General features: G+C 41.4%; 1 pseudogene; it reads left to right on the top strand.

Annotated features, from left to right (window-relative positions):
* Positions 1–20,650: 20,650 nt before the first annotated feature.
* On the top strand, positions 20,651–25,798 carry LOC132665012 (cyclin-A2 pseudogene; annotated as a pseudogene).
* The last annotated feature ends 46,291 nt before the right edge of the window (positions 25,799–72,089 follow it).

Raw genomic sequence — 72,089 nt, forward strand, 5'->3', positions numbered from 1 at the left:
GTACATCTTATACATATAGAAGTGCCCACGTTTGCCAACAGCTAACTGAAGGTCCTATATGTAACAAGGCACTTGAAAAATGGGTGGGTTTATGGAAGTTAAATGTAGTGCAGAGAGGGATTCCAGAATTCTCTACAAGACCACAGACATAGTCCATGGTCTAGCTCTCACATCATCCACTTCCTAGGTAGATAGCATTGAGCTTTATGACTCTGATCATTCTGAAACTGTGGGGGACTTCTCTACAAGCTTACTTTGGCTCCATATTTGGTGGAGCCTATTCTCTGGCTTGAAACAGCTCCTATTAACACGAGACTTTAAAATAATAACCCTTTACAGGAATGCAGATTTTTAAATAGCTTAGTATTTTTTAAAATAGTATTTTCACTTTCTGCCCAATTGCTTACCAATTGGAGAGGTCATCTTATATTCTTTGGTGAGTCTAAAGTTTCACTTTGTCCTACCTGCACAGCTTCATCATGGAATGTTAGAGTTGGAGACTTTATCCAAGACTGCCTTAAGGCATGCTCTTGTTGCAGAAACTTGAGTCTGCCTTCGTAGAAGGGGGCAGATGGGCCTAGACCTCAAAGAGAGAGTAGAATTGGTTAAGTGGAGAGCTGGGAAATGGAGACGGTGTAGATTCCAGCAGAAGCATGGGCGATAATGGGGAGGGGGTATAGGGATTGGATAAAGGGAAGTAGGAACTTACTGGGTGTGTTTAGACACAATGAGAAGACAAGTGTGACTTGTGAGCAGGGTAGGAAGTGAAGGGAGCTTGCATTTCATAAACCAGGCCCTGTGCCAAGTACCTTACTTAATGTTCACAATACAGTTGACCCTTGAACAAGGCAGGGATTAAGGGCACCGGTGCCCCTGGGCAAGAAAAAAATCTGTGTATAACTTTTGGCTCCCTCAGAACTTTACTAAGAGCCTACTGTTGACTGGAAGGCTTACTGATAACATAAACAGTCAATTAACACATATTTTGTATGATATGTGTCTTAGGTACTGTATTCTTACACTAAAGTAAGCTAGAGAAAAGAAAATGTTATTAAGAAAATGTATTAAGAAAATACATGTACACTTTACTGTATGTATATTTAAAAAATCCACATATGAGCAAACCCGTGTAGTTTAAACCCATGTTGTTCAAGGGTCAACTATAATTCCATTACGTTCCTGGGGCTCAGTCCGCTTTACAGATAATGAAGCTGTTCATGAAAGTTAACTTACCATCCCTCACACAGCCAGTGTATTTTCCCACCAATTATTCCGTAAAGACTCACAAAGGGGAGCAGTTCAGCGACATTAGATAGGAAGTGAGGTTGGGGCTATTTTATAAAGGCTTTGATGTCCAGTGAAGGAGGATAGGCTCATCTTAAAGACAATGGAGAGGCCGTCAAAGTTTTCAGTTTGGGACTTTGGGAAATGGCATTTAGGATACAATAAAGGAGGTGAGTTAGGAAGCTTTAACCTGGCAGCTGTAAATTCCTCAGCTCATCTTTGAAATGCGAGCTTTTTTACTTCAGTTCCTGTCAGTCCTAATTTGTTTATTAGGTTGTACCCATTCTCAAAGGGAAGTAATGAAAGGGAGAGTGTCTGAGACTCCACTGATCCACACTGGCACCTACTCAAGCTGTCAGAATGAGGGGCGGGGCGTTTTCTCACCTGCTACTGGCAGAATCCAGAGCAGAGACGGGCATGTTAATGCTTTCTTAGCAACACCGAGCAGTTGTAACCAAGAGAGCATTGTAGGCATTCGTTTTGAATTTTTCATGTTCTCCCTATTCTAGTTTTATCCCCTCAAGTCATGTACTAACTTCAGGGCTGGAAACTTTTTAGCTCACCATCAGTTTCCTTGCTGTTGAGGAATAGAGGTGAGTCGTTGACATTATTACCTTCTTGCCCACAGTAAGTTTAATGTGAAATGGAATTATGTGACAGGACACGACGGCTGTCTTTTGCCTTGAAAATTAACACCTCACCTTCACCCTGGTGTTTATATTTAATAAGTGCGTTACTCCATCATTTGTCTTTCAGCAGCACTGTTATCCATCCTGTTGTGCAATTAAAGCAGCTGCCTGCCTCATTAGCCACGAATCCGTCTTGGCGTGGTTTACCTTCCCTTTTCGTACTGTGGGCTTGTTCAGTTCCAGATCTCCTGGCACTGCCCCTGTACTGCCAGGGTGACCCTGGAAAACATTTTAAGTAGGCAAAAGTTACGGACAGTATGCTCCTTTTTCCAGTGCCTTCGTGCTGACCCTGGGCTGCCCAGAGATGCCAACACAAAGCCTATGAAGGCATGAGCATTGCCAAATTCTTGGGGCTTTCTTGGCTGCCTTCTGCTCTATTAAAACCTACCCCTTCTTTTTATCCGCCCCCCCCCCCCCCCCCATCGCTGCAGGGTCTTGTTCTCAGCTAGGTGAATATAAAAGGCAATAAATCAATCCAAAAAATTTTAATCTTCACTAATGAGTAGCTGAGCTAATGTGTACACTTCTAAGGTAACATTTCTTCTTTGTCTTGCAGAGAATGTACAGCGGCAAGGAACTTAACAGACCATTATAGTACAAATACCAGAGGTTCTGAGTCAGTAAATCTGAAGTGGGTTTAAATACATGAATTTTGAAAAAGCTTCAGTTGATTCTCCCATGTCACTGTGGATAAGAATACTACTCTCACGAGTTAATGATGGTGAAGTTCTAACGCTTCCCTGTCAAATACACTAGCCACTTGTCACATGTAGTAATTTACATTTAACTCAGTTAAATGAAGTTGAAAGTACAGTTCCTCACTCATACTAGCCACATATCAAGTGCAAATATAGACTATTTCCATCATCACAGAAAGTTCTATTGGTCAGTGCTGCTATAAAGCACGAATCCAATACGTTTATTGTGTATTCTAAGTCAAGAAATGGCACATTGGGAAGCAGAGCAAGATGGGAGGTCAGAGGGAGGTCTTAGGACCTACCTTCCCTGAGGGGGAAAGTACTGGGAGGTGGGCATTTCCCTGCTGCCTAGAATCTGATTAGATTGTAACTTCTAGCTTAGCTGTTTTCATCAGGTTTTTGGCAATTGCTATAAATACCACCTTACAGTGACATACTAATTCTAATAAAACTTACATTCTACTACTTGGGTTTCTAGCTTCAATATCCATTCACTTGCATGCTTCCAATTATCATATGGAAGTAATATTACTCCCGCTTAAGAGCACAAGAACATGAAGACTCATCAATGGAGAAATTCCCCCAGGGTAATGTTGATTGAGAGGAGATATAGGCAAGTGTGCATAGCATTATGTTGGTCATTTGGATGTTTGCTCCCTGATCCATTCCTCCCTCCTCCTCTGTTCTCTGAATTACAAAGTGGCAGATGCCTGCAGATTGTGTTTTCCAGGCTCCCATGTCAGCTGGCTTCCAGCTGAGTGGAGCCAATGGGAATCATGGTGGATTTCTGTGGGCTGTAAGCAAGAGAGGAACCAGGGAGTCATCTTTGGCAGCTGTGTCTGTCCTCCATGGCTCTGACCACCTGGACAGCGTCACCATGGTGCCAGCTTCCACCAGGTGACCATAGCTGCTGGGATGGTGTAGCATTATCTCCCGTGCACCTTCAGCCTAGGGCTGAGAGCAGTTTGCTGCTCTTGCCAGCTTCTGGGCTGCCTCAGCATTCCATGTTTGGCTTCTTAGCTCACTCATTACCAGTGTAACCGATATCTTGCACTGAATTCTCTCTTACTTAGAATGGTTTCTGTTTTCTTGATTGGGTCCTGTTTCAAACAAATATGATCCTTCTAGATAAAAAATGCTAATCTATACAAAATAGGTCTGTGTGGAATATATGTGTAATATATGATTATGCGAGTGTGGAGAAACCATAAAAGGATTAGTACTAGGTTGTTAGCATGGAATATTGGAATGGGGGTGAATGGTGGAGAGGGGTGGGAGAGAAGGATAAAGCTAAACTAAAAAGGAAGGAAAACGACCGCATTAAAAATGAGTGATATGATAATGCGTGCATTTACGCAAAATCATGAGAGCTTATGTTTAAATAAGAGAGATGATGAAACTAGCTGGCAGAGTTTACTGACCTGCCCTGTCAGTAAGTGGTGCAGCTGGAACCTGAACCCCAGATCTTCTGACTCCAAATTTGGGTGTAGCATAGTGGTCAAGAACCCCAACTCTGGAGCCGAACTACCAGTGTCCATGACCACGGATCCATCACGTAAGGCTTTGCCTGGTGTCCTCACTGGTGAAACAGGGATAGTGATAGTGTCCACTTCTTAGAGTTGTTGAAAGGATTAAATTAGTTAATATTTTTAAGACACGGAGTTCCGTACTTGGCATGTAGTAGGTTCAATATCAGCATCAAAGGGGTGTTTTTCCTATCACTTGGTTGTATTGCATGTATCAAGAAAGTGTGAACATTGCTTCTGCTTTTTTAATTTTTGCATTTACACTTTGAGGAGCAAGCAGTTGTAAGATCTGATCAAACTTAACCCAACAAAATAATGTGCCTCTGCTTATGGACAAAAAAAAAAAAAAAAAAAAGGAAGAAGAAGAAGAAGAAGAAATTAAAGAAATTGGAATAAAAATTTTACTTTGGGGAATCTATCTTAGTGCAATAAAGTTAAGTATGGAAACAGCTTTATGTGCAAATTTGTTTCTTGCTGCATTTTCATAATGCATTGGATTGAGAGCTACTTAAATATCTTACCATGAGGGATTAGTTAAGATAACTGTTTAATATCTATTTGATGGAACATCATAAACTCGTACAATTGCTTAAGAAAGTAGCTAATAACATCTTAAGTACTTGTACTATAATGTTATGTAAAAATACAGAATTTTAAATTATAGACATTATTATATTAAGGTAAAATTCTTGCATGGAAATGGCTAGAATAACATATACCCTTATAGTGAAGGAAACAGATCATACACAATTTTATATCAAGCAACCAGAGGCTAATCTGAGGTGAAGCCTTCCCATTTCTGTCTGTGTGAGGTTGGCTGGTCTCCTGGTCTGCCCTGACACATTGGTCTTCCCTATGGGATGGAAATCAAGGTTGGAGGCAGTGCACTAGGCTGTGTGTCTTTTTCATGAGCTGATGTTTCATTGGAATGTGTGTGTGCAGGGGGACATCTATCTATCTAAGGGAAGGGTGTTCCTAGATTTGTGGAGTGACTAGGGAAGAATGGAGGGCGTGGAAGGAAAATTCTTCACTATCTTGCTTGCAAAGGTTTATCTCAGAGTCAGGCCAAGAGTGACAATCAAATCAAGTCAGAGCTCCTTTCTGGCATCAGCAGTCCAGATGACCCTGATTAAGCCCTGGTCAGAGCATCCTGGAAAGACTTAGTGGTTCCCTCTCTCTAAGCACTTACCATATTTTGCTTTGTGCTTGTGCAATATCTTCACGGCAAGTTTCTGAGGGCAAAGCAAGGACATTGTGTTCCTTTTTTTTTTTTTTTTTTTTAATTGAGATATCCTTTATATACCATGCAATTCAGTCATTTAACAAGTACATTTTAGTGGTGTTTAGTATATTCGTAGAGTTGTACAACTATCACCACTAGTTCATTTCAGAACATTTTTATCACCCCAGAGAGAAACCCCATACCTATTAATAGTTACTCCCAATTACCCCTTTCTCTAGCCCCTGACAGCGACTAATTTGCTTTCTGCCTCTAGGGGCTTTCCTATTCTGGACATTCCAAATAAATGGAAACATACAATTTTGGCTTTTTGCATTTGGCTCATCCATGCCATAGCATTTGTTCCTGTTCTCATGAAGCTTATAGCCATTAGACAAGTAATCACGGGAATCGATAAATAACAGTAAATTCTGGAACTTTTGAGAAGGAAAAATTCAGACCATATTTTACTTGGGTGAGAAGGGAAGTCTTCTTTGGTGAGGGGATGTTTAGGACTGGTCCTGAAGGATGAGTAGATACTAGCCAGGGGGAAGGACGGAGGGACATAGGATTAGCGTGCGGAAGGCCCAGTGGCAGGAAAAGGATGTGGGTGGTAATTTCCAGGAAAGAAAAAAAGGCCATCAGAGCTGGGGCATTGTGAGCAGGGATGTGGGTGACATGTGTTTTGGTTGGTGAATTAGGCAGGGACCAGAGTACATAACATCTTATTACCCTTGTTACGGGTTTTAAATTTTTATCTCAAGTGCAATAGAAAGCAATTAGAGTGTTTTAAGCAAGAAAATGTTAAGATTCAGTGTTTGTTAAAAAAGATCATTCTGGAGGCTATTCAGAGAAGGGGGGCCAGATAGGGGAGATTTAGTAATCCTGGGGAGAGCTGACGGTGGTCAGGCTAGGGTGGTAGCAGTGTAGATGGATGGGCTTGAAGTTTATATTGAAAATAGAACTTACGGGATTTGGTCATTGGCTGAATATAAGTGCTGAGGGAAAGACAGTGGCAAAGGATGAGTCCCAGTTTTTTTGGCATGAGCCACAGCATGGAGGAAAAGGCTCTTTAGGGAGATGAGAAAAGCTGGAGGAGGAGCCTATTGAGGGCTTGGGGCCGGGAGGATCAAGAGTCGGTTTTGGACCGACTAATTTAAGATGCTCATGAGATAGCATCTTCTAGCAGAGAGCAGACAGGCAGTAGAATAGTCTATCTGAAGCCCAGAAGGGAGGTTTCTCCTAGAGATATGTATTTGAGAGTCTTTGGCACATAAAGGGCTGTGGACAGTTGAAATTGCCAGGGGAGAAAATGACGAGTGAGGGGTGCCGAAGACCCAGGTCCCAGCCTTGATTAACTGCAATAGCATTAAGATAGAGGAGGGGCGCCTGGGTGGCTCAGTCAGTTAAGCGTCCGATTTCAGCTCAGGTCATGATCTCACGGTTTGTGAGTTCGAGCCCCACATCAGGCTCTGTGCTGACCGTTCAGAGCCTGGAGCCTGCTTCGGATTCCGTGTCTCCCCTTCTCCTCTGCCCCTCCCCTGCTTGTGCTCTGTCTGTCTCTCAAAAATAAATAAATGTTAAAAAAAATTTTTTTTAAAGATAGAGAAGAGCCAGCAAAGCAGGCTGGGAATGAATAGCCAGAAAGGCAGAAGGGGAGCTGGAAAGTGGGGTGTGGAGTCACAGAAGCCACAAGAAGACAGTTTTTCAAAAGAGAGCATAGCTCCTGAGATGGCTGCTAAGATCTTGGTAGTAGCATGATTTTTTGATGTGCCTGATCACATCAGGTTTCATAGATTGCAGGACGTTGGTACTAGATTGAGGTAAGTGGGAGAATAAAGGCAAATGAGGAATTGATGGGATCTGCAGACAATTCATAATGAGTAGCTTGGCTGTCAAGGAGAGTAGAGAAGTAGAACAATCTTTGGGTCAAGGAGCATGTTTTAGTTTTAATTTTGGCTTCTTTGTTTTTATTTCAAGATTGGAGAGAATAGAGCTTTTTTGGATGTTGATAGAAAGCAGGCTGAAGATACTTGAAGAAGTGAGAGGCAAAACTGATGTAATCTGTTCCCAACAAGGTGGGGAGGAGAGGGGCCCATGGTACACGGGGCTGGGGTGAGCTTTTTGAGGCTGGAGCAAGAAGATGGGTGGAGACAGACAGGCAAAGGAATTAGTGGTGAGCAGGAACAGGTGTTCCTTCTGGTGGACCTCTGGTTGGTGTCCTCATGAATGGAGAGATGAGAGTCACTGAAAGGGAAGAGCTGGGTAAATCTGTCTGAATTATGAGAGGTGTGAAGAAGGGATAAAATAATCATTGTGGGGGATGGAAGAGGACACTCACTACAGGCAGTAAGGGGAAAAAATCCAAGCTGTTTTGCTTGTCATTCACTTGTACAAATACTCCTTATGACCGCCATGCCGAATAAGACGTATTTCCTGTCCTCGTGTTGCTCACTGGAGGTACAGCCATAACTACTGCCCATAGTTGAAATATGATTCATGTGGGAACAGGAGAATGCAGAGTGGACTATGGAAGAAAGGGGAGGCATCATCAAAAGGAAAGGCAGTCTGGGTGTTGGGAGGTGTTGGCACTGGTTATGAAAGGTTTTTCTGGAGGAAGAAACATCTGAGTGAGCTGAGAACAGAAAACTAAGAGTGATACAAAAACCTGGAGAGCTGGAGAAATTCCCAAGTGTCAACAAGGGTGGAGTCTAATGTGAAGGTGGGATGGGTAGTGGTAAGTGATGGGGCTGAAGGGCTGGACAGAGGCAGATCCTGGAGGCAGACTAGGTGTTAAAGAGCTCAAACTGCCTTCCATTGGTGTTCAGGAGTTAATGCTTGGCTCTTTGGAGGATAGCAGCAGGGTTTACCCTTTCAGTGGGTCGCTAGCCATTGTGAAGAGAGGCGTGGAGGAGCTGGGAGTGCAACCAGAAGGAGAAGTCAGTTAGCAAGCTGTGGCAATAGTCCAGATGAGAGGTGGATCAGATGACCTCCACTGTCCCTCCACCTTTGCCTTCTTCCCTGGAGATTAAACATCGCAGGCAGGAATTTCCCGTTGGTCAGACCTGGCTCATTTCCTGGTGCCTGGGCTGGGGAGAGGGGATATCTACCACTCTCAGACTGTCAGCAGAAAATGGAGCCTTGCCGCCCAGTAATCCCCCTAAAGTAGGCAAGTCCACCCAAATAGAAAGTTTTCATTGTTATTGCTGAGTAGACAAAATAATGGCAGATGTCCACTATATTATCCATTCTATGACTTTCCTTTTCATGCAGCCATATGCTTTGCAGATTTTTTCATATTAGTAGGTATACATTTACCTCTTTCCTTCTACTGCAGCATGATTAAATTCTTTTTTAATTTTAATTTTATTTTATTTAAAAAAATGTTAAACATTTATTCATTTTTGAGAGACAGAGAGAGACACAGTGTGAGTGGTGGAAGGGCGGAAAGAAGGAGGCAAAATCCGAAGCAGGCTCCAAGCTCTGAGCTGCCAGCACAGAGCCTGATGTGGGGCTCGAACACACAAACCATGAGATCATGACCTGAGCTGAAGTCGGACACTCAACCGACTGAGCCACTCAGGCGCCCCAAGCGTGATTAAATTCATAATAAATACATCTTAAACTCTGATTTGTCTGGATCTTCTGGACTTACCCAAGAAGGCATAACTCTGACTTTGATTCATTTAATTCCTAGATTTAGACCAAAGCCAGGCCAACTCTAGTGTCACAGCTCTGGCTACCGGGTGAATTGCAGTGCATCACACTCCATTTTTTTTGAGTTTGTCTTCTAGATAGACACAGAAAACTTTGAGCCTGGATAGTCCCAATCCTGGGGCTCAAGATGTTCACCAGTCTTCATCAAGTTTCTTCCTTCCTACAGAACATCTAGAAACTCTGTCCAGGCAATGATGTGGGGCAAGCACACAACTCATGTTTGTTCCCCCTCACCCAGGGATCACAATCCTTGGTTTCCTGGTGCCCAGTGTGTGAAAACTCTCATGAATGTTGTACACATCAAGCTAATGTAACATTGTGTGTCAACTAGACTCAAATAAAACATTAAAAAAGAAAATTAAAAATTAAAAACCACCCAATTAGAAGGGAACACAGCTAGGAACTACTGACTGACTATGTGATCAGAGGCAAATCAGCAAAACTCTATAAGCCTCAGTTTCTTCATCCACAGAATGGGTAACAGTAACACCCATGCTCTCTCCGTACCTCAGAAGGTTATCGTGAGAGTGAAGTGGAAGAAGGATAACTGTTTGAAAAGCGGCACGCTATTATAAAATGTGGTGGTTTGCTAGACTGTTGTTCAGGCTATCAGACCCGCTTCCCACCATCAACAGCTGAAGAACATGACTATACACAATTTGCCGCACAGAAAAGTTTTTATTAGCTCATCTCCAACGTTACTATCTTTAAAATTACTGACTTTGGGATTGTATGTATCGATGGTCACAATTTTAAAACCTCAACAGTAGGACAGATGGAAAAAGGATCCCTCTTTTTGTTTGTTTCTGGTGGGAGGGTAAATCTAGTCCCCTTACCTTCATCTTGGCTGGAGGTAGAATTCTCTTGTGCTGAATTACTGGTTTAGGTAGCAACCTAATACTAATCTCATTGGAAAATTCAGACACCTTCCTTGTCTTTTTCTATTGTCCATGTAAATTGTATAAAACATCCATAACCTGAAATGTCTATTTCATGAAAATATGGTAAACACCTTTCTAAGGCTGGTGGGCTGATGGTGAGGGCCCTGGAGTCTGTACCCAGAGCCATGTCCTCTGGTGTTACTGATCCTTTATCCAGGATGTAATAACATCACCAGCACCAATACCTTGCATCTATTTATACAGCTCTTTATAAATGTAAGGAGCTTTTTAGTTTGCCCGACACCAAATCTCTGCTGTAATAATTGCATACATCTCACATTTCATTTCAAGTTAAATTACATGCTACTCAGGGTGCCTGGGTGGCTCAGTTGGTTGAGGGTCTGACTCTTGGTTTCGGCTCAGGTGGTGATCTCATGGTTCATGGTTCAAGCCCCGTGTGGGAGTTTACTCTGAGTGTGGAGCCTGCGTGGGATTCTCTCTCTCCCCCTCTTTCTGCCCCTCTACCCCCCTGAAAAAAAATAAATAAACTTGAAAAAATTACATGTTCTTCCTCATAAAGCAGGTCAGTACTTTTTCTCTGGATTCTCTTTCCCACATGATTATTCATTCAGTCAGTAAGTTTTGTCACTTCTGTTCCATCCCATCCTGTTCCACAGACACTTAAGGGATATCTCTTACGTGCCAGACCCTGGGTGCTGTGCTGTGGCTGCAAGAGGAAGCTCCTATGTCTAGTGCTTTTCTTCTATCTTTGTATGAAGACGTGATGGGGTGGCTGAGACCTGTGACAATGACCGGTTTCGGGGTAGCACAAGGGAAGCCTGGGGCCTCCCTCTAGCTCTCAGCCCAGTTAAGCTCTTCAGCCAGGCCACGTGTCCCTCGCCTTGCCTTTTGTGGGCCTGATCTGTCACTCGCCCTGTACTCCATCCACCCCACCTGTGCCAGAGTAACCCATAAGGTGGCATATTTGTCACACCCCCTGCCATCTTGTTTCTGGGCCGATGTCCTCCAGCTTAAACAACGCTCTTTCAAACCTTCCCCCCCACCCCCGAGTCTCCTCTCTGAAAAAAATGCAAACTTCTGTGGCCTGGGGATCACGCTTGAATAGACAAATTCTGCTGGAGGAGTTTGTCCTTGTAAAGGCCACGCAAAGCATGAAGAAGGTGAAGAACTCAGCAAAACCTCAGCAACACCCTTAGCTCTGGGCTAATCCAGGTACAGATTCAACTTTCTTTGTGTCTGGTTTCTTTCACCGTGGTCACTGGCTGCTCCTACTGTCAGCATGAGAGCTGGAAAGGGCACCTGCCGACCCTGTCACTCAGCTCCACACACAGCATCTGGGAAATGCTTGCCCTTAGGTTAACTTTAGAAGTTTGATCTCTGTGGAAGAATGTATATAATCTCTCCTGATAGAAAGTGATGTCATGTTTCTTTGTTTCATATTAGCAGACGAAAACTTGACTACATTGTATAACGATTTGATGGCTAAAAGTACTTACTCCTTCTATTCTCATTTTGACAAATTTGTTTACATTGTGGCATATCTGTCTGCATTGGCTCCACGTGTGAAATTAGTACACACAGGAGTATTTTGTTTCCAGCGCACATTCACTCTGTTCAGATAGCCGTACCCTAAATGTATCCTGGGAAACCACCCTCCCCCTGTCTCGGGAACAATATCCCCCCTGGCTCCAGGGGCAGGGTGTGTGACTCAGACCCAGCCAATCAGAGCACCGCAAACTTCTGGCCACATGGCCCCATCGGAGCCAATTTCCTGGAAGGACTAATAAAAGATACAAATAAAACAAATCATATGGAAAATGGCGATCCAACCACAGATGTATGATAAAGATCATAAAAGCATATGTGGGTAACTGCATGACCAGATGCAAAGTTCGAATTACTAGACAAGTATAAAATGCATAAATCAGCACAAAAAGAAATAGGATATTTGAAAAAGACAATGATAACTTAAAATAGAATGAGAAATAAAATTATTCCTTCTTGTCCCAATACAAAAATCGGAAAACAAAAGCCAAACGAAAAAAACAAAAAGAAAAAGATCTAAGCTTACCCTTGCCTTGCCTTTTGTGGGCCTGACCTGTCACTTGTCCTGCACTCCATCCACCCCACCTGTGCCACACTAACCCGTGAGGTGGCATTTGTGTCACACCCCCTGCCGTCTTGTTTCTGTGCCGATATCTTCCAGCTTAAACGAGGCTCTTTCAAACCTCCCTCCCCGCACCCCGCAAGTCTCCTCTCTGAAGAAAAGAGTAAATACAAACTTCTGTGGCCTGGGGATCATGCTTGAATAGACAAATTCTGCAAAATTGCAAAACAAATGTTTTTTTTTAAGTGAATCCTTGTTTTTTGTCTTTAAATGATATAAAGCATTTGAATTTCATAACACTTCTGATCGTTTAGTGTAATCATCTTAAAATGATTTTTGGTTAAGTTTTTCAATATCTGCCTATACCCCACCACCACTTTTAAAAGATTACTTTTTAATTTTTTAAAAGTTTATTTATTTTTGAGAGAGAGAGAGTGGCAGAGAGAGAGGGAGAGAGAGAATCCCAAGCAGGCTTTGCACCGTCAGTGCAGAGCCTGATATGGGGCTTGAACTGACGAACTGTGAGATCATGACCTGAGCTGAGATCAAGAGTCAGATGCTTAACTGACTGAACCACTCAGGCGCCCCTTTAAAGATTCGATCCCTTAGAAATATGCCCCTAGTTTCTTCTATGGTTTCTTATATTCTCTGGACTGCAAATGTGCATTCCCAACGACACGGTAACTCTGAGAAGCTGAACTTAAAGAATTAACAAACCAAAATTCTTGGCCTGGCTGGCAGGGCCTCCAGCAAGCTGCCGTTCTGGCTGCTAAACTGTCTTCTCCAAACCCAGCTCCTCAGACATGCCCCGTCAGGGTGGTCAGGCCGCCCACCACACTCCCCCATGGTGGCAGTCCCCTGACCTTCAAGAGTGTGGTTTGCTTCCCACAAAGGCCCGTCAATTTGGGCCCATACGGCTGTTCCCCACGGTTCAGTCTCATCACAGGGGTAGGTTAGGGCACCAGCAGGTTTTCTTTCTTTCTCTTCTTCCCTTCCCTTTCTTCCCTTTCTAGCTTCCTAGCTTTTCTTTTCTGCCCTCTCTTCACTTCCTTCCTCCTCTCCCTCTTCCTTCCTCTCCTCTTCTTTACAGAAAAAATCAGTACAAGTGTTCACCTCTTGAAAACTTGATGAAATCATTCCTACTGCTCTTCCCTATTCTCTCTGCCATGACAGCGTAGGATGACCATACTTCCCAGGGTCCTAGGTTCACCTGTCATCCTGGCATAGTTATTACTATTTCTCCTTTCACTCTCAAAAATGTGTGGGTTTGGATGATGGGCTATATCACTACCTTACTGTCATGTGAACCAGTTCCTGCGAAATACGTTGGTGGAGTTGGGAACATTGATCTGTGGGTAGTGACCCCACACACCCTCCAAGCACCTAGCACTGGATCCCACAAAGAGCGGCAGAGAGTGGATGAATCGGTTAAAAGTGATTCTTTTTCCATCTGTCCTACTGTTGAGGTTTTAAAATTGTGACCATCGATACATACAATCCCAAAGTCAGTAATTTTAAAGATAGTAACGTTGGAGATGAGCTAATAAAAACTTTTCTGTGCGGCAAATTGTGTATAGTCACGTTCTTCAGCTGTTGATGGTGGGAAGCGGGTCTGATAGCCTGAACAACAGTCTAGCAAACCACCACATTTTATAATAGCGTGTCGCTTTTCAAACAGTTATCCTTCTTCCACTTCACTCTCACGATAACCTTCTGAGGTACGGAGAGAGCATGGGTGTTACTGTTACCCATTCTGTGGATGAAGAAACTGAGGCTTATAGAGTTTTGCTGATTTGCCTCTGATCACATAGTCAGTAGTTCCTAGCTGTGTTCCCTTCTAATTGGGTGTTTTTTAATTTTTAATTTTCTTTTTTCAGTGTTTTATTTGAGTCTAGTTGACACACAATGTTACATTAGTTTCACATGTACAGCGTAGTGATTTGATAAGTTTATATATTACGGGATGTTCACCATAGGTATAACTGCCATCTGTGGGGTTTCATCACTATCACAGCGTCGGTGACTGTATTTCTTATCCTGTGCCTTTCATCCCATGACTTATTCAGTCCATAACTGGAAGCCTGTATCCTTCTCTCCCCTTCACCCATTTCACTCAACCCTCCGCCCCCTCCCTGCTGGCAACCATCAGTTTGTGCTCTGTATCTACAGGTCTGATTCTGCTTATTTATGTATGTATGTATGTATGTATTTGTTTGTTTTAGATTTCACTTATGAGTGGAATCATACGATATTTCTCTTTCTCAGTCTGACTTATTTCAGTCCGCATAACACCTCTAAGTCCAACGATGTTGTCGCAAATAGCACGATCTCCTCCTTTTTTTATGGCTGTATAAACCAGGTGTTCTATTATTTCAGCATAGGCTGAGATAAAAGAGAAACTCCCCTGTTTTAGTAGTTTGAGAAAATAAAAGCTTACTTCTCACATCAAATCTGCTCTGAAATAGCAGCCTCCTTCCACTTGTAGCTATGTCACTTGGGGTATCAGAATTCCCAGCTCACCAAAGCAGGAGGGCTTTGATGGAGAAGGTCCCTAGATCTTAATGCCTCAACTTGGAAGGACACCAGGTATTTCTGCCCATAGCTATTGGTCAGGACAAGTCACATGTCCCAGACCCAAAGTATAAAAAAGACTGAGATTGTAGAGGAGCCCATGGAAGATATAGTGACCACTGACTGTTTCTGTCCTAGCCACCCACGTGTAAATCATCTGAGAAGTCTTTAATGAACACACACATCAAGTGAAATACCGTATTGTTTGAAACTTGCTTTAATATACTGGAAAGAAAAAAGTGTGTGCAGGACGGAAAGATGAAAGAAAATTGGCAAAATGCTGTTAACTACTGGAGGTGAGTGATGAATATATAGGAATTCATGATATTGTTCTACTTTGGGGTACCTTTCCATTATATTTTTAAATTTTTTTTTTAACGTTTATTTATTTTTGAGACAGAGAGAGACAGAGCATGAACGGGGGAGGGTCAGAGAGAGGGAGACACAGAATCGGAAGCAGGCTCCAGGCTCTGAGCTGTCAGCACAGAGCCCGACGCGGGGCTCGAACTCACGGACCGCGAGATCATGACCTGAGCCGAAGTCGGCCGCTCAACCGACTGAGCCACCCAGGCGCCCCGACCTTTCCATTATAAAAAATATAAAAAAATAAAATAAGAATCACTGATCCAAGGAGCCCTTCTTCTGTACATCTGAGGTGAGACTTGGATATGAATATTTTACAAAAGCAAGAATATTTATAGTATATATATCTAATAGCTATTAGATTCTTTAGTTCATGAATAATGGATTTTCATTATTTGTGTTCTGATTCCATGTTGGGTATCCCTTAACCTTGAGTCTTTTCAATACTGGTGGTATCGAGGTGGTCTTTGTGATATTGTCACAAAATAAGTGTTCCTTTCCCATGAAGAAAAGAAAAAACAAACAAACAAACAGCAACCCAGCGCTGCTAAGGTCAGAATATTCAGTCCTCTCCATTCTGTGTTTTGGAAAGTAGATGATGTGGTGGTTCAAAAGGGCAACAGATCCTGTGTAGTTTTTGCTGTCAAGACTGGGCACTATTCCCCTACCCTTGGCTTTGGACTGGCCTTGTGGCTGCTTCGATTGATAGAATGCAGCAGAAGGGACGGTGTGAAGTTCTAAGTGTGGACCTAGGCTTCTGTTCTCACCCCTTAGTAATCAGCTGCCCTGGGAAGAAGTCCTGTCCAGCTTGTTAGGGTTGGGTGACTCCCCTGACAGCCATACCAAACCTTGGACATGTAAGGGAAACCACATGGATCCAACAGCTGTGGTTGAGCCTCCAGGCACCTGCATGTACATGAGTGACCCCGAGAACAATAGAAGAACCACCCCTCCAATCCCAGTTCGAACTGTTGACCCCATAGAATCATGAGCAAATAAAATGGCTGTTATTTTTCAACTACGAAGTGTTAATGGTTTGCCATGCAAGCATATGATAGTGTTATACCCATAGACCCTCAAGTCACTGGTTAAGACTTTAAAATGTGTTTTATTGTTTATTTGTTGAAGGTTTTTCTTTTTTCAATTCTTGAAAATCTCTAGGCTGCACATCTTGGAGATGATAAGAGCTGAGTGTCAGAAGTCTCAGACTTAAAAATATATATCAAATTGTATTTCCCTCCAAGGAGAACTTGTGTCCTTTATTCACTCAGCTTTAGTTTTATCTACTTTTATGACATCTGAATTGCACTAAGATGTGATTTAATTTGGAGCTTGGAAGAGAGTTTACATTGGCATTGGGGGAGTTTTCCTGAGAGATAAACTTTCAAGGAAACACATTGTAATTCAAGGGAAAGTGTATCTCAAACTAGTGCGATTTCAAAAACAACAGAGTTCTTCAGTAAGTGAAGCATTAACCAATTCCCCAGATGCTTTGATGATATTTATCTCTTCTGGGATTAACTCAAGAGCCCCATGAGAAAGGGATAATATTAGTTATTTACTACAGAGGTGATGAAAACAGAACTGAATGGAAAAAACTGGTTGATTTGTGCTAGTTTCTTACTGTGGCAGTTGGGAGAGGTATAATGTTCTGCAAAATTACACCAAGGACCTAGATTTTAATGAAGCACATCTTCCCTTCCCTTATATCAATCCTCAGTGGGTCACACAGAGAAACCACTGCTTCCCAACTATTCTGTTCTGAGTCTCTTTGCATTAGGAGACATTTGAATGAGAAACTTGTGTTCCAGATAAAGCTACATGTGTTCCTAAACCAGATTAAAGCCGTCATGAATCCCTGAACTGTACCGGTGAGTCTGAACATCCTTGAGAATGATTTGCTAAACTTCTGTTTTTAAAGTTAAGGTGCCTTTGCTACAGTTTGTATCTTGCCTATGAGAGCCAGTCTAAAAAAGAATCATGAATTAAAAGGTATCACTTTGGGGAGTACCTTTCATCTTCAAAATGCTCACTATATCTAGCAGAGTTTACAATCCAGAATCTTTGACCCCTAGATAATCATTTTCAAAGTGTATTTTAACCAAGAATAACTATTTTTCCCTGTCTCCAAAAGCCTATATTAAATTTATTTTTTAAGTGATGTCGCTCACATCTTTTCTACTAAAAAAAGGCATGAATGACAAGAAAGGTACTTGCCAGGAGAGAAGGCTAAGCACTATGTGAAGGTTCGGATGGCAAAGACAGGCAACTCATTCAAACCTGAAAGCCTCCTGACAAAGACAGCACCTGAAGCCGCAGGAAGCCTTTCAAGAGAAATAAAGAGGATTTTGATGAGCTGCCTCTGTGTGCAGGGCCCTGAACCCAGGGCTGCTGTCGACTCCAAAAATAATGAGGAACAGTCCCGTTCTCAGGAGCTTACCATCTACATGGTCATGGAAGGCACAATGCATCTGGAAAGTTAAGAGCAAAGGAAGAGGGAAATAGATACACAGGACAGATATGAGACATCACAATGGTGAATGATAGATGTGAAATGAGCGTATGGTGCATGCTCTAAGAACTCAGATGGAGCCATGATTGTGGAAAACTGGACCCGAGGGAAGATCATACATACACAGCCAGGACACTTTTTGGATCCCAAAGAATGGGCAGGATTTGGAAAAGCTGAAAGGGATGGGGGAGATAATCTGGTTTGGAACCAGATAGAGAAATTGGTATGTGAGATGACAAAGGAAAGAGGCAACACAGCATATGGTATGGAAGCACATTTTTGGAGCCTGTGAGTAGAAGAGTTGAATTAGAACAGAATGAAGCTGTATGCTGATGGATTGTTGAGTGATGAGCAGTCTTTGAGCCTGACCGTGGAAGCCCTTAGTTGTCAAGACAGTTCATCTAGATTCTCTTGGTAACTGGGATCTCAGATAAATCTTTGGGTGTCTTCAAACATTTGTTAGGATGGCCAAGAGACTAAGGACTATGTGAGGTCTTAATGAAAGGAGAGACACTTTCCTTTTTTGTGTGTTAAAAAAAATTAAGTTAACTTATTTATTTTAGAGACAGAGGGAGAGCGAGCATGAGCAGGGGAGGGCCAGAGAGAAGGAGAGAGAGAATCCCAAGCAGGCTCCATGCTGTCAGCACAGAGCCCGATGCAGGGCTCAAACTCATGAACCATGAGATCATGACCTGAGCTGAAATCAAGAGTCAGATACTTAACTGACTGAGCCACCAGGTGCCCTGAGGACACTTTCCTAAGAGTTACAAGCTGAAATGAGATGTGCCACTCTTTTTACCTTTGGACTGAAAAAGTGGTTAGAAGCCCAGCCAGTTTATTTAATTGGTCAGGCCAAGAATCTTTACATACCAAAATAGGATCTTGGCTGTATAATCTAGTCAGGTTTCTCTTCTATAAAACTGAGCATAAAGAAATTAAATACTAATTTTCCACCACTTTTTTATGTGTGCATCCAAAGTTGAAACTCAACATATCTAACATTCAGCAAGTAATATATTACATATGTTATGTGTGATACATGGATAAAATGAGCATATTATAATATTGCTTATTGAGTGACTTAAAATGAGGTGCAAATTGCTCATCACATCGTTTTAATAATTTCCAAGTAATTTGTTGGTAATCAGAAACGGTGATTATAAGCTTTTGTTTGAAGTGACTGTCATCCAAAAAAATAATGCCTGTCTGGGCCTCGATTTGATGAAGGGAAGTGCAGCAAAGTATTTCAAAATGACTTCACTGAACTGTGAGTCATCGTGTCCTTGGTGCCCAGATGCTTTGTGGCAGCCAGAGGCAGCCGGGTGCTCAGGCTGTGCTTTGTGACTTGGTACACACCTGGGTGCCAGAGCTTTCCGTGGGGCCTGGACCTGGAGGTCCTGTGTCCAGGCTTCAGTGACACTGCTGCCTTCCCACCAAAGCTGCCCCTCGGAGCGGGAGGCGGAGGCGTGTAGGCCCCTCCTTCCTCATGCGCGCCAGCTGGTGTGAGCCTCACTGTCATTAGGGTTGTGTTTAAGGATGTCCCATGAGAAGTGCTGGTGGCAGGGCTCTTCAGCTTCTGGGCAATGAGGGCTCCCATCCCTGTTACACTTTCAGTAGGAAGCATCTCTGTCTGCAACCCCTCCAGGTGTAGTAAGAGAGGACTCAGACATAGGTGGAGTTTCTTGAGTAAATGTTAGCAAAAATATGCAAAAGGATGAGTATACACGATTTTAGCAGTAGAGAGAGCATCTCTGTCCTAGGAGACGAGAATGCAGACTGGATGAGCTGTAGTCTTTTTAGAAGGTGGTCACCATTTTTTTTTTTTTTCAATTAGGAAACTCAGTCAGTATGTTCCAAACTCAGTCAGCTATAAGCATGTACAGAAAATGGAATATGGTTTTCTACATAGAATATCTCGAGTGACTCTGTCATCTTTATAAAATTCCAAGTGAAATAACCCTCTTTGGATATTGTTTATATGAAAACTTGGACAAAGTAGACCCTTTTGGCTATAAATGTCAAGAACAGGTGCCCTGGCAGGTAAAGGCAGGTAAGCAGCCTCCATTTCACTGTTCTATAACCATAAAGTCTATTACTATCTGGGCACACTAACTATTGTTAAGTTTTGAGTTAGATAGTCAAGGATTATGGCAGAGAGTTTCAAGCCTTAAAGTGCATTGTGATCGCTTACTGAAGGTACCCCCAGAGACTCTGATTCAGCTAGGAAGGACTGGAATCTTTATTTTTAGCAAATGCCTAAGGCATTCTGATACCCATGTGACTCTATACTATTTACCTTAAGAAACACCAAACTAGGGCTTTGTGTTTCAGGAGATCATAACTGCTGATCTCTTGAATGAAGGAGGGAGGGATTAGGGTGAAGGGCAGAGGGGAGATACACATGGTATTCTTGATAGTTAAATCAAGAAATGAAAACCTCAGTGAGTAGCTTCTCCCTTTCTAAAAACTGCTCCAAAATGCCATGGTTCTCTAGAAGCTGTACCAAACAGGAAGCTACTGTGGGTAATTCCTTACAAATTTATAATCAGATTAAGGCGGAGGTCATTATGATAGAGACAGCAGGCAGGGAGTGTGCAGGGGTAGTGTGGTATCATCCTGCCATTCTCTTACCTCCAAAGCTATTATCGTTTACGAATGAAATGAGCACACTGCCAATTCTGACTCCAGGTCATTAACCAAGGAGGTAAATTTAATAAAATCCCAGACTAATCCAGACAATTGGTGGCCAACTAGGAACTTTCTCAGCATGTTCTTAAATTATATTCACTGTTGCAACATGCTGACGGATTCAAAATCAATTATCATGCTGGAGAATACTATGCATGAGTCAGAAGAAATGAGCTAGATTTGCATATGGCAGCATAGAGAGATCTCCAAAACAAAGGAGTGAATACAAAAATAAGGTACAGAATAAGATAGATAGTGAAATACCATTTACGGATATAACATGCATCGTATTCAGTGCTACCTGTTTTCCAAGCGGAACACATGTCTGAGTGATAGTAGATATACATGCATTAAATAGACTAAAGCAAGTGCCTATGTCGGAGGAAGGCAGATGGAGACTGGTGGTGAGGGATAAAGGAGAAAAACAACAAACAAACCAGACCAGCACCTTGTCACAGATCAGTGCTGACTCTGGATCTCGAATTGAGAAGTGGGATAGACTCAGTTCTCGGCCTCTTAGGAACAAAAGGAAAAATGTTAAAGACTCGACATCTGCCCTGAGGAATTGCAATTTGGTAGGAGTCACATGTGTGAAATAAATAAGACATTATATATTCATGAGTTAGATAGGAAGTACTATGATAGCTGAGAGAGTATAGAGAAAAAAGAAAAAAAAATGACAAAACTTTAAGACAAAAAAAAAAAAAAAAAAAGAGGAAAAGGCAAATGTTCTGTGGTGTCTGCCAATGGTCCTCAGAGGCATTCCACTGTGTGGCCGTCTTTGGAAGTTCCTTATTTTCACCATTTTTCCAACGGTCTCCAGGAACCAACATTAGTCTAGATCTCCCAATCCTGTCCCAGTTCCCAAGGACTGTCGTGTTTTACTTCATTCTTTTCCATACGCATCAGAGATATGATTGAACTTCGCTTAAATGAGGAAACTGTTATGTTAACCTAATTTCATTTATTTCTTCTTCTTTTTTGTACTGATTTTTTATACAAATTTTGAGTATAGGTCACACACCATGTTACAGTGGTTTCAGGCGTATAACATAGTGACTCGACAAGTTTATACCTTATGCTATGCTCACCACAAGCATAGCTACCATCTGTCCCCATACAACACCGTTACAATATCACTGGCTATATTCCTCATGCTGTGCCTTTTTTATTCCCATGACTTACTCATTCTGTAACTGGACCCCTCTATCTCCCACTCCCTTCCCTGGCTCTGTGAGGTCAGGCAATATTTGCAAAAATTTCCAATACCGAAGTGTGCTCTCCTATTGAACATCAGTTAAGGTGATGTTAACCGCTGGAGTAGATGTGCCCCCCGTATCAGAGGCTTAAAAGTGATGTCACAGTACAATGACGGCTCTCCTGGATTGTTGGCTCTCCTCCACGCAGTGACTCAGAAACCCAGTTTCGTCAGTCGTGAATCTGTGCCATGTTATACACATGAATCTCAGTCTGCCCTGGGAGCCTTTCCTGCTCCAGCCAGGTAGAGGAGGAAAGAAGATGCAAGATTATGTTTGAATATGTTTGTCCAGGATTGGAGGAAACATTACGTTACTTCTTATTCCCAGACCATTGACGAGAGTTCAGTTGTAGAACTGTCAGGAAGGCTGGGAAAGGTAAATATATTTGTATGCTCAGATACATGGGGAGATGGGTCTGCTGAATAACTTCTATGTATTTGTTTATTTGCTTGTTTGTTTCTTTATTTGCATCCATCTCTTATTCATAAGAGGTGTAGAAACAGGGACTGATAAAGGTAATGGGAAATATACCTTTGATTCCACTTGATATATTTGATGTGTTTAACCAGAAGTTGGGCAGAGAATCTGTGCCTTTTGAAAGTCTTCCTCATCAACATTTACTGACCATAAAATGAAGAAAGTTTCATGGACAGAACAGCTGTACGAATTAGAAGGTCTAGTAATCCTTCACTAGAAAACATATTCTTGTATGTGCCCCACAGGGGTAATACTCAGCGTTACCCCTCTCCTCCCTTCAGCTGCCTTTCTGACTCCTCTGAGCCAGCATCTAGATGTCTGAATCTTCCAGCCTTGGCCAAAGTTTTTAGATTTTACCCCGAGCTGCCCACACCTTTGAGACTTGCCTGACTCTTTATGCCTCAGCTAATTCCTTTGGCCTCCACTTCTTGACGGCCTGAATTTCTCTGCCTACTTGTTTCAACCCAGGCTGTGCCTGTGTGAACTTTCCTTTTAACTTGTATGAGTCAATAACGGGCTGTCTCCTGAGACATAGCTACATTCTGGGTTGTGATAGAAGTCCTGCTTATACTATAAATCCTTACATAAGACTTATTATATAAGTCCTGCTGAGCACTATTTTGTTGTTCTCTTCATCTCAATGTGATTATGGTATATACTAATTGCTGGGATTCCTATGTGAAATCACTACAAAAGAGCTTAATATTTTATCCTACATATATTTGCCCTTGATGAGAAAAGTGCTGAGTCATCTAGGTAGTTCAAGTAAAAATTTGAATTTGAATCATGAAAGGAAGTTCTCCTGGGGACATTTGCTCCAGTGTTTCTGCCGCGCATTCAGAAATTTGCTCATCATATTTGGTAACTGTTCAAAATTCTCTGGAGGGAACTGAGACAAGTTTTCAACATAGGAAAATTCATGTGACTGAGTATAAACTTTATTTCTTTGGCCAGCCTGATGTCTACAATATGTGCAGCCTGGTAATCAATTCATGATGCAAATATTGGTAATATAGGGGCGCCTGGGTGGCTTGGTCGGTTGGGCGTCCGACTTCGGCTCAGGTCATGATCTCACGGTCGGTGAGACCTGAGCACCGAGCCCCGCGTCAGGCTCTGTGCTGACAGCTCAGAGCCTGGAGCCTGTTTCGGATTCTCTGTCTCCCTCTCTCTCTGCCCCTCCCCTGTTCATGCTCTGTCTCTCTCTGTCTCAAAAATAAATAAACGTTAAAAAATTAAAAAAATATTGATAATATATCTCTTTCTTACACATTTGCATGAACTAATCAATCATATATAGTGCAATAATTTTTTTGTCTTTGATTGATAAAGGTTAGGTACCAGTAAACAATAGCTTGTGGGTCAAATTCAGCCCCATGCCTGTTCTGGTAAAGTTTTACTGGAACACAGCAATACTTATCTCTTCACATATTATCTATGGCTGTTTTCATTATATGGCGGCAGAACAGAGTAGTTGTAACAGAGGCTGGACGGTCCTCAAAGTCTGTAATATTTAGTCTCCCACCCTTCGCAGAAAAAATTTGCCTGCTCTCACTTTAGCAGAATATATTGAAAGCATATGATTCCTAACACTGAGCAGATGGCCAATAAATGAGTTTTCTATTCCAATCTTCCTTTGCTTATATTATTTCTTCTACCTGGAATGCTGTGACTCTTCAATCATTTCTTTCTTTATTCACAAGTATTCATCATGTGCCTGTTATGTGGGAGGCACTGCTTTGGTGCTGGGATAGTGTAGATAACAGAATCGACTGTCTTCATGGACCTCACATTCTACTCGGGTGGGGAGACACAAGCGGATGTACAACATCATGTCTCCTTCTGATTCATGCCATGAAAGTAAATAAAGCAGGTACAGAGGTCTCTCTGCCTGTTTAATTCGTATTCAACCCTAAAGTCTTGCAAAGCCCAACTTCCTTCACGAGATCATCCTTGGTCTCCCCATTTGCTCATTGCCTCTTTCCCTCTCTGTAAAGTCCCAGCTCTTTTTATTTGGTGTTTTTAAGGCGTTTATGTCATTCTACCATCAACTGGAGCTCTTTGTTGATGTTTTTCTTCTCCACCATAGATTGCGAGGCCACCATAGATTGTGAGGTCATAACAATGAGGCAATTTTTTAAATTTCTCAACAGCAACTAACACGGTGTCTGAAAATTGCTAGGAAATCGGTATATATCAAAATACAGATCTACCAATGGAGGTTTGTAGTACACAACATTTTGATGCGTCTGCATCTCAGTCTGTAGTCTTCCTGAGTTTGTGACCATCACTGTGACCCATCATCATGTGTACCAATGGAAAGAGGGACTTTCCCATATTTTCAGAAGCTGGGATCTCTTCAGGAATTAACTACACCCACAAGTCCGTTTGGGCCATAAGATTTATCTTTTCTCTTGATAAAGAAATGAGATAACTTTTTCTTAATTGATTACACCCTGAATTTACCCCAGTTAAGAGGGAAAAATTCAACCTGGCTCTGCAGGTTGACCTCACTGCGCCCAGGAGCAGTGACGTCGGGTAGCTCCACGCCCAGGCCTGCAGCCTTCGAGGGTGGCTGGGTGCTTCAAGAGGATCAGGAGAACATCAACCCCGAGAAGGCAGAGCCCGCCCAGCAGCCTCCCGCCCGCCCGGGCTGGAAACCCACGCCTCCCAGCACCACCGTAGAGCCGAAGACAGGATGGGTTGCACTTCTTAAGGATCTTCCTCTAAATGATGAGCATGCACCTGTTCCTCCCTGGAAAGCCAACAGTCAACAGCCTGCCCTTACCATTCACGTGTATGAAGCGGAAGAAGAGACACAAAAGAGGCCACCTCCATCTAGAAACAAAACAGAACATGAAAATGTCCTGGCTTTTAGCTCAGCTATTACTTTATCAGGGCCAAGAAAACTGCTGGTACCCCTTCATTATCCAGTGGATGGTAGTTCTGAGTCACCGCATACTATGGGCAAGTTGCACTAGAAGACGAAAGCCAGTGGGTGTTCCTGAAGTGACAGGTAGCCATGAGGACATTCACACATACCTTAGGGAAGTGGAGGTTATATGTAAGCCTGAAGTGGGCTACATGGAGAAACAGCCAGACGTCACTAACAGTAGGAGGGCTATGCTTGTGGACCGGTCCATCAAAGTAGGAGAAGAATGTAAACTACAGAATGAGACCCTGCATTTGGCTGTAAACTACATTGCTGGGTTCCTTTCGCCCACGTCGGCTTGGCATTGGCAGGAAAATTTCAGCTCTTGGTGGTACCCGCTGCTGTGCTGTTAGCCTCCAAGTTTGAAGAAATGCACCCCAGAAATAGCAGAGTCTGTGCACATCACAGGTGATACCTATACCAAGAAACCAGCCCTGAGGACGGAGCACCTAGTTATGAAGGTACTTTGCTTTTGACCTAGCCACACCAAGACTTTTTCTTACCTGATGCTTTCTGCACCAGCAGTCTGCAAACCACAAAGTTGAAAGTTTGGCAATGTTTTTGGGAGAATTAACTTTGATGGATGCTGACCCACACCTAAAGTATTTGCCATCAGTGATTGCTGGAGGGGGCTTTCATTTAGCACTCTACAGTCGCAAGACAAAGCTGGCCTGAAACTTTAGTTCCAAAGACTAAAGATATATACCCTGGAAGGTCTCCATCCCTGTCTCGTGGACCTTCACCAGATCTACCTCAGAGGACCACAGCATGCACAACAGTCCATAAGAGGAGAGAACAGAAGTTCAAAGTATCTTGGTATTTCTCTTCTCGAGCCACCAGAGACAATAAATGTGTAGCAGTGAAGACTGCCTTTGTTTTCTACCATGTAAATAACTCATTGTATACGGTGTCCAGCTTTTCTAAGGTTTTAAGTTTATAATCATGTCTAAATACAGAAGTTAGTTATAAGGCCAAGTACAAATTATGGTATGCATTACATTTTAAATGGTTTTAATTTGTATCTTTTGTACATGTAACTATCTCAGATATTTGGCTGATTTTAAGTGATTTTGCTAAAGTATTAATGATGCCAGCTGTCATCATAATGGGAATTAGTAAATGGATTTGGGGAATTTGAAAAAAAAGGAAGAAAGGGAAGAAGTTGAAACAAGTAGTTACCAAACAGGTAATTAGATGAGAAATTCTTGGCTTTCTGTTGCTGTGTTAAAACACACACACACACATATGCATGCACACACACACACACCCTTCGGAGCTCATGGGCTGGTCTGTTGGGAAGAAAATCGGTTACTTTGTTGGAAAGAAACCAGCTCTGGCGGTTGCATTAATCAGTGCTTAGAGATCAGCCAATTTCTCCCATGCGTGGGATGAATGGGGTTATTCAGGAAAGGGCATCTGGGCAGGAAATGGAGGAGTTGTAACTAACAGAGCCGGGCTAGCCCCTGAGAGTGGAAGGGAGATCTGTCATCAGAACAAATGAGTATCAGCGAGGTGAGGGAGAGGCCAAAGGTGCTTCTAGAAGGTGAGTGAGAAGGAAATGAAAGGTTGCAACCTGTTATCAATTAGCAGAGTTCTTGGGGCAAAGCCACGAGCAGAGACAGGCTGTGGGTCACAGGAGTCCTGTATCACGCTCATCACTGAGCCTCCATGGAAAAGATGCGTCTCTGTGTGTGACCTTTGTCCTAGAAGTGACTTATTGCCTCATTCTCATCAGCACCATTACCAACAGTCCCCACTATTTCTCAGCACTAGGAGGAAAGAGCCAGTAGTGAGGTTCTGTAATGGCTAATAAAACTATAAAATTCCTAGATGCCTTTAGCTTCTATCTCTGGATACCCAATTTAACAGAAATAGAAAAATCTGGAAATTTCTGTTCACTGCGGGAGTGTTTCTATATTGGAGACATGACAGCAGCCAAATTGCCATGGGAACTTTGGTAAGATTCTTTCCTCAGCCCACAGTATAAGCCTTCTCTTTGAACTCGGGAGGGTTTCCTGGATGACCCAAACTTGTTCCCACTGTGCTGCAATCACACGTCCTTGAACAAAGCCATCCAGGACTCTGGTCTCTTGGGATGCAGGCTGTGTTCTTGAGGAACAACCTGTTTTCTGGAACAACCTGCAGACACCTGGGACAGGAGCAGCCTCTGGGACAGATAGTGTAGCACGTGGTCAGGCAGTGGGTTTGCCTGCCCTGTGGGTTTATATCCCTGTGTGTTTCAAGGCTTTCCCGTGAGGGTTGTACCTGCAGAGTCTCATGTTCGTGCATATTGATAAGATGAGACTGATTTCATTCCTAGGATCCTATGTCCATATTTCTAGTAAAGTCTAAGTTTCCCAGATGAGCTAGTAGGAAAACAAAAAAATGTGATCTTTGGAATGTAAAGATAATCCCTATGCACTATTGATGAGCTTATGGCTATCTATAATGACAAACAATAACATTTTCCTTGTAGTAAATATACGTACCTTTGTATACTATCAATATTAGCAATGTAATAGCAATTATTAACTGAATACTTACTATGTGTCTGGCACTAATTGCAAGCACTTTAAAAATGTAACATTTACAATAACACTATGAGGTAAATACTAATATTATCTCCATTTTACAGATGAGAAAAGTGAGGCTTAGTTTCAATAACTTTTGCAAAGACTTCTGGCTAGCAAGAGGCAGATTCTATAAACCTAAATCCAGAACGCTGCCTTGTAGCCTCCATGTTATAATCACTCCTGTTTGCACAACTAAAAAGTGAAGGAATGGGGCTTCAAACCCAGACAATCTGACTCAGAGTCGTCACTGTTTCTTGTGCACTACGTTTATATTTTTATCTGTGTTTACACATATTTTCACCAGATGTATCGAATCAGGTGCTAGCTCTTTTTCGACTTGGGGACAGGTGGAGGTTAGAAGAATTCACAGCCTATTGCTTAGTAGCTAGGGACTGTCTGGTATAGATGAGTTATACACATTTATGGGAAAATGAGACTTTGTATTTATTGTATTTCCACGTAGAAAGAATCACAGGCATTTTTTAAAATTCATACTTGTCAACAAATGTGGCAGCAAGATTGCAACGATATGTATTTCAAGCACTACCCAGCTGCACTGATATTCTTGAGACTGTGCAACGATGGATTCAACTCTAAGAGGGAAAAGAAAAATACAGTCGTGAGGAGTGCGGGCATTGTCAACGATGTCTTACCTGAAATGATGAACTTATTAACATTATGTATAATTTATGAACAATTTAATCTATGACTTTTCAAAGTTATCTAAAATGTTTCATAGGTCAGACTTGTTTGGCTGGATCTGTACTATAAGAATGTAACAGTAAGAGAGTCTTCATCTTTCTTTATATTCAATGTCAGGAAACAGAGAGGGTTTATAGTTTGTGATTAAAAATTAGAAATAGTCAAATGCAGCCAGCTTACTTGAAGCATTTTCTTCCACGTGATGAACCAGCAGATAGCTTTTCTGCTTAGCTAACAAAGAGAAGGGGTTTACAGCACGGTTTCTGGAACAAAGGAATTTGAGATCGAAGTACTCTGCTTCATAATTTTCCTTTAATGCAAACAAAGTGAATTCATTCTCTGATTTAATCATTTCCACTCTCAAATATGTGACTTATAGCATTCTCTTTCCACAGAATTTGCCAAAGGTTTATTTAAGGCATGTCTTAGTTTGAATCTAAAATTCCACGAAGTAAACAAGCCGATAGGCCCTGGGCAAAATGCTGAAGTAGGATTCTTTAGATCCTGAGTCCAGTCTCTTGCCCTTCTGTCTGTTTCTATCTGTACCATTCTGCAAGCCCATCGGAAAGGTGCTGAGGCCCTCAGGGTAGTGGTCCATGTGGTAGTCATTCGTTCAATGGATACTTTTGTCTGCCTTCCAGATACATGGTAGATTGCACTTCCTGGCTTGCTTGGAGTTTGGTGGGGCCATGTGACCAGTTCTGGCCAATGAGTTTTATTTAGATATGTATGTCATTTCTTATCAGGGCATTGCCAGTGTAGCACCCTCCAGAACTCTCTTTCCCTCTGCTTCTCTCTCCCTCAGTGAGGAGCATTATATAACTGTCCTATCAGCCAGATTTGTAGAATAGGGGTGTCTTGGAAGAGAGCTGATGCAGGGATCACGTACCATGAGCAAGAAATCAAGTTTCTCTTCTTAAACCACTGGGATGTGGTGGTTCTGGGTGTTACCAGAACATAAGCAAACCTGCTGCGGGACCAGTATTACCTGTTAGATGTGTGGAATAGCCAAGCCTAAGAATCATCAAGATAGTCCTGAGGAACAATAAGATGGAGGGATAGAAGACTTTCTTCATATATTAAGCTTTATTATAAAGCTATAGTAATTAAAACGGTGCAGTATTGTTAATATCATAAACAAAATAGACAATGATAGAAAAACCAGAGCTCAGAAGCAGCCCCAACTGTGCAGGGGAATTCTGTATTTGACACAGGTAGTGTTGCAAATCACTAAGGAAAAATAGAATTGTCAAGAAATGGTGCTGGAAAAGGTGGTTTCCATAGTGGGGAAAAAATAAACTTAGTTCCGTAACTCATACACAAAAAATAATTCCCAAGTGCTTAAGAAGTTAGATGTGAAAGATAAAATTTTTAAATTTCATTGGAAGCTTTGAGTAGGGAAAGAATTCTTAAAGGAGATAAAAATGATTGATGATGTAGATTACATTAAAATTAAGAAATCAAGTGCTTCTATCAAAATATGTGGAATGATAAGTCACATGTAGCAATGCATATACTTTGCAAAAGATTACTTATTGGAAAGAAAAAGACAACAGAATGATAATTCACTTCATAGGCATAAGATCACAGCCATTTCCCCCAAAGAGGAAGCACAAATGGCAAAGAGATAAACACACACACACACACACACACTCAAACCGGGAGAATGAACATTAAGTGCATATAAAATCTCAAAAATTAAGAAGTCTGTCAATACCAAGTATAGATGAGGATGTGATGTATAGGAATTCTCATTCACTTTTTATAGGAGTGTAAGTTGGTACAACTACTTTGGAAGACAATTCTTTCATTCTTGTGTAAAGCTGGACATTTCATTACAACTGAGTAACTTCACTCACAGGTGTCATGAAGAAATACTTCATGTAGTAAGTTGCAGGTGATGGTAGAACCATCACGGACAGCATTGTAGCAGTGAGAAGTATGGGGAGATATTGGTCAAAGGCTACAAAGTCTCTGCAGGTTGAGCAGGTTCTGGAGATCTGATGTACAGTGTCGTGATTATACTTAAAATACTATATTTTATGCTTGACATTTGCTAAATTAAATGTTCTCACTGAGCACACACAAAATGATGATTACGTGAGGTGAAGGATATGTTACTTAGCTTTATTGTGATAATCTTGCAATGTGTGTGTATCTCACAACATGGTGTATATCATAAATACATAGAATTTTTATTTGTCAATTATGGATTGATAAAGCTGGGGGGAAAAAGACAAATGCAAGAATGTTCTGAGAAGCACTGTTTGTAAGAGCAAAAATTCTGAAACAATCAAACTGCCATTGACAGGAATATGATTAATTGTGGAATATTTTTTAAATGTGGGTGAAAATAAATGAATTTAACATTCACTTGAATGTTCATTCAGGTGAATTCATCATTATAGATGAATACTTGAATGCTGAATGAGAAAAATAAGTCATAGAATAATCCACACAGCAAGATAACATTTTAAAAAATGTTTAAAAACAAGAACAACTAAACAATATATTGAGAAGGAAGCGAGGGAATGAATGAGTTAGGGAAAGGGCATGTACAGATACAGTGATTTTGGTAATACTCCAATTGTTAAGTGGGTGATAGTTTCATACATGTTCATTTTTTATTGTACTTTCTCCTTTATGTATGTATTACATATGGTATAATTATATATGTGAAAAAATATAAAATAGTTATCTCATGTATATTTTGCCAAAGATCTCATATAGGAAGAATTTTTCAACTAAATATCCAATGAAGTTTAAACAAAAGATATCTCTTCATTGGGAATCTCTTTCCAGCAAGAAGAAAATTCTTCATTGTCTGAGCACCTTTTAACAGTGATCAAAATTAGAGTTGTCGCTCCCAACATCCTTTATTTCTGATTTCGTTGTTCATGAATGCCTCTGACGTTCGCAAATGGTAAATAACAGAAAAATTCTTCCCCTGGCAGCCCATTCTTTTCCTCCTTTTTTTCCTCCTCTTCTTCCTCCTGTCTCTCTTTTCTTTCCATTTCTTTAATTTCAAACCAATTATTTATCATTTGTTGCTTTATAGTTGTTATTGATTTTTCTTAGCTGGATATACATCATTTCTAAGATATTTGTCCCTAAAATACTTCTTTTTTTCCAATTTAGAACACCTTCCTCAGATGATAGCTTATCTTTTCAATGTTTTCATTTAACATTTCAGGTCATTCTTCCATGCCTCTGTGTCAGAGCGTGGAATTTCCCTGGAACTCCACAAACTACAACAGCCAACATTCATGTAGCACTTATTATGCTCTAGGTTCTAGTCTGTTTCTTCATTCAATCCTCATGGAAACCAGACAGTGTTCTCCCATATTGCAGATGAGAAAGCTGAGGCACAGAGAGGTTCACAACCGCAAATGACAAAGCTGGGATTCAAACCAAGCAGTCCAGGTATAGATTCCATGCTCTCAACTAACTACCACATTATCACGATGCCCCTTTGATTTTCTATCAACCAGTTTTCTGTCTGAAGCAAGAAGATTATCTATTGCTTACAATAGCAAATTTTCCATTGGGTATCTTTCAACTTACCAGTATTGACTCTCTCTCTGATAAGATATGTGCCTTTACCAAGATTGGTGCCTGATTTGCAGATACTTGATGGGCTCTATCAGATCCTGGAATATACAAGTGTAACTAGTCTAGCCCGCTAGACTTCTTTTGCCTAGCCACCAGATTCTGTCCCCCATGCAATAAACCTTATCAGTTTCTTGGACCCTGCAGAGAGAATATTTTTACATATAAGTAAATATGCATATTTTAAAAGTCCCTTGAATATTAAACATTCATTTTGCACTCAATTTCATGTGAGGTACTATGCTAACCCCTTTCATTTAATCCTTCCAACAACTCCAAGAAGTATGTTTTACTCTATCCCCACTTTGTAGATGAGAAGACTGAGGCACAGAGTCACAAACTGTACAAAGCACAGCTGATATTTAAACCCAGAGAGTCTGACTCTAAAACCCAATGCTTCTCATTATTAGAATACATTGTCTCTCCATGCTGAATGAGAAAAATGAGATAATATAGTCCAAATGGAAGAAAAATTATCTCCATTTCTCTGGAGAGAATAAAATGTGGACTTTGTTTCTTTCTGTCTCTTTTTAAAAACATCTTCAGTGAGATATAATTTGTGTACCATAAAATTTACCCATCCATAACATTTATCCATTCAAATGTATAACTTAATGATTTACAGTGTATTCACAGAGTTATGCAACCGTCACCATAATGTCCATTTAGAACATCTTCGTCATGCCAGGAAAGACACCCTGTACCCCTTAGCATCCCTCTCTGTTCACTCTGCACCCCTCCCCTGGCCCTAGGAAAGCACTGATATACTTTCTGTCTCTATAGATTCTCCTATTCTGGATTTTTCCCATAAATGGAAGCATATAATACATAGCCTTTTGTACTGAGTTCTTCCACTAAGTATAATGGTTTCAAATTAATTGTTCAATCCCTGACACGTGCTTTTAGCAGGCAGTTAATATTTCCATCTTGTGGACTTTTCCCTGTCTCTAGTCTCCCAATCAGTTCATACCTCTGGTGTAATAACTGGAGAAACAGGTCAGCCCTGCTGGTGCTTTTGTGGCCCTTATGTGAGATCTTATATGAAGGCTAGTTTTCCATCTTCCAACTGGCTCTTCTGGATCGTGGGATGATGCTTTCGGTCACCCAGATCCTGCCTGTGGTGCCACGTGCTTGATGTCCAGGGCCTTTTTGTTGCTCTTGGTCACATTTACATGCTCACCCATTGTTTTTTTCAAAGCAGGAATCATGGTGTCAGGTAGCCAAATATAGAAATGCTTCTAGCTCCAGCCTGGACCAGCACACTCAGATTCTTCCATTGGAACTAGCACACCAGCACAGTCATGCTTTAGAGTGCCTGGGATCTCTTTAGGCCAGCAGAACTTGGATCAGACAACCCTAGTCTTCACTAATAGTCTTTCTTAACGTTGGATTTTAGGGAGCAGGTATGGGGGGGGGGGTCTTTGTTCCTTCCCTCTCAAAATGCCTCGAGAAAAATCATTCAACTTACTTTACCTTCTTCTGGCATCAGTTCTACACTTCAAAAGCCTACTTATTAGACAATTTTTAAAAGTCTGTTATATACACTTCTAGAACAATGAGCACCTATCAGATAAGGAAGACCCCTTAAAATTCTTCTTTCATTACGGCAGACCCTTTCCAAGGTGACTAGCTCTGTCCAACTCGGCAAAGAAGTGGCACATGGCTTCAGCACCCTATTGCATAATGTAAGATTTTCCATCTGATAAATAATGCCCTTTCATTTTTAAAAAAGACCATCTACTGCAGTGGCCCAGTGCTCTTCGTATCTTCAGATATGTTTCCTTGAACTCCAGAATTGTGTTTGTGCATGGAGTGTGACGGTCTGGACTTGGAAGTTTGCTCATTCACATTCGTTTCTCCTACTGCTAAGTTAAGCTCTCATGTTTCCTTTGCAAAGAGATGGATTGTCTTGCCTTTTTTTTTTTTTTTTTTGTGGGTAGTTTTGACATTCTGTGTATTCCATCAAATTTTCTTTTTCTTTGACACAGTGAAGAGCAAGTAATTTAAAAGTTTAGAGAGAATTTGCAAAGATGAGGTATAGAGCAGTTTGAAAGAGATTCACTTGCTCTGAGTGCACCTGCAGATGATGTCTGCTGAGCCACTGCCAACCGTGGTGAGCACATCAGGCTGCCAGTCAGCAGGCTGAACCACTGCTTGCAGAAGAATTAGAAGCCATCACTGTGGGATTTGGTCTTTACAGTGGTGTAAAAGTAGGGGGCATCACAAGTTCAGCAAGTTTAAATCCAGGGTCACCTGTATTAGAATTATGTGATGTGTATTTGCAATCGGAGAAGGTTTATTGTGTCAATTTTGTGGAGTCTTTTTTCCTTCTAGTTACCTGCAAGGTGAATTTACTTTTATTACAATGGATCTCAGCCAGTCTATGAGAGCAGGGAGAAGCCAGGTGAAGAAAGAAATTATCTTTCCTTGAGGAGTAAAGTAGCTCTTCCACATGTGTGATTTATGATTGTTTATCATGAAACGTTACCGACTATATTGGCCCCAAACCAGTTTTCATTTTCTGGTTAAGATTTAGAAAGAACCAGGTCTACTCTGTCCCCTTCTGCCCACCACCCCCACCCCCATGGCAGAGAGTTCCCCAGGGAGAACTTTGATGCTTGGACTTCTGCCAGCCTTTCCAGAGTGAGAGAGAGCACAGACCAGACAGGAAGCAGAGTGAGTCCTGTTTTGCCTGAGCTCTTTCATCAGGCTAGGTGATGATGATATATGAAAAGCTAGGCACTTTTCATATATGGAAAAATGAAATTAAAAGTCATATTTTTCAATTCACAATTTTTCTAGGCCACAATTGTGGTTGAACTATTGCTATAGATCTCAACAGATTGACAGAAAATAGGAGTGAAAAAGGAGACTTAACCCAAGAGACTATGGGAATAGAAAGCCTCGGGCTAGTTCATTATCCTTTCCCTTGAAGATAGGAGAGGAGGTTAAGGAATATTTACAAATCAGTTACTATAAAATGTCCAATAAGAAAGAACTTTAGGGGTGCCTGAGTGGCTCAGTCAGTTGAGCACCCAGCTTTGGCTCAGATCATGATCTCAAGGTTCATGAGTTCGAGCTCCACATGGGGGTCACTACTGTCACCTTGTCAGTGCAGAGCCCGCTTCGGATCCTTTGTCCCTCCCCCCAACCCCTTCCCCTGCTCATTCTCTCTTTCTCAAAAAATAAATAAAATACATTAGAAAGAAAGAAAGAAAGAAAGAAAGAAAGAAAGAAAGGGAACAAACTTTAGCCAGGTGGGACAAATGTTCTTTGGAAATTATATCTGTTTGTATTCTGAACTACTACATTAAATTTCTCACTACTTACTTGCTGAAAAGGATAAGCCCTCCTGTGATGACTGCTATTTATCTACAAATATTCATGGCTATCTCCTATGGAAATGTAACCCTTACCCATGTGTCTGTGATTGTTGCAAAACTTTACATTGTTTTGGTAAGAATTCTTATTTATTCATTATAAGTTAAAGAAGAAAATATAATTCATTAGAAAATGTTATAGAAATTAAATTAATTCACCTCAATTTTGATGTACACACTGTGATGGTTAACTCAGTGTTCATGACATGGTTGGCTTTACTCTGTCACCTCAGTAAATAAATGGCAAGAATTCACTTGTTGGTGGGAAGCATAAATGTTCCATGGTGTGACTTTTCTTCCTTTGTCCCCTTGAGCAAAACAAACTAGTGATCCAAGCAGATTCATTTCCAACCACATTTGAAATTTGTTTTGTTCTTGCTTATGCTATTATTTGTGGTCCTCATAAAACCCCTGAGAAAGAAATGGCATCATCTCCAGGGAAAAAAATCTCCTGTGAAAACAGAGGATTGAGAGTGAAAGCCCCGGTCCAAGGAAACACAGAAGGTGTCAGAGCCAGGAGCCAAACCCGGATCTGTCTTCCCTCATGTCCCAGCCCTTTCTGTGGGCCCAGCTGCCTCCTGAGAGACCTGGTTGTCACAGGCAATTGGTTAACAGACCTACAGGATAAGTTTCTGCACTCATCATTCCATTTGCAAGGCCACGGGCTTGAAGTGTCCTTTATGAATTGCAAAACCAGCAGCTTCAATTTAAGGCTTGTAGGTTCTGGGGATGTGGTTGCTATTGCTTCTGCTGCTTCTTGGAAGCCAGCACGATTTGGGTTCTGTTTGCGTGGACACTTGTGGTTCATTGCTGTGTTGGTGGTCCTGTTGGGGTGACCGTGAAGTTGGCTGAGCATCGGTGATTAGCCTCACAGGAAGGATTCAGACTTTCTTTTATGAATCCCGCCTCTTTAGTATCACTGCTCGCCCTCTCTTCATCATCAGTCCAGTTGCCATTGCCCTTATTGGTCTCATTTTCTCTTACTTGAACTACTGTGTTTCCATACTGATTTTTCTGCTTTTAACCTTTCTTGTAGATCTACCCTAAAACTGAATTTTCTTGCAATCAGAACTCATCATATTATCTCCATGCTGAAGATCCTTCCGTGACTCACTTTTGCTTTCAGGATATAGTACCAGCTTCTTGGGATATCACATAAAGTTCCCCAAAGATTTTCAATCTCAGATGTTAACGCCCTTGCCATACACATCCTGTTCTTCAGACCTATCTAAAATACTTGCTGGTTTCTGGACACACTGTGTTATGTGACATCGTCATGCCTGTCTTCCTGTTTTATCTTCTTCTTGGTATACCTCTGGGCTCTCCACTTTATGGTCTATCACTCACAGTAGGAGCTGTGTGGGTATCTGCTTTTATCTGCCCACCATCCATCCACCTACCTCCTTTCCTATTATAATAATGGAATTCTGGGGATACCGCCAGTCACGGCATCTGTTTTACTGATCATAGGGGTGGGTATGTGACCTCGGGTATGGGTAGTCATAAAACCGTCTTGAACATAATGATTGGCCCAGGGTTGTCATGTGGACCAGATCAGGCCAATCAAACACTTCCCTGGAATTTTTCGTATACAAACTAAAGAGTTTTCTCTTGGATTCTACTGCCACTGCTGTTGTTATTATATGGTTAATTATATTACGATACTTAAGATAGTACAAATTAACTGTATGGACATGGCCCCAGAACCACTTTTGCCCATGCTTCCTAACACATAGAAGAGACTGAAGCAGAAAGCTGGTGTTTAGAATGAAACAGAAATGAAAAGATAGGGAGAAAGCCCTGAGGGCGTTGGTTCTTTGAGAACTGTCCTTTTTTTTTTTTTTTTTTTTTTAATATATGAAATTTATTGTCAAATTGGTTTCCATACAACACCCAGTGCTCATCCCAAAAGATGCCCTCTTCAATACTCATCACCCACCCTCCCACCCTCCCCCCCCCCCATCAGCCCTCAGTTTGTTCTCATTTTTTAAGAGTGAGAACTGTCCTTTACTGCCAGTAGACCTGGGTAAAAGTTAATTAACTTCCCTAAGCTCTGGTATTTTTTCATCTACAGAATGAGGAAAATGTAAGTAATACTGCCTACTAGGATTCTTATCAAGATTTTATGAAACAATGCATATCAAGTGCTTAGTACCATGCCTGGTGTAGAGTAAATGCTTAATAAATGTTAGAAATAACTGTTATAAGGAGAGAGCGTCCTCTTCCTTCTCATTCATAGTGATCCTGGGGCTTCTCTGTTTGCATTTAGGCCTATTCATCACTGACTGGCTAATTGTGGGACCATTTCCCTTCTCCTAGTATCCTCTTGGCCCATCTATCAGGCTAAATACCATTTTTTAAAATTCTGCATCTTGCTCACCTTTACTTCACTTGTTTGAGACACTCAAATGAGTTAACTTAAATCTTAATAAAAATACTTTGAGGGGTGCCTGGGTGGCTCAGTCGGTTAGGCATCCAACTCTTAATTTCGGCTCAGGTCATGAGCTCAGGGTTTGTGAGATTGAATTCCACATTGGGCTCTGCGCTGACAGCAAGGAGCCTTTTTGGGATTCTCTCCCTCCCTCTCTCTCTGCCCCTTCCCTGCATATGCTCTCTCTCTCTCTCTCTCTCTCTCTCTCTCGTGCGCGCGCGCGCTCTCTCTCTCAAAATAAATAAGCATTTAAAAAAAATACATTGAGAACATTTTCATTTAATTGCAGTGATATTAAAATGTTTAAGGTACTAAAATGCACAAGGAAATGGGACCACTGAAGATGTTTGTGTGGTTACTGGAAATCTAATACATTATAACACAACATAATTTTGATTGTTTGAAGCACGAAATTATCCAGTAGGTATATTACGGTAAGCATGTATATAACAAGGGCATTCTGCAGGCAATTCAGCCTGCTCAGCACAATTTCTCCAACAAGTTGCAATACTTTTCTCTTCTTAACAGACTGACCTCATATTTTTATGGGAAAATTGATAAACTTTCCTTCTTGGTGTCCTCTTAAGATGCATATGGATGGTATTTTCAAATGGGTAGCCAGTAACTCCTTCCATTCCTCTCTCCTGTGTCTCTGACCCAGGTCTTTAAAGAAACACCACATCAACATCTCTGTCCTCTTTTCTTTTAGCTTGCCTGAGATCTAAGCAAAATTCCCCCCCAAAATCCACTGGGGAGGTTGGGGTGGAGAGGTACTAATGATTTCTGCTATTTCTCTTTAATTTAGTCCTGTTTTGCCTGCCCTGGAGAACAGTCATTGGCAAGAGCTAACTTGACGGTGGCAAAGTGATAGAAGAACCCTGGACAATAGGAGGGGACCTGAATCCTGGTCTTGGTTCTACCATTTTCTGTGTGACCTGTAGTAAGTCCCTTCTCCTTTCTGGGTATCATCTTCCTCATCTATAAAATGAGAAGCTTTTACTAGAGAAGCTTTTTCTAGGTATACGTACAGCCTAAGGATGACTTTAATATTTCAGAATCAGTATGAACCTGAATTGCTTACCCTTTATGCCTGTTTTACTTTTAAAATATTGAGCATTATTTAATTCTAGCTTTGCTAATTGCAAGGAACAGAGACCCCTCAGACTAGCCCAGATATCAAGGGAGGTTATTGAAGGACTACAGGGGACTGTATTGAGCATCCAGGATAGGAAATGAGGTTCTGCCAGGCCACAGGGAAACAATGGAAAGGCAGGCTTGGGCAGTCCCATTCTCGTCTCAGGGAACCTCAAGTTTTCCCAGTACTGCTTCATTTGGACAGTGGCTCCATTCCCCTGCGTCCTACTGCAGACCCCTTTCTTCTAAATAATTTTGGATTTTCTGCTCCCTCCTAATTCCAAACTGGCTTGGCACAGTGCCAATGCTGACTAAACTGTATGACCTTGAACTAAAAGGTCTCACGCCTTTCATGATCCAACTTCCTCAGACTCATAGAGACCTCTTTCTTCCACAGTTCTAAAGAGAGCGTCCATTTTTGAGTCAGGGGTCTATCCCTTGCCCAGTCAGTGGTACCAACAGTCATGTGTGGCTCAGAGCCACTCCTTTCAGGGGCTGTGGACAAGATAGAGGAAGTGAGACACTAATGAGCATATCTACTAGAAGCCTGAAGAAAATCCAATGTAGGGGCTTGGGAACTCGAGATAGAACTTTGTATCATTTATCAAATCCATTGACAAGATTGAGCCTGCTAGTCAGTTAAGTACTCAGCAGTACTCACCCAACTCCCTCACAGAGGGATGACATCCATGTACTTGGTAATCCATAAAGAATGCTGGTGGAAGCTACCACTGAGTATGTGCTCCATAACTGAGGACTCCCCCATCTCAAAGAGTTTCAGTCATGTTGTGGAAACAAAATAACCATTTATTGAGTGAAATACAAAAAAAAAAAAAAAATGAGATGAATCATTAGATTTCAAAGAAGAGAAAACTCATTTAGGGTTGGGATTGGGGTTAGAAAAATCTTCCCAGGTGTCTGCTGAACTTTGAGTGGTGGATAGAATTCAGATAAAATATGCAGAGGGAGGAGTGGAGAATGCATTCGGATTTCAAGAATATAAAAGGACACAGAGGCCAGATGCTGAGCTTTGTGGAGTTTTCCTTGTTAGGGTAGAAGGTTTGACAAGTGAATAGCAAAAGCCCTTAACCCTTCAGGATTTAAGTACCTCCAGGGACTCCTCTCATCAGTTGGGTGAAAGGCATAGCAACTCCTTGGTTAGGCAGAATCTAAGATGTTTAATGAGTATGGCTTGACTCAGAAATACTATCAATAACCCAGTTTGCCATGAACTCCAGTGGATAACATTCTTTATGAACTGATGATTAGAGGATATAGAGACATGTTAGGTAAACACTGAGAAAATAACTATAGCTATAGTCCTACTTCTCAGAAGAAGGAAGCCATGAAGGCAAGTAGATACTTGGTAGCAGGTGAGAGCTGGCTAGTGGGCATGTTTATGATCTAGAAAGTGGACTTTAAAGTACAGGGTGGCTTCCAGCTTGAGACTGTTCTGTTGGGATCAAATGGACAATATTGCCCCGAAGCTTTTAAGAATGAAGAATTGCAAGGGTGCCTGGGTGGCTTAGTCAGTTAAGCATTCAACTCTTGATCTCAGCTCAGATCTTTATCTCAGAATCGTGAGTCAAGCCCCAAATTGGGCTCCATGCTGGGCCTGGGGTCTACTTAAAAAAAAAAAAAATGAATGAAAAAGTGCATTATAAAGGAACAAGTTTCTGTATTGCCATAAACAAAACTTATTTCTTCCCTAACTTTCCCCATTACCTAAAACTATTGTATCTTGAGTTCAGAAACTGCTTGTATTTCCTAGTGAATATAGGATTCACCACTTTGGGGATGATAGATACATATACTGATGTATTACTGTTGTGTCATGCTGTTGTGGAGCAGATATAGCTCTGTGTATCAGTTATCCACTGCTCTGTAACAAATTACTCTGAAATTTAGCAGCTTCAAACAATGAGCATTTATTATCTCCCAGTTACTGCAAGTAATCCAGGAATAGCTCAGATCAGTGGTTCTGGCTCAGGATCTCAAATGAGGTTGCAGTTAAGCTGTTGGTCAGGGCAGAAGTTATCTGAAGGCTTTACTGGGACCAAGTTCACTCACATGGCTTTGGGCAGGTCTCAGTTCCTCACAGGCTGTTGGTAGGAGACTTCAGTTCCTTACCACATGCGCCTCTCCTAGGTTCCCTGAGTGCCCCGATAATATGACAGATGGCTTACTCCAGATTGAGTTGTGAGTTGTGAGTGTGTGTGTGTATGTGTGTGTGTGTGTGTGTGTGTGTGTGTGAGAGAGAGAGAGAGAGAGAGAGAGTCCAAAACTGAAGCAATGACCTTTTTAGCACCTAGTCTTAGAAGTGACATACCATTACTACTGCTGATTGCTATTGGTTATGTAGCCCAATCCTGGTACAATATGAGAGGCAGGGACTATTGGGGGCCATTTTGGAGGCTAGCACACATTGAACTTTTGGGTAAAACAGCTAACTTCTCTGAGCCACATATTCCCCTCTATTAAATGGGAATAAAAATACTGGCTAGAAGAGCTGCCTTCATGGGGTTGTACTGAAAATCTAACAAAGTAATGGATGAAAAAGTCCTTTGTAAATGGTGAACTATATTGATGGAAAATTTGATGTCACTGATCTGGAGGTGAAGACTGAAAGTCAAAGACAGGGTGAAATTCCAATCCAACAAAGTTAGAGAAACATGGACTATCTTAGGTCATAACACCCTTCCCCTCCTGATAGACACTCTAAGCTTTCTCTAGGGTTTGGCAGATTGAGACCATGTAGAGTTGGGTATAGGATATTTAAAAAAAATTTTTTAGCATAATAAATTTTATGTTTCTAAGGAAAAGAACGAGAAACAAGCCTCACTGCAAGGTTTGAAAAGTTTGAGGACATCAACTTGTTCTCACCATATAATTTGTTAATGAGTCAATTGTTCATGAATTAAAAACATATGGGTTCCATTTTACTGAAAGGATTCATAGATTGGAAAAATATATTTTGGATTAGTGGATGGAAGAACATTGAATAGTATGACCTAATAAAAAATGCCCTGTGTCCTGAGCTCACATACCCTTATTCAGGTCAGCATTGGGGCTTATCCACAGGCAAAATGTTCTTGCCCACAAACTGGCTGGCATCATTTCTCATTTGCCTGTGCGGTGCTCATCTCTTGACATAATCAGAGCTGAGTTTAGGAAGATTATGTTGATAGAAATGTGCAAGATTCATCATAAAGTGGATGGGGTGGTAAACTGGATAATTTCACTGAAATAGCCATTCTGTTCAAGCAACTAAAATATCTGAGGAAAATCTAAAAATCATTTTCTTTAAAGTGTCAGAGAACTAAAAAGATAGTTAGGGACCATAAGCTAATATCTTGATAGAGATGAGCAACTAGAAGGAGATTATCATTCAGGACCACTTTGTTCTCGAGGGCATTTGCTGAACTTGAAGAGGTACGTTCTGTGCATTGATTTTCCTTTTGGCTCTCAAGTTCTTTTCAAGACTCTGCTCTGTATCTCAGGGGGCAGAAAGCCTGAGAACTACATATCCTGACTTCCTTTCCAGTGGACCTCCAATTAGTCTCTGGCAATGGGGAATACCCGTGGAAAACTAAACAGAAGAAAGGAATGAGAATATAAAAATTAACCCAGATTGACAAAGTAAAAATCTGCCCTGCCATTCATCATGTTAACATAACAGCCACAGATAAAGCCAACTACCAAGTTAATGGGGAGCAGTATTACTCCAAGGACACGCTGCAGTTGTAAACAGTCATAATGACTTTTTTCTTTAAGTGACTACTGTTCCCTTACCAGTGAAAAATACTTCTCTCTAAAATCACTTCTTGTTGTGGGGTGCGTGGGAGGCTCAGTTGGTTGTGTCCGACTTCTGATCAGGTCATGCTCTTGTGGTCAAGCCCCACGTTGGGCTCTGTGCTGACAGCTCAGAGCCTGGAGCCTGCTTCACATTCTGTGAAGACACATTCTGTGTCTCCCTCTCTGCCCCTCCCCTGCTCCTGCTCTTTGTCTCTTGCTCTCAAAGACAAACATTAAAAATTTTTTAAATCATTTGTTGTTTGAAATTATATCACTAAGAATGAAACATCTCACTTTTGCCCAAAGGGTCTTAGATGCTTTGAAGCAACCTCAATTTTCAGCCCATTTGTAGTTTCAGGTTAAGTGGTTTTCTTGTCACAACACTCCACATCTATCCCAGTTTTTTAGTTTCTAAGGAAACAGGACCCTAAATCCACCTTGCAGTCCAGACCTGTTGTTGATCCCTTTACTGGTAGCCCTGCTTTGCTTTGAGCTTATCCCAGCACTGCCTTATTTAAATTTCACCTAAACTCCACCCTTCCCACAAATCCTGGAATAACTCGGTCATTTCTATTGTTTGGTGAGATGCTCCATGTTTCCTCTGGTGTTTCCCTTGTCCCAACAGGCCAGTAAATTTGACTTGGTAGAACTGTAGGTTTGCTCTGGGTGGTCCTGTGCTGATGGAATAATAGAGAAAGAAGGTATTTTCCCACTCTGATAATAACTGTGGGCCCAGACAGCTTTGGTGCTGGTTTCTGCGGCATCAGTGGGGACGACTTCTGAGCTTCTGATGAGGAGTAGTGGGTCAGTTTCAACTGCAGTGGAAGGAGCAGTGGCCATCACATGGGTTAGTGGGGTCCAGACCAGGGCACAAAGCAACTTCCCTTTTGTTCCTTCGGTTCTTACAATAGTTTTTTACAACCAGTTCTCTGGTTATGAACAACTAAATTTCTCTCTGCTAGAAATATATAGAGTGGTTCCTTTTTTCTTATTGGATATAATAAGCTGATACAATATCTGAGCTTCTGAGCTGCACACTGGCAGCCTTCTGGGACTAGGGATAAAAACACTAGGAATCTAGGATCTGTCCAGGATTTCACCTTGGGAGGTATGGCTAATTAGGAAATAAAATAAAACAGCTCTTACATGCACCACAGCTGGACTTCAGTCCTCTGGGAAGACCAAAAAACCCTAGGTCTTAAAATTAGATGAAGATGGCCTGGACTACTTAAATGCCTTCGGCTTCTTAAATTAATCAGTTTTGGAAAATTCTCAGCTTTGTATTCTCAAATATTGCTTTTGCTTCTCTTGGAGGAACAGCAGTTAATTGTGTGTTACATACTGTCACTACACATTTGATGTCTCTTACCTACTCCTCTGCATTTTCTACCCTTTTATTTGTTCATGCTTAATCTTTTTTTAAAAAATGTTTTATTTATTTTTGAGAGAGAGAGCACAAGCAGGGGAGGGGCAGAGACAGAGGAGGACAGAGGATCCAAAGTGGGCTCTGTGCTGACAGCCACAAGCCCCATGTGGGGCTCAAACTCATGAACTGTGAGATCATGACCAGAGCTGAAGTCGGATGCTCAACCCACCTAGACACCCAGGTGCCCCTGCTCATGCTTAATCTTGATAGATTCTTTTAACCTAATGTTAAGTTCACTAATTCTTCAGCTGTCTAATTTGGGATTAAAACCATCTATTGAATTCTTGATTTTTGTTACTGCTTTGTTTTTCAGTTCTAGAATTTTTAGGTTTTTTTTTTTTTTTCAAATCTGTTGTCATTTTTTAGGCTCCATTTCCTTGATGAATTTTTAAAATTTGGGCTTTATCTACATTTTAAATTTATATGCTCTTAACAACAGGCTCAAAATATGTAAATCAGAAATTGATAAAACTGCAAAGAAACATAGACAAATCTGCAATCATAGTGGATATGATAAAATACCTCTCTCAGTAATTGGCAGAAGTCAACACAGCTTATTAATAAGAAAGAAGATTTGAACCGCACAACTAACAAAATTACCTAATGCACATATGTAGAATGCTATACCAACAACTGCACATGTATTTTAAAATCCACATAGGATATTTACAGAAATTGACCACAAACCTATAGATCTATGGAATATAACAGATTATATATAATATATTATATTAAATAATAATATAATATATAATACAATCTATAATATAATAAATAATCTACAGAATATAGATTTATTAAAGAAGATTTATGTCAAAGATGTCAGTTCTTTCAAATGGTCCCAGAGATTTTGATTGCAATCCCAATCAAAATACCATGCAGGTATTTTCTAGAACTTGACAGGTTTATTCTAAAATTTGTGCTAAAATCTAGAGGCACCTGGGTAGCTCAGTCAGTTGAGCATCTGACTTCGGCTCAGGTCATGATCTCAGAGTTTGTGAGTTTGAGCCCCACGTCAGGCTCTGTGCTGACAGCTCAGAGCCTGGAGCCTGCTTCACATTCTGTGTCTCCCTCTCTCTCTGCCCCTCCCCTGCTCACACGCTGTCTCTCTCTCCAAAATAAATAAAGGTTAAAAAAAATTTAAAATTTGTGCTAAAATCCAAAGACTGAGAAAGGTCAACACACCCTTGAAGGAAAAAAAAAAAAAAAAACAAACTTGAGAAACTTGGCCTACTCATTACTGATACTTATAAATATATAGTAATTAAGATAGTGTGATATTGGCAAAAGGATTGAAAACCAGATTGATGGAGCAGAAGAGATGATCCAGATATTTATTGACATATGTATGGACACTTGATCTTTGGCAAAGGTGACCATAGGTGACCAAAGGAAAAGAACATTTTTTCGATAAATAAAGCTAGGGTGATTGGATAGTCATACAGGTAAAAGTGAAATAAGACCCTTTTCTATAGTATATATAAAAAATAATTCCAGGTATACATAGTCCCTAAGTGTGAGTGGAAAAGCATAAAAGCTTTTAGAAGGTAATATAGGTGGTATCTTCCAGACCTCAGTGTATGGAAAAACAAGACTCAATAAACTCTAACCATAAAATAAAGGTTTGGTATATTTGACTAGATTAAAATGAAGATCTGCTCACAAAGGACAAATAACAAGAGACAGAATACAAACCTCAGAGTAGGAGAATATTTTCAGAACACATATAACAAATAAAAGGTTTGTATCTAGGTTATATTTTCAAGCTCTTTCAGATTAGTAATAAAAATATAAGTTATTTGATAGAAAAATGGGGAAAAAACCCTAATACTTTATTGTCTATATTCTATCACTAGAATGTAATCTCAGTGAAGACAAGACTTTTTAGTCTGTTTTGTCCCATATACCCTAATGCCTAGGACAGTACTTGGCCCATAATTGTTGCTCAATAAAAACTTGTTGACTATTTTTATTTAGCTCTCAGAGCAACTCCATAAATAAGGATTACTATTATTCCTACATTACGATGAGAAAATAGAGGCTCAGGGAGCTCCTCCATGGCTAGCCCAGGTTCACTAGATAGTAGGTAATAAAATCAAGACTCAAATCCATACTTTCAGATGTCAAGCTCATTTATTTTTTTGTTTATTCACATTGTATTACCTGCACCATTGACAATGCTGCTAATGGCCAGTCATGGAAAGCCAGGTAAAGGTATTTCAAAGGGAAATAACCCAGGGCCCAGATAACTTCTGCTTCTCACAGTGGGCTACAGCAGACCAATGTAAGTGGCCCCAAAACTTGGGGATGGCCATGATTATCTTCATGGAAACTATCACATCCTGTTCATCTAATTTAACAGTTTTCACATGAGGTATTTCCCACATGGGGCAGTACTGGGTAGTCTTCATTCCACAGGATAGGGGAAGAGGCTTTCTTCTCTGACTTGGCCAATTTACTCTTTTCTGTTGCAATTAGCAAAATGAAAACCATGGCTTTCTTCAACTGATAACATTCAAAAGGCTCAGGTAAGAGCCATCTCTGTATTGTCATTACTTGGCACTGCCTGTATTTATTATCCGAGTCTTGTGGGCTTGATGTATAATAAATCCAAAGGAGACTATTGGTATTATTAGGCTTTGAATTCATTTCTTGAGTTTTAGGTTTAGACAATGGGATATAGTCTAAAAGCTCATGAAAATGCCGACTATTTATCTTGAGTGCCGTGTATGCCACTTTGAGCTTCACAAAATCAGATACGACAGCAAAGTAAATAGAGCATGTTGACTTATAAAGGACAGTGCCTAGCACAGAGGATGGATATGGTCCAGTGCTCCTGAACAGAAGATGGAGAAAGACTCCTATGAACAGTCAATTTCATAACATAACCTTTGAAAGAAACCAGTAGCACTGTTTCATTTTTGCAGGGAGCAATTTTTGCAGTGTCTGAGATGAGTACCCAGAAATGTTGAGAGTCATGCAGGGAAGACGTTTCTTTTGCTTTCACAGAAATTTAAAAAGGATGCTACTGCTGTCTTGAGCTTCAAATCAGATTTGTTGCTTGAGTAAAGAGTAGGGCCATCTTGTGTCTTCGTTCATGCTTTTCCCCACATTTTACCACCTTTCTGCTCAGTTTTCAAAATGTTTCCATTCTGCAGGGCCCACATCACTTGCTCTGTGGTTTAATGTCTCATGCTGCCTGGGGTCAGCTGGTCAGGAGAAAAAGAAATCGTGGCTGGGTATTGCCAGAGCAGAGGCACAGACCCATGTAGGTAATTAGTGGCCAAACAATGTGACTAACAGTCCAAAATATAATGGCTCAAAGCCTGATCTGGCATTGTAGGTATTGATGCTTGGTCATACCCAGCAGTCTCTGAACTATGGTGATCCTTCTAGAGAGGTTGTTGCCATTGCCTTGGCTTGAGGGTCTATCCAAGTTGAATGCAAGGGAGTTTACAAGAACTATGGGTTTGTCATGCTTCCAGGTGTGATGGGTTGAATGATGACTCCCAAAGATAGGTCTACTCTTTAATTCCACAGACTCTATGAAAGTGACCTTATTTGCAAAAAGGCTTTTTACAGATGTAATTAAGTTAAAGATCTTGAGATGAGATCATTCTAGATTATCCAGGTAGACCCTAAATCTGAGGCCAAGTATCCTTATAAGAGATGCAAAGAAGGAAAGACACAGAGAGAAGGTGGCTGTGTGAAGACAGAGGCAGAGATTTGAGTGATAAAACCACAGGCCCCAGATGCATACAACTACCAGAAGCTGGAAGAGACAGAACAGAATTTTTCCTAGAGCCTTTGATAACTTGAATCATCAGAATTCTGGCTTCTACAACTGTGAGAGAATGAATTTATGTTGTTTTAAGCCACTCAGTTTGTGGTAATTTGTTACAGCAGAGTTAGGAAACTGATACACCAGGCCATAGGGGTTAGACTCAGGAGAGGTTACAGGCCAACTAGGAACCAGGTGACACCAATAATCAGGACTGAAAGAAGCCCAGTTATAGGGATGAAACCTTCAAAAGGGCACCAGGTATAAATAAAGGACAGGCTGCAGATCAATGAATGCCTGCTTGGCCAGGAGCTCTCTCAGCCGTAAGACTAATTCCAGACATTCCACTGATGGGAATATGGTTAGAACATGTTAGAATAACAAGCTAAGTTATTTTTGATGAAAATGAATATTCTTTCTCAAACTATGGGTCACTACCCATTGACTATGAAATCAATTAAGTGAAAGACAAGGGTTTGTTTGGATTTTTTTGAAAGAATGGAATAAAGAACATCAGATTGCATCACATGTGGTCAGGGTAAGGATTTGAATCAGCAAGGTACTGTCAGGAAACAGATGAGACTCAAATTGAATAACATGAGGACTGTTTAATAAAAAGACTATTTACAAAGGCAAAAGCAGCGAAAGATGGTTCAGCATCTGGGCCTGATAATAGCATAGAGACTTTATCATTCTTAGGCCTGGAGATGTAAACAGAAAGCCAGCTTCCAGAATGCTGTAAGGAGAGGGATGCCTGACAGGAGCTGTGATCTTTGCAAGAAGGAAGTGGACATCCCACAGCAAGCTGGCAGGTAGGAACCAGTATAAAACAATGTCCCTCCCCGCTCTCCTCCTGCCATCTGCATGTCCCGCTGGTGCCTCCCATTGGCCAAACCTACCTTTGGCAGGAGGGCAAGAGAGCTTACAGATGGGATCCATAGGCATCACCTGGAAAAGAGTAGAGACTGGATCTAGAAAAGCAAAAGGAACGAATCCAGAACTGTACTGTTTCTGGATGCTTTTGTGTGTATCGAGTTGCAATAAGAAAGTATTTTTGCTACTGTGTGTTGTGGCCAAAAAGTTGAGAAAAATTGGGATAATGGTTGGCATTGTTCTGAAGCTTCAGGCTGAAGGTTTTCAGACACCTTAGCCAGGTGAGTCGGGGGTGAACAGGCAAGACTCCATGGAGACTCTTCCCTGTAACTCCACATAAAATCAGTCATTCCTTATCAGTCCTTCCTTACATGGATGGCCTGTGGCTCCTACATTGTAACCTTGATTATATTTTATTTAGTGCTATATTTTATGCTATCATTTAAAATTCTTTGTTTCAGATACATGAATCAAATCTCCCCAGGATATTCTAAACTCCTTGAGGGAAGAGACAGGGTCATGGTCTTCTCATGTGACCTCCACAGTGCTTGGGAGATAGTGAGGCCGGTCACCCCAGATATTTAATTTCTTATGATCTGGAGGAGACCAAATGGCCTCCTGGTCTTTCAGTCAAACCTTGTATTCCAAACCTTGTTTCACTCTGTGGAAGCTATAATGAGTTGAACTTAAAATCTGACTCCTCCTAAGAAAAGTTTCATTTAATGGGCAGTAAGGCTATAAGCTGAAGCCAAAACTCATTTAGAATTACTAGGCTCACTCCATCTCTTATGGAATCCATTTTGAAAATTTCCCCTAAACTTTGGCATTCTTATCTACACTCCAAACCCAGAAACCAGTCAGACTCTGCCTTTTAAATTACAGTTCTGAAAATCTCAGTTCTCTATAGAGGTGAAACCAGTAAATGAACCTGAAAAGTGGGACATTCCACACCCCCGGTCCTGGTTTTTGCCAGTTAACTACCTTGAGTGGGTGAGGTGGTCTGAACCTTGAGCATCTCATCTCATCAAGGCCCCAGGGAGTTATTGAGATGCTACAGAAAAGTGGCAAAAATGGTTGAGATTCAGGAAGGAAAGTGCCAGGGGTAGAAATGCAAGACTTTTCCTATCTTTTACAGTCCTTGAAAGGAACCTGGTTTACTTCCAGTCATCAGATTCCTGTCCAGTCCTTCACAACTCTCTCTCTTGGACCTCACTCTTCCTAAAAAATGGCAGACCACCGGTGTCTGGGGCATCAGTTGTATTTGCCTAAAGCATAAGTGATTGAGAAATCAAACTTCACCTAAGGAAGACTGTTGCCTTGTCATCACTAGTCATTATGTACACACAGATTAGGTTTCTGAAGAAACGATGTGGATTCTTTCTGCTCAGGGAGGATGTGGATTGGGGTTCAGGGGAAATGTTTTCCTCTCCTTCCTTTTAAGGAAAATAGATGGCAAAGGATTTTGAAATACATGCAGTTTGTTTACAATGTTTAAAAGTGTGTATACAAACTGTGTGTTTTTCAAAGTCCTTTAACATCTATTATCCTCAAGCATAAGTAGTCAGGAAAGATATTGCTGCCTGCCATGGGTCCAGTTGTGTTTACCAAAAGATAAGTTGAAGCCCTGACCAATGGTACTGTGACTGTGACTGTTGTTGTCGATCTAATCAAGTTAAGATGAGGTCCTATTGGATCAGGGTGGGCCCTGAACAATATGACTGAGCTCCTTACATGAAGAGGGGAAACCACGTGCACAGAAGGAGATGATGTGAAGAGCCTCAGGGAGAATTCTATGAGATGATGGAGGCAGATCGGAGTGACGCTGAAGATTGCCAGCTGTCACCAGAATGTGGGAGAGGCATGGAACAGATTCTCCCTCAGAGTTTTCAGAAGGAACTAACTCTGCTGAAAACTTGATTTCCGACTTCTTGCCCCTAGAACAGCGAGAGACTATGCTTCTCTGGTTTTAAGGCACCCAGTTTACAGAACTTCGTCACAGTGACCCTTAGCAAACTAATCCTCTCCCTTATTGAATAGCTCAGGAATGTCAGGTGGTTTTAGCCACACCCTGCATCTATGTGACTTTTGTCATCTTTACTCTTAAAGTTTCAAAAGTTACCCCTTTAAACATTGTATTATATAGCATAATATATCTGGGACATGTTATATTTTTAGCAGTCTATTATAGTACCCCAGTTTTCCCTTCTGAGAACTGACGGGGCTGGACCCAACACTCCCGAAGTCCTCTCTTAGTGCACTCTCTGATTGTGACACCCTGCTTACCAGACCCTCTGGGAATGAAGCTTTTTAAAAATGAAGTCAGATAGGCAGAGAGTTGGAGTGACCTGTTTAAAACTTTGCCTCTTAGCACCTGAATTTTATTAACTTCAAATGTCCTGGTTGTGCTGAGATTGGTGGGGAGTCCAGAACTGAGGGAGAGCGTCTAGTCCCCTGCAGGATGGGGAAACTGAACCCTGACAGCAGCCAAGGCATAAAGAGGCCCTTCTTCAGACACACTACCTGCACTTCTCGCAAAGGGCCAACGTGCTTGAATGTCATATGTCTTTGAGGAGCAGGTGACAGGTTGCCTCAGGGACTCAAGGTACAGGGTTGGCCCAACTCTGAAAAGTTGCCCTTGGTCCCTGGGGGCGGGGGGGTCCTTGTCCCTTCACACTGTCACAGTTTGTTGGCTTTGTGGCTTTTTTTTGGGGGGGGGGCTTTTGTTTTGTTTCATTTTTTAGCAGCTTCTCACAAGAATGGGTTGGCAGGCAGCTTGGCCCCGCTGTGACACGAGTCTAACAAGCTTGTCATGCTGATTGATTCAACACGACAGGTGAGCATGAAAATTCCTCGCTCTGATTGTCCTGAGAATTGGGCTTGCTAATGAGTGGGGTCTGATTACCGCCCAGCCTCTCGAGGAGGGCCTCCTGCTGCCCCAGTCCGGGGACTTCCTTTTCGAGTACATCTTAGAAAGCAGTACAGGCTTCTCAGCAGGATCTGGGGCCATGGGACCGGGAAGAGTTTCTTTTGCCCAGTCCTTGCTCTCAAACCTTCTCTGCACCGTTTGGGGGCAGAAGGTGATTCCACCCAAACCAGATGCTGCCACTGAAGCCACCTGCTAGTAAGCAGAGGAGTCAGCTTTATAAATTCCAAATAGTTAGGCTTGGATGTTCCAAACTGGAATCTCTGAGAGTCCATTGGGAAGTCCCCTTCCAGCAAGGCATCTCTTCGTATCAGAGCCTGCAACTTAACACTCTGGAAGGCAATGAGGTTGCCTGTAGTTCTATCTGCATATGATTCCTAGTTAGCAACTAGGCAGGAAAGTGACTGAGGCAGGAAATTATTTCCTTCTCTCTCTCTCTCTCTCTCTCTCTCTCTGCATGTGTGTGTCTCTCCCCTGGGTTATAATAGGCAAATGGAACTTGGTCCCTTATTTGTAAAGTAAGGGAACTGAAGACGATCTCCTGGCTTTAAAAAGTCTTGTGCTTTTATTTTTACTGTTTTCATCCATATGCCCTCTTCCATGGGCCCAGGGCTGCCCATCCCTTGGAATGTGTTTCTGCCCCAACAAGAAGTACATGAGCAAGAAACTTGCCTCATATCAGATTTACCACAGAACATGACTAGACACAAACACCTGAAGCAATGTTCTACACTGCTCTTATGGGATTCCTAACCTCCTTCCCTGCATTCGGATACCCGCATTCTCCCCAACTCGTGCCAGTTTTCCTGCATTTCTGACCACTCCTCTGCTTTGGCCTCTGGTGACTACATATCCTTACTTGTGCCAGACACTGGGAATTTGTAATCGCACTGGGAATATTCCCCAGCCCACATGTACCATCCTCTACAAAGATGCTTCAGTACACGCATGACAGCTCAGACTCTTCAGTACATACTCTGCAGTACATTCCATGACAACAGCAAATTCTGGGCTCTCCTTGAGGGGCTTTGCCTGCTTTTAGCACTTTCCTGGGTCTGGTATCTCATTCCTGACTCTTCCTCCTCGAGTAAATTCCCTCTCCCAAATTCCCTCTCCCCAGATCACAGGTGCATTTTCTGGGCCTGGGACCGATCTCCATTGAGGTTAGTTGGCTATAGGGATGGGGGTAGTTTGTCAAACTGACGAAGAGTGGAAAGTCCAGTTCATTAGTAATGGCTAGGGTGGATGAATGAGGAGTCCGTTCAAAGTGACAGTGTGGTGTGCAGCAGGCCGACATCTAGAGTCTGTGTAAAGGATACCAGGGGCAGGCAGGAAGAGACACTCTGATTGGTCTTGCAGAGGTAGGACCCCAGTTTTGGTAAAAACACACGTGAGAAGGCTAGGGCTGGAACCTGTGCACAGGGGCATAAGGTTTGAACCTTCTTCCAAGGAGCCTTGTTCAATAAGGCTTAATTTTAGAAGATTAGATTGTAGTAGGCCAGTTACAAAAATCTGGCGATATGATGAGAACTGCCTTAGTAGCTGCAATAGATGAATTGTGTCCCCCCAAAATATGTGTTGAAGACTAACCCCTGGTATCTACGAAGGTGATCTTATCCAGAAATAGTGTCTTTTATAGATGTTATCTACAAGTTTGGGAACAGTTCCACTTGATGAAGGTGGGCCTTAAATCCAATATGACTGATGTCCTTATAAGAAGACAGAAATTTGGACACAGATGCAGGGAAGAAGTCCACGTGAAGGCAGAAGCTGTGATTGGAGTCGTGTGCCTACTAGGCAAGGATTGTCAGAAACCACCAGAAACTGGGAAAGAGTCATGGAACAAAATGTCTCTTATAGTCCTCAGAGAGAAACAACTGGCTTTAATTTCAGACTTATAGCCTTTAGAACTATGAGAGAATGAATGTATATTGGTTTTGGCTACCCAGTTTATAGTAATTGGTAATGACGTCCCTAGGAAACAAACATAGTAAGCAAGCCAATCTAATGGAGAACCACAGAAGTGCTGGTCTGGTCCTTCTTCTATTTCTCTGCATGAGGATAGGATTGGTTTTAAAGATTGGCTAAGGGTTGACCCAAGGGTGTGATGATCTTCAAATATTAGGGGCAATGTGTCTCAACTGATATGCATGGCTGGGTGTTATGAAGCTGAGTGCAGTTTGTATGTTGGTACATATCATAATTACCAAGACATTCTTACCGAATATATATATGTGCAGGAATTAATTACCAAGATGGGATGAGTTTGTGAATGGGCTGGGGCAACTGGACACACTGTTTCTCTATCCCCTTCCCTGTCCTTTTAAGACATGGAATAGCAACTCCCCGACCTCCCTCCCCAACTCCCTGACTTGTCCTCAACACTCAGGTTGAGAAACATTATGTTAGTGGGATATACCAGGGGCAAAGAGACGAGGAGATCACTGTGTAGTTTAACTGGCACCCTGTCTTATTAGGGAAATGCTAGATGATGTAAGAAATGAACCCTAAAATGTTAGTCTCTTACATAATAAAAGTGCTTTCCTCACTAAGGTGATAATTGAATATAGCTCTTCCTCGACAGCAGGCTGATCTTTTTCACACAGTGATTCAGGAACTCAGTCTATTTCCGTCTTGTGGCGACATCCGCCATGGCTTTGGAGTTCTCTGCTCTAGTCTTCTGGGGAGAGGGGGTTTGTGAGAGTCCCGTGTACTTCTCAAAAATGATGGTCTATAAGTGAAAAATATCACATCCTTCATGTTCTGTTGAAAAGGCAGCCACATGGCCCCACCTGAAAGCAAGTGGGGTTGTACTAGGAAATGTATTATTTGGCTATGAGTCTGTCTTCTGGCAACATTCCTCCTACAGATGGGCACAAATTTTTGGTGGTCAGCTATCCATCTCTGTTATGGTCCTTCTCATCACATCATAGATCTCAGAAATTTCCTTTTACCTTTTTTTTTTTTTAGTTTTTTTTACACGTTTATTTATTATTGAGAGGCAGAGAGAGACAGAGCATGAACATGGGAGGGGCAGAGAGAGGAGGAAACACAGAATCTGAAGCGGGCTCCAGGCTCTGAGCTGTCAGCACAGAGCCTGACGCAGGGACCGAAATCACAAACCGCAAGATCATGACCTGAGCCGAAGTCGGACGCTTAACCGACTGAGCCACCCAGGCGCCCCTTCTTTTACTTTTTGTGTGATTTCTTACATAGTAAATTATAAAATTGGCAGTTAGCTACAGTAAAAAAGAGACACAAGTGATACAGTAAGAATAAGATCTGTGTTTGAATCCTGGTTCCAACTTTTAATAATTGTGTAGATCTTGGGCAGTTTACCTAAATTCTCTGAGCCTTAGTTTCTAGACTTGTAAAATAGAGATAATAATATATCTCTCTAAGTTTAATGATTGGAGATGACATATGTAAAGGATTGGCATGTAGTAAGTACTTATTAAATGGTGGCTTTTATTGTAATTTCAATAAAATCACTGCCCTTGGATTTTTATCAGTCAACATGTTACTGTGAAACTCACAGTTTTTCTAAGTTTGAGATTTTCTCCTGTAACCTAAATTAGTTTCCACTTAGTCATAGAAGGTCAGAGTTCAAAGGCCCTTGGAGATCATCTTGTTTGATTTCTGGGGACTTTGAATGGCTTATTCAAGGTCACAGGGGTAATTAGTAGCAGAGATAAGATGAAACTTTAATTCTTTTTACTTGTATTTCAGTGTGCTCTCCAAGACTTCCTATTAAGTTCACCGAAAATTGAGCATACCAGAGCTGTAGTTTCCAAGTGGGAGCTTTTGAATGACCCATTTGTCTGGTTTCGTTGGGTATGAGTCTGGGATAACTGTAATTTTCCTGAATTCCCTGTCATTTTTAGTATTATCATACAATAATTATCTTCCAATAATGAATTTTGTTGTTTCCAGAGTGGTTACTTTGACCTAGTCTTTGAATTGTGACTTTCAATTTATTTTATCCTGAAAAAAAGGGTACAAAAAGTAGATTCTCTAATATACCATATTTTAAACCTCTATTTTTCTTCTTACTCTTCCCTTTCCAAATCATTGAGTGTTCTTTCTTTCAATGGTTTTCTGGTGATTAAGAACATACCATTCCTGTATACTTCTCTGTGGGGGTGTTTTCCCATTCAGTAAAAACATTATAATATTCTATAATGGAAACACCAAACAACTCAGCAACACTGTTTTCAGAGAACCGAATTTCTGATGAACATTAATAATAAAGATACAGACCTCCAGCTCTTACTGAAATGGCATGGGTTAAATGTCAATAGAACAAATAGTCATTCCTGGGCATTGTAGCATATGACCTTGATCCAGCACTGTCCTTTCTTTTTTTCTCTAAGGGGTAGTCTATGCCAGCCTGAGGAGGAAGGGCTTACTAATTAGAAATCTGATCTTACTGCCTTGTGTATTCTGAACAGGTCTTCTACCGTGTCTCTACCATGCAAGACAACCAGATGAGGGTCCTTTCCCACCTCACCAGACTTCCCCAGATCAAAATCTCTAGGCTGCAAAAAGACACAAAAGAGTCTTAGCAGTACACATCTAGAGGGCTAGAATGTCAGAGACTGAATCTGTCTGCAGCAGAATTGATTTTTCTATACCATACTTCCGAAGGCTAGTTCAGGCTTAGACCTTGGAGTAGAGGATATGCCATGAATGTTCCCTCTCCTATCTTTGCTTCTTCCCTGTTTTCCTGTATTTTGTCCTTTTAAACTCATCAAACTGGGTCTCTCCACCCTCAGCTTTTGTGAGAAAGGCCTTTTTCCTCCCACTTTGCCCCCGGAAGCAAAGGTGGGATCTTTGTTTCCTCAATTTCTTGTAAAATGAAATGCTCCATTCTTTAGCCAGATTTTAATAGTGTGCTCCTTGACTTAACTGGTAATCGTTTGGGAAGAGTGAATTCTAGTCTCCACAGCTACCTCTCATTTCCTTATTGTTTACCCATAAAGCAAGTACATTGGACCAAAGTGAGTGTTCTGAAAGACAACATAGTTTAATATCACATGAGGAAATAAGAATTCTAGGGCAAATGTGGAGTTAACCTCCCTTGTTCTGAAATATTAAACGCTTGCATTATTGTATTATAGAGACTTTGACACCCCCCACCCCCCCCTTCCCCCACCCCCTGCCAGCAGGCCCAACTGGCTCTTTTCTAAGGGCCTTGCCACTTGATGTACTACAATGATGTCTGGCCTATTCATGTTGTGTTCCAGAAAGCGAGGCACTATTCCTAACTATTCTCTTCTATTCAAATACGCCTGTGTCCTCAAATATGGGGAGCAATGTCCAGGCTGTTTCCACTTCATTTTCCTGCAAAATAATACAAAGAAGTATAAGATTAATAACATAAATTTATAATTAGATTGGGGAGATGTGCTAGTGATGACTCTTACTGTTGCAAGTGACAGAAAGTCAACTGAGACTAACTGAGAAGAAACAAAGGATTAATTCATGTAAAAGTTAAGTTCCAGGGGAATACATTTAGCTCCAGGTATGGCTGGATCCAGAGGTATCAAGAAGTATCCGCTCTTCCCATAGCTCAGCTCTACTCACCTCACTTTGGTATTCTTCACATATTAGCATCATGGCTGCTGGCTGTCTCAGGGCTACACTGTTGTTACAGTCCTGAACTCTCTGGGAAAATGGCTCCAGAAGTGATCCTATCTTAGGTTACTTTTAATTCCAGAAACACTCACTGAGAAGGGAAGTAATTTCACTGATTAGCCAAATCTGGGTCTGCTGTCCACACTTGGGTGGTGGTGGTGGGGTGTGAGGTTAGTCCCACCCCAACCATAGGGATGGAGCAGAACCACCTTAGAATGGAAGACAGGATCTTCCTCACAGGAAGGAGGAATGCTTTGCAGATAGCAAATCTCACACTTACCCTCTAGGAAGTATGGCATTCTAATGGGAAATAATTAAACGATACTAGACCATGAGTAATTACATACCAAAATGCCAAATCTATTGGATAGGGTGATCCTAAAAAGAGGGAAATCAGAGAACGTTTCACACAGAGGTGTTCTTTGACCTGGATTTCAGTGAAAACTTTCAAACAGATAATGGTTAATAAAGGAAATAAAGACATAGGCAGGAAAACAGAATGGGGAAGTCTGAGACAGCAAGAATTCATGTCCAGGCAATAGCACAGCTCATCCAAAACAAAGGTTGGTCTAAAACCTGCAACTCCTGACATTCAGAGTTGATTTTTCAGCAAATTTACCTATGATGCTTTACTTCTCAGTGTTCCTGTGGCTTCCCCCAGGACTGAATCAAAGCACTGTGTGCATCTGGGGAATTTGAGACCCGTCAAACAGTGGAGGTTTTGGTGCCTGGAGATAAAGGCAGAGATCGGACTAGCTTTCTCTATCAGCAAAGCAGGGGACTGCCTGGGAGGAATGAAGGAGCCTTTCTCCTCAAACCTCTTCTTTACCTGATGGTGGATGTCTGCATCAAGGAGATAATGAAATGGCTCATGTGATCATTCCTGGAGAGAGAGAGAGAGAGAGAGAGGTTTTGTGACAAATTCTTTCTATGATGTTTATGAATGAGATAAGAACCTTGGGAGGTCAGATCAGGTGAGTAAGGTCCTGGTATTAAATAAATGCTAGAACTGAATGTTGGGGGTCTTAGGAAGTGGGAGAATGAGTTCAGAAAGAGGAGAAAGGCTTAATCTGGGACGAACTACCCACTTTTACAGAGCAGTGAGCTGGTGCTGGTGATGCGCGGAGAAGTGTTGGGTGCTGATAAAGCCAAATCCTTCTGCTTTGTGTTATGGTAGAAATGACACCTCGGGTGACTCTTACTCTTGAAAGCAGTGTAAATATTTATTTGCAGGCACATCACATCTTATATGCTGTGAGTGAGTGAAGGGTTGGGTGTTTTTTGTGTGTTGTATTATCTCAAGAACTGTGTGACCTTTTGCTCTCAGTCACGTCCTGCCTGGGGAGGAGTGTCACAGTCTCATGACTGTGTTCTCACTCTTGTCTGCAGCACATGGCTCAGCAGGTGAATGGAATGAGAAGATCGCTCTGCAGAATGGAAGGGCAGCTTTGACTCCCTGGCCTCCTTTTGATAGATCATGAGAAAGGCTTTGCTCTTGGGGAGTTGCAGCTTACTCTGGGCTGCACTCCCATGTTTATTTTGGGAGCAATGGAGATGCAGAACCCAGCATGACACTTGCATGACAATTTATTTTTAAAGGAGTTATAAATATGTAATTCCTTCAGCAATAAATCAAAGCTCTTTGGGTATATTTTATAATCAGCTACCAGCATCCTCTTTCTTTGTGAAATAAGTAAGCTAGATTACATTTTAATGCAATTTGCATTGATGATTTCATTTTCATTTAATTATCGGCATTTTTTTTGCTGGCATGTAAGACATGCTCCCAACAGTCGTCTGTTTCAAACCCGTGCTATGAGGTCCATTACTGGGACCCCAGAGTGAGTGCTCTGCATTGGGGCTGGCTCAGAGTTAGTGTTCTCTTTCTCACTTCCTAAGACATTCATTTCCAGTTCTCCTTGATATAAGCCTTCCTTTCTAATATCATAAACAGAAACCCTGGTAGAGCAGAAAGGAAAAAAGACAGAATGATGGAAGTAGGTATATTTTGAGCAGTTTTCTGTGGTGGAGAGTATGGATTTGAGAATAAATGTGTGTGGTGGGTTCAATTCCAAGATCAATCACTTACTGCTCAAGTTGGGCACATTACTTGTTTTCTAAGTCAGAGCTTCCTTGTTTATAAAATGAAGATAATGCTTTCTTCCTCATGGGGCTGTCATAAAACTGAAAAGGCACTATGTAAAGCACCAGGCAGGTAGTAGTCACTTAATAAGTGTTAGTTCCCTTCTTTACTTAAAGCAGAGATAGAAATCATCCAACCCATGAAAAAGGTCAAACATTTATTTTATTTTGGGGAGTAGCTGTATCAGTCAGGATAGGCTCGATTATGCTTCAGTAACAATCTCAAAATCTCAGTGATTTACAAAAACAAAAGCTTACTTTTATTCATGCTACAGGTTCATTGAAGGTCAGTTGCATCGTTATTCTTTGCCGTGGGATCCAGGAGTATGGAGCAGCCTCTTTCTGGGACATTCTAATCGTGGTGACAGAGGGGAAAAAGCTAATGAATTATGAGCTGCTTTGATTCAGAGTGCTACATACCATTTTGCCCACATTTCATTGGCCAAATCAAGTCAAATGGTGGACCATGATGTTGATGCTGGTATAGAGAAGTAGAATTCTTTACCCCTGTGTGTTTGATGGAGCTGACTTGTTGAAAGCATAAGCTAAATCCAATGTCTGAACCAGAATGTTGTATGAGAATCACCCATATACACAACAGAGTCCTAATGAATCGAAACCTTTTGGTAAGCCCCTGAATACACATTTTTTGCTACTTATCACAGGTAATTCTGCTTTGCACTGTCTGGTTATTAGCCACTGTGCTAAAATGTTAAGGTTGATGTAAAAATTAAGAATGTTAGTAAGATAATTAGCTTTCGAGGGAAGTGTTAAAAAGAGTTAACTTTGTCTTTTTTTGCTAAGTCTTATAAGTCTTTCTTTCTTCATTCTTTTCCCTGTTATTCTTTTATTGAATTGTTCCATGGCCTCCTTATTTATAATTTAGGAAGCAGGTGAGTTCAATACTTTCTCTTTCTCCAAGGGAAATAAAGAACTAGGTTGCTTTTTATTTGTTTGTGGCCCTCCATTGATTTTTCAATGGGTCAGTGGTTCACAACAGAAAGCAGCATCACCACCTTTGACTTACATCTTTCAGAGATTCATGAAGATGGATATTGAGGAAGAGCCAGACCTTGATTATCCATGTGCTTTGGGTACTATCTACCTTCTGCTGTACAGATAGTTTTCAGTTAACATTTTATTGTTTTTGTCAGTCAATCAAGAATATTGGATTTGCCTTTCCAGCATACTCCTGTTTTCTTTGGTGCAAAACAAGGCAATGAAAGAAAACCACTGGGGATGGGTGTGTGAGGGAGGAAGTCATAAGAAAGCAAAAGGGCAAGGGGGCATGTCTAGATTGAGCACTCTTATTCCAGATTGCCTTTTGGATGATGATGTGTTTCAGTCTTTATTAATCACATCCTCTAGTTCCAGATGTTCCTCGGACCAAAAAAAAAAAAAAAAAAAAAAAAAAAAGGGTCCTGAGCCAGCACCTCTCCAGATACTACTGGAAAAGGACCCAACCTATGTGCCAGCCCTTGTAGGTGTTTAATGAAGGTATCTTACTAAGGGGACGGAGCTGGCAACAACAATGTCCTTGGGTCTGAAAACACACTGAAGCACAAGACTGCAAAGAACTCTCAGTGCGATTATTGGAGTCATTGTGGCTCCCTCCCAATATTATGCTTGCTCTTGGGTTTGGGTTGTTCCTCCCATTTCAGAAAATGGAAAACTGGATTGCATAAAGTTCATGCAAGTGTTCAGATACCCTTAGAAGTTAGTGCATACCAGTTGCAGGACCTTGATGTAGCATTACTTAAAAAAATTTTTTTTTAACATTTAGTCATTTTTGAGAGTGAGAGAGACAGAGCATGAGTAGGGAAGGGGCAGAGAGAGAGGGAGACACAGAATCGGAAGCAGGCTCCAGGCTCTGAGCTGTCAGCACAGAGCCCGACACGGGACTTGAATTCAGGAACCACAAGATCACGACCTGAGCTAAAGTCAGACCCTTAACCTACTGAGCCACCCAGGCACCCTAGCATTACTTTTTTCTTTGTTCTTGTTTTTCACAATTGTCTCTGTGGTCAAACGCCTAGGGAGTGCCTGACAGGGCTGACCTGTGTGTTGGCAGAAGCTCCATGCACTGAGGTGTCAGAACCACAAAGAAGCCCCCCAACTCCCCGTGCACACTGCCAAGTGAGTCGCTGAAGTCACTGGCAGCCAGAATTCCCCTGGCTGAAATACGCTTCAGCTTAAGGTTTCAATTTTTGTTGAAATGTCTCTAGGAGGAGTCAAATCTCATTTTATGTGGTGTGTGTGTGTGTGTGTGTGTGTGTGTGTGTGTGCGCGCGCACTTTTTGTGAAAATAAAATGTCCTGTGGATTGTAATACTGCTTTACCAGTGCTTGCTGAGTTTTCTTCTGGGAGTGTGACGTAAGTGGCTAGCTCCTCTTCTATAATATAGATTCATCGCAGAAAGTAGCTGCTGGAGGTCTACCCTCTAACACACTCTCTTGTATCTAAGTGCGTATCGTGTGACTGGGTTCTAGCCATTAAAATGTGATTGGAAACTGCAGAGTACCACGCACTGGTTCCCAGTGCCTGAGGAGGACTCCAGCTACATGGAGGATAGCAAAGATCATCACAAAGCCAGCTGCCAGCAATAGGAGCCCGAACACTTCTGAGCACCGCTTCTTGGAGTCAGAATCACTGAGGAATACACAACACATTGGCTGCTAGGAAAGACTCACTGATCATGGGGACTGATGCCCACAATCGAAGCTGATCTTGCCCTGTCTCTTCTCTCTGTGAGCAAAGCACTCCATTCAGTGCTGGTATGGATGACAGAAGGAAAAAGGGAAGCTGGTTCTCTAGCTGATGGCATATGTGCATCAAAGGAGTTGAAGCTTTTGAAAGAAGAAGGAGGCAAATAATTTGAGAGCAGCAATGTGGAGCAAGGAGTGATCTCCCCAGTGCTCAAGGCTGTGGGACATAAGGTCTAGGAGGGAAAATAGCAACAGCTTGAGGGTGTGGTAGAGAAGGAAGATTTAGATCAGGGCAATAATGAAAAGGAAATTAGGAGGTGAGAATGTGGTCCATACAGTGTCCGTCTAGTTCCCTGTATTTTTATCCAGAGAATAATTTGAATTGGGGAGTTCTGTACTGCGTGATTCCCATATCAGGAGGTACTTCCCCCCTACCACAAACATGGAAGGACATTTGGAGGTTTGGGCAGCTGGTAGGCCCCTAAAGAGCGCAGGCCTACTCGATCTAATTGTGCCTCTCTGGTTAGGTTTCTCTTGAAGCATTTTGATATTTGTAAAGAAAATTTGTGTGTACACAATAATTTAATACATTAAAAACTGAAAACATATATATTTCATCTACTTGTTTTTTTAAATGTTTATTTATTTTTGACAGAGAGAGGGAGACAGAGCACGAGTGGGGGAGGGGCAGGGAGAGAGGGAGACACAGAATCGGAAGAGGGCTCCAGGCTCTGAGCTGTCAGCACAGAGCCTGACGCGGGGCTCGAACTCACAGACTGTGAGATCATGACCTGAGCTGAAGTTGGACTCACAGACTGTGAGATCATGACCTGAGCTGAAGTCGGACGCTTAACCAACTGAGCCACCCAGGCGCCCCTATATTTCATCTACTTCTGTAGGCTGGTTTGGGAGCCTAGCTATACAATGAAAACAAAGTGTCTGTGTGTGTGTGTGTGTGTGTGTGTCTGTGTGTGGTACATAGTAGATGGCCACATGGGTGTGGTTGTTGAGTCTGCATCTAGGCTCCAATATTTAGTAGCAGTAAAACTTTGTACAAAAAAACTAACCTCTGTGATCTGTTTTTTGTATCTATAACATAATGTTGATAATCCCATGCACTTGGAAAGGCTGTTGTGAGGATTAAGTGACATAATCCATACAAAGCACATGACATAGCGTCTGGCACCGAGTGAACATATTATTGTTTTTATTCCGTTATTACTTTGAAAGGAAATTCTGCGTTGCAAATATTATGCCAAATAACCCTTGCCATGTAGCTCTTAAGTTAGCAAGTATCTGTTTGTATTTAAGAAAAGCAGACCTATAGTGTTTTTGTAGTCAGGGAATTGCTGTACCTAATCAGGGCGTATTGATTAGAGGGTATGGCCCGAGCTCTGAGAAGCCTTAGCAACCCTGTTTATAAATGGACAGTGAGGCATGAAGTGGTAAAATGTTTTATGGGAAAAACCCATGAAAACTTCAAGCCTTCTATAATACTGATTAAGAATAATTTAAATCATTCATATTTTATTGGAAAATATCAGTGTCTATGAGTTAATCAATTTCAAATAGATTTTATTTGTATAAAATTGGCATTTTAGAAAGTGAATGTATTGTTCACAGTTACCTCTTCCAATGTGAAATTATTGCAATATTAGTAGTAAATGCACTCTGATTGAATCTATATCATTAATCAAATATTCCCCAATTGAACTCCTAATCATGTTTTTAAGATTAAATAAAAAGACCCAGAGGATGCTGGTTGCTTTTCAAGGCCTCAGTCAAGGATGAGGAAATGGTGACCGTAGAGGACATTTGCTAATTTTTGGCTGCCTCCTCTTATGTTGCAGGAGTGGTGGTAGGATGCAGAATCCTCCTTTTACTAGAGAAGGTGCTAGATGCTGAAAGGCTAGATTCTTTCCTAGTCTCCCCTGCAGCTAGAGTGGGTGTGTGACTAAGGTTCAATCAATCAGACACCACCACCCCAGACTTTGAATTGTTGCTAATGAGTCAGAAGGAGGCAGTGGAGAATCCATTCTGGAGGCAGAGGTAACAGTGGAACTCCGGGTCTAAGACTGGTGGTAGCGGCAGGGCAGGTGTCATCAGTGTTCTTCAGCTGGAGTAGAGTTGTCACTGTCAGTGAGTCATAAGTAGGATGACCACATATCCCAGTTTTCCTGGGACAGTCCCAGTTTATGCCCGGGAATCTCTTCATGCTCCCACCACCAAATACACTAGCCTTCTCACCTATTACCCATTTACTTAGCCGTCCTTCCCTGTATAATAGACTGTCCATATGCTCCGTGAATCCAGACCCTTCACGTGTGCATTGGATTCCACCCCCTCATCCACAGTCAACAGTGTTGCTCCTTCAATTACACCCACTTGCTTCAGCATCATCAACATATTCCTTCTATTGGATCATTCCTGCCCTTGTATGCTATGCTTTCTGCCATGATATGAAAGGGCCAAAATGAGTGTGTGTGTGTGTGTGTGTACAGGCAAGAGTTATCTATGAATATCAGTATTTATTCTCCAAGGCCTTAATTGTAAAATCAGTACAAATAAACAGATATTTGTTTATAATCTATAAAATGAATATATATATATATATATATATATATATATATATAGTAGGGAATAATGAAGTTTTAAAGCAATGTAAATGCTTATCACAGTCCTAGGTTATCCAGAGAAGTTCTGGTATTAAAGACTTTTACTCACTATCTGCATAACTACATCCATCCCCGCCAGCCTGAGTAATCAATTTTAGGTTCAAAAATAGTTAAATCACATAAGAACTAATGCAGTTCATTTGGGAGTATCATGCATAAAATGCTAAGAATTAAAGATGCAACATGAAGAGACAGTACCACCTGAATGGCTAAGACTTGAGTTAGAAAATTCTGGTTCTCCTGGAGAGGCTGAGATTCTCCTGTCCAGTCCTGAGGGTAGCCAGTGCTAAGCAGTGGGTGGTTTTGATTAAAGGGCTGTGGTCTGGTTAAAATTGTTCTGCACTGTAGGCAGGCATCAGCTTTGTTAGAAGCTGACATTGGTCCTCCGAAGTGGCTGCACCATTTTACACTCCCGCGAGCAAAGGAAGAGAGTTTCACTTGTCCTACCTCCTTGTCAGCACTTGTATTGTCAGCCTTTATGATTTTAGCCATTCGGATGGATATGTGGCAGGATCTTATTGTGGTTTTGATTTGCAATTCCCCGAGGAGCAGTTACATTGAGTATCTTCTTCGTAAGTTTACTGGTCTTTTGTATAGCTTCTTTGGTGAAGTGCCTTTGGTGAAGTTAAAATCTTTTGCCTATTTTTTGATTGGGTTGTTTGTCTTCTTACTATTGATTTGCAGGGGCTCTTTATATATCCTGGATACACATCCTTCATCACATATAAGCCAGGAACACTTCTGAAGGCAAATAACGGAACTTGACTCGTGGTAATGCAAGCAATAGCAGCATCAATTATCTGACAAAGCAAAAAGTCTAGAGGCAGGCGGTGTGTGCCTTACTGAACGGATCTGTCATCCTTAGCAGGTTGGCTCCTCATGCCTAAGCTTGTAACAACTTGGTTGCAAAATGGCTGCCACTGCTTCAAGCACCATGCCTGCCTTGGAAGGCAGGGAACAGTGGGAGCACCCAGGGAGGCAATATGAAGAGGTCCTTATATCTCCTTCTTTCAATGGGGAGAAAAATTGTTTCTCAGAAGTTCTCTCAAGCTTCTATTTATTTCTTATTGGCCATAACTAAGTATTTGACATACATACCAGCAAAAGGGAAAATAAGCATTAGACAATGGTATGCTACCCTATAGCCATGACTGGATCAGCCCCGATCATGATTTGTGCCCTGGGGCTGGGCACACTGCATGAACACAGGCACTGTTAGTTAGAAGAGAGGAATAGCTTTTGAGTAGGCACCTAAGGTGTCACTATTAAAACAAAGCTATATGTTCCTGTAGTGAGGGATCCTTTGGAAAATTCTGAGAGACCTTGGTAAGCTTATAGACAACATAGTGTCAGAAAAAAAATTAGAAAGCCAAAAAATTAGAAAACCGTCTTTTGACTTAAATGCACAAAACAACAGTAACAACACAAACTCTCATTAAATATCTGATCTCAGAGAAGCCCTATTGCATGAAGAGCTGAATCAGGTTGTTAGTTGTGGTCATATTTTATTGCTGCAAGAGGAAGACTGGATTCATCACTACATTGTCCAGGGGAACAAGGCCCAGTGAGGTCTAATAGGAGTGCTGAGAGCAAGTAGGGGTTAAGGGTCCATGCCTTTGTCTCAGTTTCCTCTGAAAGTAGACCCTGAGGCAAGGACATTTTAGGAAGTGTATTTGGGAAGTGATCCCAGGAAGGAGTGAGGGACTGGGAAAGTGTAATATAGAAAAGGGAAGGCAATGTAAAAGCACAGTAAACATTGGTCATTTCTGTGGGTGGCTGGCCCTTGATTGGCTAGGAGTCTCTGAGGAACTATATAGAATACATGGCAGAATTGGTCTCTAAGTGTGGCCCTGGAACCGACTGCACTGACATCACCTTGACTGTGTTAGTCATGCAAATCCATTTCCCCAGGTCTCCCAATGTTCTGAATCAGAATGTTTAGTGGGGAGGGATCCAGGATATTGTACTAATAAACTCTTCAGGTGACTCTTATGCATGTTCACATTTGAGAACCAGAGGTCTGCTGTACAGAGAGAACACTTATCAGTCAGCTCACATCCCCCAGTGGACAAATCATGAGGGGTTAAGTCCCTTCTACTTTAAGGTTGCTCACGTGCTCATGCATCCTTTACCACCTGTCAGAGAAGCCCATGGTAGAAAGTAGAGGTTTTCAGTACAGCTGAGGCAAAGTCTGTCTCGAATGTTCATAGGGTGCTAGTTTCCAGCAATTGCTGGAGCAGAAGGGTTCCAAGAGAATGTGACACAAGAGATGTCTGATCCAGGAGAGGAGAACAACAAAAGGCCAGTTTAGATCATGACAGCTCTTTCAATACCTGAACTTCATGGAGGAGGCCAGGAAATCCCTCTTGAAAGCATTAAGCTCTTTATAAAGGGCCTTAAGCTCCTAGAAGGAAATATACCACGTAATTGCATAGGACTTGAGTTTACAGAAAACATTAACAAGACACATGAGAAACAGTAGTTATTTGTACTGTAGTATATCCTCTGGGCAGTGGAGTGTTTCTATCTGTTGAAAGTGACCTCAGTGGCGTTTCCCTATTGGGATCAAGTTAAAGAAAATGGATTTTTCACTTTATTGGGGAAGAGCTTCTTCTAAACAGAAGATACTCATCAGTCTTCCCTTGATTTCTTTGGGAATTTAAATCTGTGTAGATTTGTATTTTCTTTCCTTTCACCCCAGGAGAACATCTACTTTATTTATTTATTTATTTATTTATTTATTTATTGCCAGCCACTAGTTCCCTTCCAGTTTTTTACTTTCTCTGTGGACTCTAAAAATGTCACTGGTGGTCATGATCTGATTTAGATAATTTGAAGAAAAGAGGAAAAAAAGCTTGTTGAGACTAGAATGAATGTGGGCTGGTGGGTCAGGGATGACTAATTTAGGCGCGGAGTGGAGAGTCATCCTACAAGTCCTTTGTACGTGACGTTTGATTCAACACAAGAAACTTCAGATTTTGACTCAGAAATACCACTAAACTGGAGAGGCAATAACATGAGCTACAAAGATTGAGAGAGAACATATTTTCAGTCTTATTCTGCTGCGGTGGGAGGTACTTTAAAACTCAATTTAAAAAGTTACAGCCATGGCAACTTGGAATTTAATAGTTCATGTGTGTAGAGATTTCCCTGGGGAAAAATGGCCACCTTTTCCCTATTTTCACCCCTTTAGATGTTTCATGCCAGTGCATGTCTCCTAAATACCAAGTATATCTGGTGATGACACTTAGTGCATTCCTATTGGTGAGGACTGAAAAATTCCACCACATAGGTCATGGCATGGATTGACTTAGTGTCTGAGAAAGAGTGATGGTGATTTTCTAGCCTCCTTTGAAATAAGAGATGGTAGGATTCCAGAAAGAAACAATTCTCCATTGGAGGAAAACTCTTAGATACATTTTCCTAAAATGTACCTTTTATCATGTTCCTACTCAGTTCTAGAATCTACATCACTCATAGAATGGCCCAGATGCCAGCTTAGGCCTCTTCTCTCAGGATCTAGACAAAATTAATCCCAAACTTTGCAAATTGTAGGGCTCTAATAATGCCCATGGCCTTTGAATGTACGCATAGGATGGGATTGCCCAATCAGACTCATGCCAATCAGAGGTCTTACCCAGTATTCAGTTGTACTAATTCGTTTCCAGGATACAGGCAATCAATAGGTCAGAGTCTTTCCTTTCCTGGTTGAAGAAGTCTGTCCAGCCCAGAATAGATAAGGTCTCTGAGTGAGAGTGACAGGGATCCTCTCACAGAAATATCCCCATTTTTACCTGCAGAGAAATGTTCAGCTCAAGTGTCAATCTCTAGGGGCCAGGCCTCACACCTGGGTTCTACTTAGTATTGGTGATCTTTAGCGAGGACATCCTGCTAAGGGCACTGCTAAAAAGTGATGAAATCTCCTTCCCAGCTTTGTTTGTGCTGAGTTTTCAACTTCTCTTTGGGATGCTCTTGCATCCATTACTGTTCCCCTTCTCTCGCTGGCCTCCATGAAGAGGGCAACATCACTTAGAGTTGTAGTCAGAGAGGAGTCTCGTCTTGTATGTTCCTTTTATCACAACTGAGGCACATCACTTTTCAAAATGGACCATTTATTCACAAATGAAACAAACAAGGACACACAGGGGAAATACTAGAAACCAGAAAACAGGTTTGCAAATGCAGGTTTCTGAAACTGCCTTTTCTAGCTCACTTTCAAGCTCCAAGGCTCTTTTATGTCCCCAGTCCTATCCTAGGAAATGGAGTTTGCCACCATCTAGACGCCAAGGCTGCCTCCCCGCTCAGTGCCATCTTGTCTCCAAATTCAAGGATCCATCAAATGGCTCGCAGATCTAATAGTGTGGGTTCTGTCTGCTGCCTGGGCCCCTTGATCCCTCAGAGTCAAGGAAGCAGTCTCCCACCCTGCTGTTATCTGTCTAGGATTATGTGGTCACAAGGAAGTTCTATCTCTAAAGAGCATTCCCTTTTCCCTATTTACAGCAGATCTGTTGAGACTAAAGCAATGAATGACCTTAACATTCCAATGCCACACTCCCTGTATTCAGGATATCTCTTGGAACCTAAAAGAAGCCCAACAGTTTTATGCTAAAATAAAAATAAAAAAACAAGAATATTACTCAAACACCCAGAGCTACAGTGAAAGAGAATTTATCTGAAGATCCAAACATTATAACCTCTGAAAAATAAAATTGTTCTAAAAGAATTAAAAGTGATTTTCTCTATTTGAAATTATATCGTTGTCATAACTCAAGATTCATTTTGTAGTCTAGTCCCCCAGGCTGTGATTGATCAGTCTACGGTTCCACGGTTGTTCAACCTGACAGATGTTTTGGCAGGCAAACGCTCTTTTTGAATTACAGTTGTGAAAATATAATTTATCCTTTTTATTCCTTCGTTCTATGCAAAAAGTAAATCTCAAAACTGGACTGGATCTCAGCTCTGTTTGGTTCCAAGTTTGGCTTAAAGTGTAGTTAAATTGAAAGTGCTACCAAAAGAGACCAGTCTATGAGATAATGAACAAATACCCTGGACACTTTGGAGATGGTTAGTAAGTCTGAACAGTCACTTACTCCCCCGTGTTAATTCATCTATTTTACCCTTTCTTTATAGTGAGTTAGAAGGAAGAGAGGACAGTGACACAGAAAGGACTGAGGGCCATTAACCTGATTGCTCCCTTGTTGATGCTGTCACCACAAGTTATCATTATGACTTTAATCTGCAATCACATCACAAATGTAGAGTTGCATTGGTCCCTCAAAATATTCTTGATGTAGTTTTAACACTTCTCTCTTTCCCTTAGTGGGTTCAGAAAGCAAGTTTTTCCCTTTCAAATTCGTGACTGAGGGTGATGAAGAAGTGAATTCTGATTTCTTACCAGCATCTCAACCAGGGAATAGGATTTCTAGTAATAACATTGCTTTTATTTAGATCCTAGCAGATCTTGTAGGTTTTGACAGAACATGATTTTATGCTGAGAATTTCCTATAACTATATGAGGCTGGGTCTGCTCTAGGAGACACACAGCTTGGTCTCCCGGGTGGGGGGTGGGGCATGCAGGGGAAAACGCCAATAGTGAGAGTCTCAGACACTCCAGAGCATAGGCCCCAAGATTCCCAGCCCATAAAAGTATTAGAAGCCATAAATCCTATTGGTGAAACCTCATCACTGTTCAGTTCCCTGTGGAAAAGAAGGCAGGACCTCAGCCATCTGGGAGTGGGACAAAAACTCTGTCTTGGAAAGCACTGGTGGGGTAAGGTATTTCTGCAGAGACCCCAGATGATGTCAGGGATGCCGGGCTTATTCAGAATTTGCAATTAGGATTCTGTCCCATTCATTTCCTGGTCAACCACAACCAGGACTCAATCCATCAGAACAGTTAGAGATTCCAGACTGGGTGGGTGGGACAGGGCACATGAGGGGAACAGAACTAAGCTTCCTGTTGACTGATGTCTATGATGGATGCATGGGACCTAAAGGTAGATTGGAGAGATGGAGGTGATAATGGCAAATTGGCACTTTTCTGGGCCCATACCAGGAAGCTTCTCTCCTATAGTGCCTGAGGAGAAACGACTGTGGCTTCAGCAAATACTTGAATTCTACAATAAATTTAATATAAACAGAAAAAATTACTTGTACACCATTTTTTGTTTAACTTCTTGGCAAACATAACATTTATTTTTGAGCATCATTTTTACCAATTTTGTGAGTCTCCAAAAGTTTATGTTTTCAAACTCAGGGATTCTCTTAAAAATTATACATTAATTTTCAACTTCTGAAAGTTTAGTTCTGAGAAAAAAGTGAACATACTAAGGATCAAGGGAGAAAAAAAAGGAACAAAAAGGGACAGCAAAATAGGTGAAGGGAATTAAAAGGTACAAACTTCCGGTTAAAAATAAGTCATGAGTATGAAAAGTACAATGTAGGAAATATAGTCAATAATATTGTAGTAACTTTGTAAGGTGGCAGATGGAAACTATGCTTCTGGTAAGCATTTCGTAGTGTATTAATTGTCGAATCACAATGTTGTACACCTGAAACTAATATATTATTGTATGTCAACTACATCTAAAATAAATTTTTTTTTTAAATTTAAAGGGGGTAGCAACATGTTAAATCCAAGACCAGTAATATGGGTCCTGTTGTGAGGGTATATTTTCACTCTCAATGACTCTCAGGAGGCAGTGTTTACAAGTAAAAAGAATTCTGCGCTTTAAGTCCATTGGTTGTGTCATGCCTTCCTAACCAATTGTGTGATCTATCATTTTATGAGTCTTAACTTCTTTGTTTGTGAAATGATGGGACTACAGGAACACCTTTCTCTTTTTCACATACAAAAATCCAGACAATTCCTTTTGGATTTAAAATTACAACATAAAATTTGAAAAGGTACTATGTTTAATTTTGTTTAAATACTTAGTTGTATTTAACCCATCAATTTAATTTCCATTGAGCAAAACTTCTTAGCTAGGATATGTCCTTTTGATTTCACATAACCCTTGACTTGGATAGTATCTGATCAGGCATGATGCTTTGCCATGTGAATGGAGGTGAAACTGTGGAGTCATTAGCTGCTTAGGACTTTCTTAAAGCTAGGCAAACAGTCTAGTCCTGTTCTTTTGCCCAAAGCCTTGTATACCCCAAGTGGCTCTTGTGTTAGGTATCAGCTTCTAGAATTCATCTCTTGTGACAATGAAAGCCAGGATAGCCAGACACTTGTGTCATTCTTTCCCACTTACTGGTTTAACCTGTGATGACACTGGGGCAAGGGCATATCTTCCAGAGGAGATGCACCATGTTGGAAGATAAATCAACAGATTAGATTTGTGACATGTACTCCTCCCA

The sequence above is a fragment of the Panthera onca genome, chromosome D3 (assembly GCF_046562875.1).
Source record: "Panthera onca isolate mPanOnc1 chromosome D3, mPanOnc1 haplotype 2, whole genome shotgun sequence".
Lineage (NCBI taxonomy): Eukaryota > Metazoa > Chordata > Mammalia > Carnivora > Felidae > Panthera > Panthera onca.